General features: G+C 46.6%; 1 protein-coding gene across 8 annotated transcripts; it reads left to right on the top strand.

Annotated features, from left to right (window-relative positions):
- Positions 1–26,964: 26,964 nt before the first annotated feature.
- On the top strand, positions 26,965–63,783 carry LOC103629927 (Putative ARM repeat-containing protein containing family protein). 8 transcript variants are annotated; one of them, XM_020539455.2, is made up of 8 exons: positions 26,965–27,497; positions 27,983–28,122; positions 29,248–29,315; positions 30,604–33,652; positions 37,670–40,208; positions 62,439–62,893; positions 63,089–63,205; positions 63,306–63,783. In XM_020539455.2, exons 2-8 carry the CDS (start codon positions 28,057–28,059, stop codon positions 63,444–63,446), a joined length of 6,435 nt encoding a protein of 2,144 aa, XP_020395044.1. In that variant the 5' UTR covers positions 26,965–27,497; positions 27,983–28,056; the 3' UTR covers positions 63,447–63,783. The 8 variants fall into 8 exon arrangements, with proteins under 8 accessions (XP_020395044.1, XP_035816025.1, XP_023156138.1 ...); XM_035960132.1 differs by having other exon boundaries at positions 27,039–27,559; XM_035960130.1 differs by lacking the exon at positions 26,965–27,497 and adding an exon at positions 27,506–27,743.
- Positions 63,784–71,907: the final 8,124 nt, after the last annotated feature.

Raw genomic sequence — 71,907 nt, 5'->3', positions numbered from 1 at the left:
GCTTCTCTCCTGCCGGAGCAATATCCCACTCGACCGTCCAACCCGGTGGCAGGGTGGTAGGCCAAGTCACACCATCAACTACATCCTGCATGGTACCTGCAAAAATGGTGCCACAAGCAAGGCTGAGTATACTAATACTCAGCTAGACTTAACCGGTGTGAGGAGTCTACTCCTCTACCTCTAGACTATGCAGCTGTTTGGCTGAGGGGTTTGGTTTGCCAAAAGCACTGGCTGTTTCTAAAATCAACTTTTAGCTTTTCAATTTCTACCATCATTAACTTAGCTAGATTTGCTCCTTCTAAGCGTACATGGTAACAAGCAATTAGTTCAATCAACAAGTTATCTCATATAATCCACATTTCACTTCTTACTCGATGCAGTACAAGAAATCAAGCAGTCTCATTAGCTGCAAGAAGCAGACGATTCGAATCGAGTTTTAAACCTTGCAAGGTAAACCTAAACACACGGCATGTCAGGGTACTCCGACCCCACACATGACAACCGTCCCCATCGATTCCCCGTTCGCGTCCAGGCCTCACCGCCTTGGTATACAATGCTCCACTGACCCCGGCTGCCGCCGTGCAGTGACCGCACTTGTACCCACCATAGCTAGCATGGGAGACCCTGTCTCAGGTCGCATGAGGGATAAAGTCCGCGCCCGGCTTCACTCAGGTACTAGGTTTACCGGTTACCATTTTTCCCGGCATGTGCTTAGTACGTTCAAAAGCTTGACTCAGGTATCCACACATTAATCCTTAATTCATTTTTCTCGTCTCATGGACAAGGCATCCTCCCTGGATCCAAGTCCATAGACCAATATATATATATCCCATTATCAAGATGAATACAATCAATTCCTGACCTCGCGCGAGTGCTAGAAAAATCACTCGACTTCTACCGAGATCCTGATTAGCAAGCAGCTACTCGACCTAGCATACTAGTATTCATCTCAAAAAGGAGTCCTAAGTTCATGCAACTAGAGGTTTCAAGCAACTCCTACACTTAAGTGCACATTACAGTCCTACAAGCATTAAGTGTAGTAAAGTAGCATATAATAACATGGTTATGCATAAAACCGGGGCTTGCCTTCAACTGCTGGGACTGCGGGGAGATCCTCAATAGCAGCCTCTGAAGCCTGCTCCTGGTCCTCCTCTTGGACAGGTCCTTGCTCGGGGATGAGCACGTACTCTCCGTCGGCAAGATTACAATCTAATGAATGCAATGCGTAAGATATATGCATGATACAATAGGTGCTTTAGAATTTACAACTTTTAAAGATGTAGGGTCTTTTGAATTTAAACAAGTTAACCTTACTTATGTAAAACCCTTTTAGTGGTATACTTAGTAAATTGGGTTAGTTTTAATGGGATGAGGTTTATTCCTTCTTCTCTTTTCTTTTATTCTCCTTAATGTTTTGGAGTAGGTTTGAACTACAAGTTGCTTTTATAGAATTCAAAAAAAATTCTGCAAAAATTACAGTGGCTTGCTACTGGTGTATGATTCTCTGTCTCAAAATTTGGGGTTCAGAAAGTAAATGGTTTTCTCTGGACAAAATTACCAAATTTTAGGGCAGAAGGGGTACTTTGAACTACAACTATTATTTAACAGTGGGTAATTCTTTAAAACTTATTTTTGCTGGCTTTTAGGTGTCATAACATGACTTGATACCAATTTCTAGTCATTAATACCTTTTAATTCTTTTCCTATGGTTTTCTTAAGGTTTCTAGCCAAAGGGGTGCTTTCTACTACCACTATGTTTGAAAAACATCAAACAACAGAGTTCTTATTTTTCTTAGCTAGTATTTTGTGCAAGAGCAATCATTCTGGAGTTTGGTTTCTTTTTGCTTAAGGGAAGGGGTGGTTTGCATTATTTAAGTCAAATGGCCTTTCTCACAACTTATTAGCAAAAGGCATGGGTTCACTTCTTTTTCATGGGTTTATATTTTTCTCTGGTGGTTTATCTCATCATGGACTTAGCTAATTTTTGGTTGCCCATTATCTCATTATTTGAGGTTGTTTATGATTTATTGGGAAAATGCCTTATTACCACTTTGTATTTATTTTCCTTACTTAAAAAGTTAGGCTGGGGTGCTCTGTATTTTTGTAGTGGGGCTCTAGTGGTTATAAGTTCACTGGATTTTTGTTAACCACTTTGGTTATGGTTTTGAAATTTTAATAATTGATTTTCAGTCTACATAAGGCTGATTAAAGCATCGTAATTAGAAACTGGTCCTAATTAATGGTCTCTGCATTTTTCCTAGGTTCTTGGTTGCATAAGTGAACTAGGAAAAATATTACTAACCACTGTTCAACATTTTCTAATGCTTTTCTGATTTTCTCTAAGTTTTGGACAAGATAGCTTTAAATGGATAACTATATCATATTTTTCAATGCTGGGGTTCCTACTATTTTTAAACAGTGTCTAAATGAGGTATAAGCATCTATAAATTTTCTTAAGCTCAGCACAAAAGAAAAACTAATTTTCCTTAATTAAACAAGGTTTAGGGGGTTTCTGTTTTTAATTTTAAACTCTAAAATTTAGAACAGAAAGCATATGGTTTAATAATTTTAAATGATAGATCATAATATTCCAGAGCTAGCAAAATTGGTTTGACAGCTTTTCATTAAGATTTCATCGAGTTATGAATTTTCTAAGTTCTCTGGTTATTTTAAAAGAATAACAGAATTGATTAAAGGGAAAAACGCTTTGCACTGGGGTCCCTGGCGGTTTTTCTAAGTTTTCCTCGCAATTCAGTCCTTAGGTTACTATTCACATGAGTCGCTGACATTACAGAAAACCCCTCGGGTTCTACAAAACCTAACCCGAGGTCCTTCTTCTACCTCAAACAGTAGCCGCGGCGAAGAAAAGGGCGGAGGGGCTTACCGGCGGCGAGACTGTTCCGGTGAAGTGGTCGAGGGTGAAGGGGAGGTCGCGGGGATCACAACGGTGTGCGGAACGTCGACGGAGATGGCCGGAGTCGGTCGGTCCACGCGCGCAGGCGGGGATGCTCGTCGGCGGCGAGGAGACCGGCCTGATCACGGCGAGGTAGTTCAAACAAATAGGTCAGAGAGGTCCACGGGATGCCAGAGAAGACATGAGCGAAAGGAATTGGGTGGAGACTCACTGGATAGCTCGGTCCACGCGCGGCGGCGGAAGACCGAAGTCGGGTGAGGTTGATCTCGGGCCTCCGGTGAAGTCCGGTCGGGTCCGAGGGCTTGGCGAGCTTCACGGGCTACTGGCGGAGCTAGCCGAAGCACAGGTTGGGCTGGAGGGCGGCTGGAGTGGGCTGGCCACGGTGGCCGTAGCTCTGGCGGCAATGGCGGGCGGAAATACGCTCGCCGGAGCTAAGGAACGGTGGCTGGCCGGTGAGGGTGAGTGCGGGGCGAAGAGAGGTGCGCTCGGGGAGGCTTTATAGGCGCGGGCGGGCACGGCCGAGGGCGTGGGCGCGCGGCGGACTTGACCGGACGCCGGGGCGAGCGCGCGCGCTGGTTGGGCGAGCTCTGGCGTGCCGACCAGGGTCGAACACGTGTGCCCGTGCGTTCTGCCCAAGCTCTGGCGCGTGTGGTCGCTCATCCGAGCCTGCTCTCGCCTTGGTCAGTGCACGAAACCTCTTCTCCTCCCTACAAGCTACCATTCTTGTGTGGAGGTCATAGGATTTTGCCTACTGGTTGCAGAGATATGGAGCCAGGAAATCTGGTCTGTCTCCCTGCCCAAACCCGAGGCAAATCCCAAGTTTTGTCGTGTCTAGGGCTCGCGTCCCAATGCCATCTTCTGGCACACGACAGAGGGGTTAGTTAGACACAAATTTGTCAATGGGGCCATTAGGATTCGAGTTAGGGATCAAGGTGAACATCCCTGATCTTTGGCTCAAGGTCTGAATTTCAGAATTCTGAAATTCAGAATTCCCAATGAGTCCCAACAAAAGAAGCTGGATTTGGGGGTTTTCTTGAATTATTTTGGCTAAGCTTTCTCAATCTATCTTGTTGCTTATCAAATATACTTTAACTTATATAATTGGCTCAACTCAAAATTTTAAACTTTTCATTCCCTTTTGCTTATTTTCTTGAATTTTGTTCATGGGGTTCACTTAGAGTTCTTAATTAGGGTTGCACATTCTTATCTTTTCAAAGACTCAATTGTTTTGATCATGACACTTTTAACCATATACTTGGTGAATTCTTTATCACTTAAGTTATTTTGATGCTCATGCTTACTTTGGTTCACATAAAATAATGGTTCTTGGTGTGGCTTTTTAAGAGAAACCCTAGGTGACACTAGGGTGTCACAGCCTTCCCCCTTAAAGGAATCTCGTCCCGAGATTCGGGCCAGAGTCCTCCCGGGGTGAAGCGAAGGGTGAGACTGATAGGAAAAAGGGGTGATGATTGTTATTATTAGGGCAAAACTGCTCTTCGAATGTCATTCTCTTTGCAACTTCAGAAGGAAGTCCTTTTAAGTTTTACTTTATAGTTACTTCATTCTGAATTAAGATCATATTTTTGGAAATTAGATTCGAAAGGCAGGAGGAGGGGTTGGGGTGATTACATACCAGCTTCCTTAGGTAGGCAATCGGGGAAGTTGGATCTTAAGAATTCCTCGGTTTCCCAAGTAGCTTCCTCCTCTGAGTGATTACTCCACTGGACCTTAAACATCTTGATCGATTTAGCCCGAGTTGATCTTTCCTTGCAATCCAGAATCTTGGAGGGGTACTCTTGGTACGAGAGATCTGGCTCTATCTCCAATTCTGGCTCTGCTAGAATCTCAGTCGGCAATCGAACACACTTCTTTAGCTGAGATACATGGAATACGCTGTGAATGGCAGACATCTTTGAAGGTAACTTCAGCTTGTATGCCACGGGTCCACATGCTTCTATGATCTCATAAGGTCCAATGTAACGAGGGGCTAGCTTGCCTTTGATCCCAAACCTCTGCACTCCCTTGGTGGGTGATACCTTGAGGTATACAAAACTTCCCACCTCGAACTGGAGAGGTTTCCTTCTTCTATCATGATAGCTCTTCTGCCTGGCCTGAGCAGCTTCTAGATTCTTCCTGATTAACTTGACCTTCCTTTCGGCTTCAGTCACTAAGTCAGGTCCAAAAACTTCTCTTTCACCAGGCTGAGACCAATTGAGTGGTGTCCTGCACCTTCTCCCATAGAGAGCTTCAAAAGGTGCCATCTTTAGGCTGGACTGATAACTATTGTTATAAGCAAACTCTGCCAAGGAGAGGTGCTTATCCCAGTTCTTGCCACAATCGATCGCACAAGCTCTCAGCATATCTTCCAGAATCTGGTTTACCCTTTCCGTCTGACCATCAGTCTGTGGGTGGTAAGCTGAACTCCTGATTAGCTTGGTTCCCAAAGACTCTTGCAATTGTTCCCAAAATCTGGCAACAAATTGGGCTCCTCGGTCAGAAACAATGGTTCGAGGTAATCCATGCAAACACACGATCCGGTCGATATACAATTCTGCATACTTCTGAGCCTTATCAGTGGTGTGCACAGGAAGAAAATGTGCCACTTTCGTCAATCGGTCCACAATAACCCAAATTGAATCATGATGACGGGAGGTGTTGGGTAGACCCACAATGAAATCCATGCTGATATCGTCCCACTTCCACGAAGGTACGGACAGTGGTCGCAAAGCTCCAGCGGACTTCAAGTGGCTTGCCTTAACCCTCAGACAGGTGTCACACTCTGATACATACTGGGCTATCTCCCTCTTCATTCTGGTCCACCAGTACAAAGGCTTCAAATCATGGTACATCTTGGTGCTTCCCGGATGCATAGAGAATTTGGAGAGATGAGCCTCATCCAAAATTTTCCTCTTGAGATCCTGGTCCTTAGGAATTACCAATCTGCTTTTGAACCATAACACACCCTTCTCATCCTGGCGGAAACAATTATACTTTTCAACCTTCTGATGGAGATTCTTCTTGATAATCTGCACTCCCTTGTCACTGAGCTGGGCCATGATGATCTGGTCTTGCAAAGCTGGCTCAACAGAAATGTGAGACAAAGAACCAGAAGGAATCACTTCAATTTGCATCTTGCTCAACTCATCACACAAGGTGTTAACACGAGAATCCATCAGAATACAGTTGCATTGCAACTTCCGACTCAAGGCATCAGCTACCACATTAGCCTTCCCTGGGTGATAATGTACCTCCAGGTCATAATCCTTGATCAGCTCTAGCCATCTTCTCTGCCTCATGTTGAGATCAGCCTGAGTAAAAATGTACTTAAGGCTCTTATGATCAGTGAAGATGTTGCAGTGGGTTCCCATTAGATAGTGCCTCCACATCTTCAATGCATGAACCACTGCTGCTAACTCAAGGTCATGAGTGGGATAATTTTGCTCATGAGGCCTGAGTGCTCTTGAGGCATAAGCAATGACTCGTTTGTCTTGCATCAAGACACAACCTAGTCCGGTGCCAGAGGCATCGCAATACACATCAAAAGGCTTGCTGCTGTCGGGTTGCGCCAATACCGGTGCTGTGGTCAGATGCTGCCTCAACGCATGGAAGGCATCTTCGCACTTCTGACTCCACACAAACTTGACTTCTTTCTTCAGCAACTCAGTAATAGGCTTCGCAATTCGAGAGAAGTCCGGAATAAATCTTCGGTAATAACCGGCCAATCCCAGAAAACTCCGAATCTGGCGAACAGTCGTTGGTGGCTTCCAATTCATCACCTCTTGCACTTTATCAGGATTAACAGCTATTCCATCCTGAGAAATAGTGTGACCCAAGAATTTGATTTCCTTTAGCCAAAAATCACACTTGGATAACTTGGCATAAAGGTGGTGCTCTCGCAGACGTTGAAGCACTACATGCAAATGCCCAGCATGTTCTTCTTCGTTCCTTGAGTACACCAGAATATCATCGATGAAAACCACCACGAACTTGTCCAATTCCGGCATGAAAACAGAATTCATCAGATACATGAAATATGCTGGTGCATTTGTCAGCCCGAATGACATCACCAAGAATTCATACAGCCCATATCTGGTTGAGAATGCCGTCTTCGGAATATCACTTGCTCGTATTTTGATCTGATGGTAGCCAGAGCGAAGGTCTATTTTGGAAAACACCTTGGCCCCGACCAACTGGTCAAAGAGAACATCAATACGAGGCAAAGGATACTTGTTCTTGATAGTTACCGCATTAAGAGGGCGGTAATCTATGCACAGCCTCAAGCTTTCATCCTTCTTCTTCACAAACAGTGCTGGACAGCCCCAAGGCGAAGTGCTTGGGCGAATAAATCCCTTATCCAGCAACTCTTGCAACTGCTTCTTCAACTCTGCCAACTCAGCGGGTGGCATTCGGTAGGGCCTCTTGAAATTGGGGCCGTTCCCGGTTGCAACTCGATGGCAAATTCAATATCCCGGTCCGGTGGCATTCCTGGCAATTCATCAGGAAAGACATCTGCATACTCACAGACCACTGGGATCTTCTTCAGGGGTAACTCCGTCATAGAGAAAGCACATGACTGAGAAGAACCCTGACTAGGCAGAATCAGAGTGAAATTCCCGCAGAAAGGAGAATTAACTTCCACGGTACGACTGGCTACATCAAGCACAACTTGGTGCAAGGTCATCCAATTTGCTCCTAGAATAATGTCCACATTTTCCAATCCCAACACAAGAAGAGTGGTTTTGACAATGTGGCTTCCCAGTTGAATAGGCACACTTTGGTTTAATTGGTTAGTTGCAATTTTACCCCCAGGTGTGACTATCATAAATGACCCTTTTGAGTGAGAGAATGGCAGTTTGCAATTAGCACTGAACTTTTGGCTAATGAAACTATGAGATGCACCAGAATCAAACAGAATTAAAGCAGGTTGATTATAAACTGAAAAGGTACCGGTCATGATAGGAGCTCCTTCTGGCACTTCCTCTAGAGCAGTGAAGTTGAGCTTCCCTTGCCTGACTTGCACCTTCTGCTTTCTTCCCTTGTCTTGATTTGGTGCTGGCATCTGCCTCTGCTGGTTCCTGGGACAATTCTTGGCATAGTGGCCCACATTGCCACAAGTGAAACACTTGTTCCCATTGCCCTGGCGGAACTGCTGCTGCTGCGGAGGCTGATTGTTCCTTGGGGCGGGAGCTGGATAGCGGTTGGGTGCCGGCTGCTGCTGCTGCTGAGGTGGCCTGATCACCCATCTGCCTGCCTGCTGCTGAAAACCCCTGCTCTGATTGTGAGAAACAATCCGGAACCTCTGAGCCTGAGCGGATGGTGCTGCCATTGGTGCCTTCCTCTTCTTCTCTGCCCGGTGAGCAACAATGCAATCCTCCTGAGAGATGGCCATGTTGACCAACTCATTGAAGCTATTGGCCCGGACAGTGTTGAGTCGTTCCCGCAGCTTGGTATTGAGACCCCTGCGGAAGCGATCCCTCTTCTTTTCATCAGAATCAGCATGATACCCTGCATACTGGCATAAGTCGTTGAAGGCTTGCGCATACTGCAGTACCGTGCGGGTTCCTTGATTGAGGGCCAGGAATTCATTCAACTTCCTATCAAGAATGCCAGCTGGAATGTGGTGTCCTCTGAAGGCAGTCTTGAATTCCTCCCAAGATACTTCATGATCAGCGGGGAGCATAGCACGGAAGTGGTCCCACCAAGTCCGAGCTGGGCCGCGAAGCTGCTGTGCGGCGAAGCGAGCCTTGGCCTCATCAGGGCAGTCTCCTGTGAGGAGGGGAAACTTGGACTCGACGACGCGAAGCCACACGTCGGCGTCCAACGGATCCTCTGCCTTGGTGAACAAGGGCGGCTGCGTGCTCAGAAACTCCTGGTATGTTGCCATAGCCGAAGGTCGCTGATGCTGGCCTCCACCATGATGCTGAGGGTGGGGCTGGCGCTGTAAGAGCTGTCGCAGAATCTCATTCTGCTGGGCCATCAGCTCCTGCACTGTGGGAGCTGGAGGAGGTGGCGGGGGAGCTTGCTCATTTTGCCCGCGACGCTGCCTCGCTGCCATCTGAAAACAGAGATTGTCGCCAAGGTTATCCCAACTCATATTTCCGAACGACAAGATATCATCTCATATGGAAGGAAAAGGCCATAATCATAATATTAGGTTCGAAAATGAAGATAACATGGTGACAAGGATCCCACAGATATCAAAAGTTTACAGGGTTACATTAATCAGGGGAAAGTACCCATAAGCCTAGTCCAAAATGTGATACTACTAAGCTCGCATAGGTTTCTATCCGCCTAAAAATGTCAAAGCGACTGCTTAACCCTGAGCGGTGGAAGCGACACTGGATACGGGTGAAGGAGGTATCGCGGAGGTAGTCCCATTGGCACCAGGGGCTGGTCCTAGCTCCTCGGGAGCCTCTTCTCCCTCGCTTCCTGCTTCATTGGCCTCCATCTCCAGGTGGTGCATGTCCAAGTGGTCATTGGCTTCCTCAAGTTCCCTCTGCACGTCGTGAAGCTGGTTCTCCAAGACATCAATAGTGTTATCTCGGATCTCCACTTGCTGCTCCAGGGTGGTAATACGCTGGCTCAGCCTTTCCACCTGCAGATCCTTCTCCACCAACTCTGTGGATAGGTCGACCACAAAATCTTCCCGACTGTCGAGAGTGAGCTTGGCAGCCTGAGCGGTGTTAGCAAGAAGTGTCATAGCATCGCTCTGAAGGGCCTGAAGGCGGTACAGCGCACTCATGCACTGAACAGTGACCCTCCCAACCAAGTCAGGATACATTGCCCACACATCCTTCACATGGCTCACGCGGTTACACCACATGGGATCATCCTTCTTCTCAGCAGGGAAGAGTCCCAAGGGGTGCATCACCATCTCCAGGGGATGGTAGCCACAAAAAGTCGTCAGAGTCTTCATGGCTGCTGCCTCAACGGTGTCGTCCGTCCTGAGTCCAATCGTCTCAGAGTCAAGAGAACGCCAACCCGGCTGAAGGGGATGAGCCTCCAAAGTTAGCCAGACCCGACAACGAGGTACCCGATGCTCCTCATACAACTGCACCGTGTACAAAGGGGGCGTAGGGTAACCGGCGGAGTTAAGCACTTCCCATAAGATGGAGGGAAAGCCATCGCGAGAAAGGAAGTCAGAACTGAAACGAGAGTCTCCTCCACTGGCGGGGGTGGGTGAATTCATCTGCGGAAGGGAATCAAAGATAAAGATTATGGTGGAAGGAAAAAGAAAAAGAGAGCCCGGATGATTTCGAAGAAAAGGGGGTTAGCTCAATTTTAATTCCTCTTTGTGTTTTATAATGCATGCATGCGGAAAGAAACGTTGCCTCTCAAAAGGAAAATAGGGTGCCTTTTTAGGGCATCCTAAAATATAAGTATTGGCCCACAGGGCCTAATTAGTTAGCCACCTATTTCTCCCTCTATGCCTAAGGCCTTTCGTCCTAGGTCTAGCGGTCTAGTCCTGACGATCCGTAGTAGTTTCTAGGCAGGTTTTAGATTTTGAAAATTGGTATTCATGGTTTATTGCCCTTCTCTGTGGTGGAATTTGCTCCGATACCAGCTGTGGCAGAACCACCCGAATTATTCCAGCTTAAGTGCCTAAGTCACGCCTCAGGGGCCGTAACACACTTAAATCGGAATAACCCGTCAGTCCCTCAGATCTAGTCTGATAGAGCCACTTAACCAGGATCAAATTCCACAATCTCACTCGAAGGTGAGTCACAGAAGAAATACAATAAAACAGGAAACCTCAAATTAAGTACGGAGTTATTACATAAATCGGAGTTCTGGAGTAGCAAATAAAGTTCACAAATTAAAGTGCAGCGGATAATCGATGTCGTCGGTAACGAGGAAATGGGCAAGGCCTAGCCCACTACTCCTCATGCTCCTCTCCTGCCGGAGCAATATCCCACTCGACCGTCCAACCCGGTGGCAGGGTGGTAGGCCAAGTCACACCATCAACTACATCCTGCATGGTACCTGCAAAAATGGTGCCACAAGCAAGGCTGAGTATACTAATACTCAGCTAGACTTAACCGGTGTGAGGAGTCTACTCCTCTACCTCTAGACTATGCAGCTGTTTGGCTGAGGGGTTTGGTTTGCCAAAAGCACTGGCTGTTTCTAAAATCAACTTTTAGCTTTTCAATTTCTACCATCATTAACTTAGCTAGATTTGCTCCTTCTAAGCATACATGGTAACAAGCAATTAGTTCAATCAACAAGTTATCTCATATAATCCACATTTCACTTCTTACTCGATGCAGTACAAGAAATCAAGCAGTCTCATTAGCTGCGAGAAGCAGACGATTCGAATCGAGTTTTAAACCTTGCAAGGTAAACCTAAACACACGGCATGTCAGGGTACTCCGACCCCACACATGACAACCGTCCCCATCGATTCCCCGTTCGCGTCCAGGCCTCACCGCCTTGGTATACAATGCTCCACTGACCCCGGCTGCCGCCGTGCAGTGACCGCACTTGTACCCACCATAGCTAGCATGGGAGACCCTGTCTCAGGTCGCATGAGGGATAAAGTCCGCGCCCGGCTTCACTCAGGTACTAGGTTTACCGGTTACCATTTTTCCCGGCATGTGCTTAGTACGTTCAAAAGCTTGACTCAGGTATCCACACATTAATCCTTAATTCATTTTTCCCGTCTCATGGACAAGGCATCCTCCCTGGATCCAAGTCCATAGACCAATATATATATATATATATCCCATTATCAAGATGAATACAATCAATTCCTGACCTCGCGCGAGTGCTAGAAAAATCACTCGACTTCTACCGAGATCCTGATTAGCAAGCAGCTACTCGACCTAGCATACTAGTATTCATCTCAAAAAGGAGTCCTAAGTTCATGCAACTAGAGGTTTCAAGCAACTCCTACACTTAAGTGCACATTACAGTCCTACAAGCATTAAGTGTAGTAAAGTAGCATATAATAACATGGTTATGCATAAAACCGGGGCTTGCCTTCAACTGCTGGGACTGCGGGGAGATCCTCAATAGCAGCCTCTGAAGCCTGCTCCTGGTCCTCCTCTTGGACAGGTCCTTGCTCGGGGATGAGCACGTACTCTCCGTCGGCAAGATTACAATCTAATGAATGCAATGCGTAAGATATATGCATGATACAATAGGTGCTTTAGAATTTACAACTTTTAAAGATGTAGGGTCTTTTGAATTTAAACAAGTTAACCTTACTTATGTAAAACCCTTTTAGTGGTATACTTAGTAAATTGGGTTAGTTTTAATGGGATGAGGTTTATTCCTTCTTCTCTTTTCTTTTATTCTCCTTAATGTTTTGGAGTAGGTTTGAACTACAAGTTGCTTTTATAGAATTCAAAAAAAATTCTGCAAAAATTACAGTGGCTTGCTACTGGTGTATGATTCTCTGTCTCAAAATTTGGGGTTCAGAAAGTAAATGGTTTTCTCTGGACAAAATTACCAAATTTTAGGGCAGAAGGGGTACTTTGAACTACAACTATTATTTAACAGTGGGTAATTCTTTAAAACTTATTTTTGCTGGCTTTTAGGTGTCATAACATGACTTGATACCAATTTCTAGTCATTAATACCTTTTAATTCTTTTCCTATGGTTTTCTTAAGGTTTCTAGCCAAAGGGGTGCTTTCTACTACCACTATGTTTGAAAAACATCAAACAACAGAGTTCTTATTTTTCTTAGCTAGTATTTTGTGCAAGAGCAATCATTCTGGAGTTTGGTTTCTTTTTGCTTAAGGGAAGGGGTGGTTTGCATTATTTAAGTCAAATGGCCTTTCTCACAACTTATTAGCAAAAGACATGGGTTCACTTCTTTTTCATGGGTTTGTATTTTTCTCTGGTGGTTTATCTCATCATGGACTTAGCTAATTTTTGGTTGCCCATTATCTCATTATTTGAGGTTGTTTATGATTTATTGGGAAAATGCCTTATTACCACTTTGTATTTATTTTCCTTACTTAAAAAGTTAGGCTGGGGTGCTCTGTATTTTTGTAGTGGGGCTCTGGTGGTTATAAGTTCACTGGATTTTTGTTAACCACTTTGGTTATGGTTTTGAAATTTTAATAATTGATTTTCAGTCTACATAAGGCTGATTAAAGCATCTTAATTAGAAACTGGTCCTAATTAATGGTCTCTGCATTTTTCCTAGGTTCTTGGTTGCATAAGTGAACTAGGAAATATATTACTAACCACTGTTCAACATTTTCTAATGCTTTTCTGATTTTCTCTAAGTTTTGGACAAGATAGCTTTAAATAGATAACTACATCATATTTTTCAATGCTGGGGTTCCTACTATTTTTAAACAGTGTCTAAATGAGGTATAAGCATCTATAAATTTTCTTAAGCTCAGCACAAAAGAAAAACTAATTTTCCTTAATTAAACAAGGTTTAGGGGGTTTCTGTTTTTAATTTTAAACTCTAAAATTTAGAACAGAAAGCATATGGTTTAATAATTTTAAATGATAGATCATAATATTCCAGAGCTAGCAAAATTGGTTTGATAGCTTTTCATTAAGATTTCATCGAGTTATGAATTTTCTAAGTTCTCTGGTTATTTTAAAAGAATAACAGAATTGATTAAAGGGAAAAACGCTTTGCACTGGGGTCCCTGGCGGTTTTTCTAAGTTTTCCTCGCAATTCAGTCCTTAGGTTACTATTCACATGAGTCGCTGACATTACAGAAAACCCCTCGGGTTCTACAAAACCTAACCCGAGGTCCTTCTTCTACCTCAAACAGTAGCCGCGGCGAAGAAAAGGGCGGAGGGGCTTACCGGCGGCGAGACTGTTCCGGTGAAGTGGTCGAGGGTGAAGGGGAGGTCGCGGGGATCACAACGGTGTGCGGAACGTCGACGGAGATGGCCGGAGTCGGTCGGTCCACGCGCGCAGGCGGGGATGCTCGTCGGCGGCGAGGAGACCGGCCTGATCACGGCGAGGTAGTTCAAACAAATAGGTCAGAGAGGTCCACGGGATACCAGAGAAGACATGAGCGAAAGGAATTGGGCGGAGACTCACTGGATAGCTCGGTCCACGCGCGGCGGCGGAAGACCGAAGTCCGGTGAGGTTGATCTCGGGCCTCCGGTGAAGTCCGGTCGGGTCCGAGGGCTTGGCGAGCTTCACGGGCTACTGGCGGAGCTAGCCGAAGCACAGGTTGGGCTGGAGGGCGGCTGGAGTGGGCTGGCCACGGTGGCCGTAGCTCTGGCGGCAATGGCGGGCGGAAATACGCTCGCCGGAGCTAAGGAACGGTGGCTGGCCGGTGAGGGTGAGTGCGGGGCGAAGAGAGGTGCGCTCGGGGAGGCTTTATAGGCGCGGGCGGGCACGGCCGAGGGCGTGGGCGCGCGGCGGACTTGACCGGACGCCAGGGCGAGCGCGCGCGCGGGTTGGGCGAGCTCTGGCGTGCCGACCAGGGTCGAACACGTGTGCCCGTGCGTTCTGCCCAAGCTCTGGCGCGTGTGGTCGCTCATCCGAGCCTGCTCTCGCCTTGGTCAGTGCACGAAACCTCTTCTCCTCCCTACAAGCTACCATTCTTGTGTGGAGGTCATAGGATTTTGCCTACTGGTTGCAGAGATATGGAGCCAGGAAATCTGGTCTGTCTCCCTGCCCAAACCCGAGGCAAATCCCAAGTTTTGTCGTGTCTAGGGCTCGCGTCCCAATGCCATCTTCTGGCACACGACAGAGGGGTTAGTTAGACACAAATTTGTCAATGGGGCCATTAGGATTCGAGTTAGGGATCAAGGTGAACATCCCTGATCTTTGGCTCAAGGTCTGAATTTCAGAATTCTGAAATTCAGAATTCCCAATGAGTCCCAACAAAAGAAGCTGGATTTGGGGGTTTTCTTGAATTATTTTGGCTAAGCTTTCTCAATCTATCTTGTTGCTTATCAAATATACTTTAACTTATATAATTGGCTCAACTCAAAATTTTAAACTTTTCATTCCCTTTTGCTTATTTTCTTGAATTTTGTTCATGGGGTTCACTTAGAGTTCTTAATTAGGGTTGCACATTCTTATCTTTTCAAAGACTCAATTGTTTTGATCATGACACTTTTAACCATATACTTGGTGAATTCTTTATCACTTAAGTTATTTTGATGCTCATGCTTACTTTGGTTCACATAAAATAATGGTTCTTGGTGTGGCTTTTTAAGAGAAACCCTAGGTGACACTGGGGTGTCACAACGACGACATGGCGGCCCGACTTGGCCTAAGCCCGGACCCGAGGCTGGGCCAGGGGTCGCCGAGCCAGCCTCCAAGTGGGCTGGCACCATCAGTGCCTGGGGCCGGGACACCAAGGTCCCAATCTGAGGAGCAGAGGCAGGCCGAGGGGGTACTTGACCCCTTGGCCGAGGTAACTGTTGTGACTCCGGGGGGTCAGGCCGATCTGCCCGTCCCCCAAGAGCAGGTGCCCGCGCTGGCCGCACAGGAGGCTGGTCCCTCGGCCGTCGTGACAACGTCTGGGCAGGCCGCTCCCTCGGTGCCTCGGGCGTCCGAGGCAGAAACGGTGCCGAAGCCGGCGGTGGGGCAACCTTCGGCAGTGCTTGCGGGGGTAGGGGCCCGAGGGGCCTCCCCACAGGCACGATTTGCCGTGGTCCGGAGCGGGTAAGTATCTGAGGATACCCCTGTTTTGGTTTTTTCACTGTGTGTCTTGAACTTGCCGTCTCTCTCTTTCAGCAAGCGAAAGCAGGGCTTGGCTGGTCTGGCCCCAAGGAAGGCCCTTAAGACGAAGCCGGCTTCGGCGACCGGTGTCGCGGCACGCCATGCCGGTTGGTTGGCCTCCGCACAAGGCGCCCTCCAGCGGGGGGCCCAGGCGGCACGAGTTGCCATGGGGCAAGCCTCCCCGGCTGACCCCCCTGTTGGAGCGGCCATCATGCCGGGGGAGGTCGCTGACGCGGCCGTGGCCCCGAGCCCGCCTGACTTGTTGTCGGCGCCGGCATCGACCCCTACCGGGGCCGTCGCTGATTCGCCCGCGGAGCCGCCCGTCGCCGCCGATGTCAGGATGGTTGAGGCGCCGCCGCCCGTGGTCATCCCCGACCTTCCCGTTCTCGGCCATGAGGAGGGGGCGACCGTCGTTGCCGAGGTTGGTGATCGGAGGCTCGCCGCCTTAGCCGAGGAGAGGCCCAGCACGTCGACGGCGGTGGTACCTGAGGTATCGGCTACAGGGGGACCTGACGCCTCAGTGGAGGGGCGTGCAGTACCGTGGCCCGTCTTGGGGAGCAGCGGCCTTATCCCCGCGTAGCTCAACCCCAATGAGTGGGGTGGGCTGCCACTCCTGTTCTGGAGCCGCGCTACTTCGGACCCAGAACCCCTCTTCTCCCTCAACGATGAGCTGGAGGAGAGGTCTCGGGATAGTTTCCGTGAGTATACCGAGGCGGCGATGAGGTCGCTTCGGTCGACCATGGAGATCCTTTCCAGGGACGTTCCCAGGGTCTTCCAGGTAAGGATTTGGATGTACATCTTTCGTGACAGGGCATTCTTCGTAATATCCTGTTTTCCCTCCTTAGGAACTTGCAGACGTGAGCACCGCCAAGTCGCTGTTCCTCCGCCGCGAGAGCGACGTCTGGGATTTGTTGCGGTCCCAGCGAGCCGTGCTTACCGAGGCTAATGAGCGCCTCGCCCAACAGAGTGCCGAGGTGGCAGACCTTCAGGTGCTCTGCGATGAGCTGAAGTCGGAGGTGGCGTCGGCACGAGCGGAGGCTTTGTCGGCCCAGGAGCAGGTGGCTTCCTAGACTGAGGAGATGCAGCAGCGGCAGGTAGAGCTTGGCCAGGCTATCGGCGAGCGGGACCAATCTCGGAGCCAAGCTGTCGAGGCCGTGAGCCGGGCTGAGGCCCTTAGGGGTCAGCTGGCTGAGGCTACGGAGCGGCTAGCCGAGGCATCCGCTTGGGCCGAGACCCTTGCGGAGAACCTGGCCGAGGCCGTCGGGTCTGCCGAGTCTGCCCAAGCCGAGGCCTCGCAGCAGCGTGCCCGAGCCGAAGGTATGCTTTGCCCGCTTTGTGACTTTGTTTTTGTCTCCATTCTTCTCCTTGTGTCTGAAGAATGTTGTCCTGCTGTCTGCAGGGTCCGAGACGGCTCTTGGCGAGGCCGTCAAGAACTGCAAGGCGCTTGTCGAGGCGGCTGAGCAGGAGGAGCCGACCGAGTGGCCATGTCCGAGGCTATCTCGGCCTTTTGCCAGGCCTTCAGCCTCGACGGCGTCTCCTTGGGTAGCTCCCCCAGAGTCATCTACGGGCCTTGGGCGGCCATGTGCGCGACAGACTCCGCGGGGCGCTGCACCATGACGTTAGGCGGGCCTTCGCCGTGCTCGCTTCCCACTACGATGTGGATCTGGAGCGGGTTAGCGAGGGGTACTGCTTACCCGACGAAGAGGAGGCTGCCTTAGCCGAGGTCCAGAGGCTTGACGCGGCTGTCGAGGGCCCGAGTGCGGTGCTGGCTTCCTCCTTTGAGGTGGAGATCCTTCCGCTCGTGTCGTCGTCCGAGGCCGAGCCAATTTCTTCTGAGGGTGGAAATGACGCCGAGCGTGCTGCTCCTCCCCCTGCCGATGTCTGAGCCTGCAAGAACAGTTTGCTTTGAAGTATGCGTATGTTTTTTGCGGCCGCTAAGGCCAAAACATTGCAATTGTCGGATTATAAAGCTGCGTTTTCCTCTTGTTTCATGTATTAGGACTTGTTCGGTAGTAGAATCCCTTGTCCGAGCGTGAGTTACTTTTCGCGAAAGGTGATGAGTGAGGTATCCGTATCCCAGAGGCGTAGGAGTCCCTCGGCTCGGTCGACCTTGCCGCTTACGTGTCCTCCCGTCGTTTTTAGGATTCTGTTGTCGACGCAGTCGAAAAGGCACGAAAGTCGTTTTGGTAGAAAAGTTTCCGAGCATTAGGACTTGTTCGGTAGCAGAATCGCTTATCCAAGCGTGAGCTACTTTTCGCGGAAGGTGATGAGTGAGGTATCCATATCCCGGAGGTGTAGGAGTCCCTCGGCTCGGTCGGCCTTGCCATTCAAGGTCTCTCTCGCTCGTCGTTAGGATTCTGTTATCGACGCAGTCGAAAAGCATGAAAGATGTTCTAGTAAAAGTCTTTCCCGAGGAAAATTTTGACGCAGAGGGGGTTCCCCCCTTCTAGCCCCCGAGGGAGGGTCGGGCTTTGCCGAGGCAAGGCTGATCCTTCCTTGATGGTTAGACTTTATTTGTGCATGTAAAGAAAAGCGAGATACATGAATGACGTGAAACATTTTTAAGGGTAAAAGCGACATAGCTATTGGATGTTGCAAGCGTTGCTGTAGACCTCGCCTTGATCGTTGGCCAGCTTGTATGTCCCGGGCTTCAAAATCTTAGCAATGATGAAAGGCCCTTCCCAGGGAGGAGTAAGCTTGTGGCGCCCTCGGGCGTCTTGTCGCAGCCGAAGTACCAAGTCTCCCACTTGGAAACCTTAAGGCCGAACCCTTCCGGCGTGGTAGCATCGCAGAGACTGCTGATACCGTGCCGAGTGTAGTAAGGCCACGTCCCGAGCCTCTTCCAGCTGGTCCAACGAAACTTCTCGGCTGGTCTGGTTGCTTTGGTCGTCGTAAGCCTTTGTCCTCGGGGAACCATATTCCAAGTCCGTGGGTAAGATGGCCTCGGCCCCATAGACTAGGAAAAACGGCGAGAAACCCGTGGCTAGGCTCGGCGTCGTCCTCAGACTCCAAACCACCGAGGGTAGTTCTTTTATCCACCGCTTGCCGAACTTGTTGAGGTCGTTGTAGATCTTCGGCTTCAGTCCCTGCAAGATCATACCGTTGGCGCGCTCCACCTGCCCATTTGTCATTGGGTGAGCCATGGCGGCCCAGTCCATACGGATGTGGTGGCCTTCGCAGAAGTCCAGAAACTTCTTCCCAGTGAACTGCGTGCCATTGTCGGTGATGATGGAGTTTGGGACCCCAAAGCGATGGATGATATTTGTGAAGAATGCCACCGCCTGCTCGGACCCGATGCTGGTTAGGGGTCGGACCTCGATCCACTTGGAGAATTTGTCGATGGCGACCAGCAGGTGCTTGAAGCCCCCCGGGTGCCTTCTGCAAGGGACCAACGAGGTTCAGACCTCATACGACAAACGACCAAGTGATGGGTATTTTTTGCAGGGTCTGAGCGGGCAGGTGCGTATGTCTCGCGTAGAATTGACACCCTCGGCAAGAGCGTACAATCCTAGTGGCGTCGGCCACCGCGGTCGGCCAGTAGAAACCTTGTCGGAAAGCGTTTCTGACGAGGGTCCGAGGTGCTGCATGATGACTGCAAGCCCCCGAGTGTATTTCTTGTAACAGCTCTTGTCCTTGGGCGACGGATATGCATCGTTGGAGAATGCCTGAGGGGCTGCGGTGGTATAACTCTTTTTCATCACCCAGTAAAACGAACGACTTGGCGCGCCGAGCCAGTCGCCGAGCTTCGACCTTGTCGAGGGGCAGCTCTCCCTGGAGGAGATATTGCAGGTACGAGGTCTGCCAGTTTTGGTTTGGCGCAACCCCATTCCGCTCTCCCTCGATGCGCAAGGCCTCACCCTCGACGGCTGAGGGTACCTCGGGCTGGGCCGAGGTCTCGTCGGGTTCGGGCGCGTCATCGAGTTTGACGGATGGTTGATATATATATCCCTGGAGAAGACGTTTGGGGGAACCGCCGTCCTCCCCGAGGCTATTTTAGCCAGCTCATCCGTAGTCTCGTTGTACCGCCGAGCAACATGGTTGAGTTCCAGCCCGTGGAACTTATCCTCCAAGCGCCAAACTTCGTCGCAATAGGCCTCCATTTTTTTATCGCGGCAGTGGGAGTTCTTCATGACTTGGTCAATGACGAGCTGCGAGTCTCCCCGAGCGTCGAGGCACCGAACCCCTAGCTTGACGGCGATGCGCAACCCATTAACCAAAGCCTCGTACTCGGCCACGTTGTTTTACAACGGAAAATGGAGGCGCAACACGTAGCGCACATGTTTCCCGAGGGGTGAGATGAAGAGCAAGCCAACACCTGCTCCTGTTTTCATCAGCGACCCATCGAAATACATGGTCCAAAGCTCGGGCTGGATCGGAGATGTCGGCAATTGGGTGTCGACCCATTCAGCCAGGAAGTCTGCCAAGACTTGGGATTTTATGGCCTTCCGAGGGGCAAATGAAATTGTTTCGCCCATGAGTTCCACCGCCCATTTTGCTATCCTACCCAAGGCCTCTCGGTACTGGATGATCTCTCCTAGGGGGAAGGATGACACCACAGTCACCGGATGAGACTCGAAGTAGTGTCACAATTTTTGCCGTGTCAGAATTACTGCATACAGTAGCTTCTGGATTTGCGGGTAGCGGATCTTGGTCTCGGATAGTACCTCACTGCTGAAGTAGACTGGCCTTTGGACGGGTGGTGCATGCCCTTCGTCTCGTCTCTCGACTACGATCGCGGCGCTGACCACCTGAGTGGTTGCGGCTATGTAGATGAAGAGGACTTCTCCCACAGCGGGGGGCACCAAGATGGGCGCGTTAGTAAGGAGTGCCTTTAAGTTTCTGAGGGCTTCCTCGGCCTCGGGGGTCCAAGTGAAGCACTCGGCCTTTCTTAAGAGGCGGTACAAGGGTAATCCTCTCTCGCTGAGGTGCGAGATGAAGCGGCTCAGAGCCGCAAGGCATCCCATGACCCTTTGTACTCCTTTTAAATCCTTGATGGGTCCCATGTTGGTGATGGCCGCGATTTTCTCCGGGTTGCCTCGATGCCTCTTTCGGAGACGATGAACCCTAGGAGCATGCCTTGGGGGACTCCGAAGACACACTTCTCGAGATTGAGCTTCACGCCTTTTGCACACAGGCACCCGAAAGTTACTTCGAGGTTGGAGAGGAGATCAGAGGCTTTTCTTGTCTTGACAACGATGCCATCGACGTAAGCCTCGACCATTCTGTCGATGTGTTCTCCGAACACATGGTTCATGCACCTTTGGTAGGTTGCACCTGCATTCCTCAAGCCAAATGGCATAGTAGTATAACAATACATGCCAAAAGGTGTGATGAAAGAAGTCGCGAGCTGGTCGGACTCTTTCATCTTGATTTGGTGATAACCTGAATAGGCGTCGAGGAATGACAGGGTTTCGCACCCAGCAGTGGAGTCCACAATTTGATCGATGCGAGGCAGAGGGTAGGGAACCTTTGGACATGCTTTGTTTAGACCAGTGTAGTCTACGCACATCCTCCATTTCCCACCTTTTTTCTTTACAAGCACAGGGTTAGCTAGCCATTCTGGATGGAATACCTCTTTGATGAACCCTGCAGCCATCAGCTTGTGGACCTCCTCGCCTATGGCCCTGCGCTTCTCTTCATCAAAACGGCGTAGGTGCTGCTTCACGGGTCGGGCACCGGCCCGGATATCCAGCGAGTGCTCGGCGACATCCCTCGGTATGCCTGGCATGTCCGAGGGACTCCACGCAAAAATTTCGGCATTTGCACGGAGAAAGTCGACGAGCACTACTTCATATTTGGGGTCGAGCTCGGAGCCGACCCTGACGTGCTTGCAGGCGTCGTTGCTGGGGTCGAGGGCGACGGTCCTAACCGCCTTGGCCGGTTCGAAGTTGCCGGTGTGGCGCTTCGCGTCAGGCGCCTCCTTGGAGAGGCAATCCAGGTCGGCGATGAGGGCCTCAGATTCGGCTACGGCCTCAGCGTACTCCATGCATTCCACGTCGCACTCGTAAGCGTGGCGGTACGTGGACCCGACGGTGATGATTACCTTGGGGCCCGACATCTTGAGCTTGAGGTACATGTAGTTGGGGACGACCATGAACTTGGCGTAGCACGGTCTTCCCAGCACCGCATGATAGGTTCCTCGAAACCCGACCACCTTGAACGTGAGGGTTTCCCTGCGGAAGTTGGAGGGAGTTCTGAAGCAGACGGGCAAATCGAGTTGCCCAAGGGGTAGGACGCTCTTACCGGGGACGATCCCGTGAAAGGGTGCTGCACCGGCCTGGATCGTGGACAGATATATCCCCAAGAGCCCTAGGGTCTCGGCGTAGATGATGTTGAGGCTGCTGCCTCCGTCCATGAGGACCTTGGTGAGCCTGGCATTGCCGATGACGGGGTCGACGACGAGCGGGTACCTTCCCGGGCTCGGCACATAGTCGGGGTGGTCGCCTTGGTCGAAGGTGATGGGCTTGTCGGACCAGTCTAGGTAGACCGGCGCCGCTACCTTCACCGAGCAGACCTCCCGGTGCTCTTGCTTGCGGTGCCGAGCCGAGGCGTTCGCCACCTGTCCGCCGTAGATCATGAAGCAGTCGCGGACCTCCGGGAACTCCTCATCCTTATCGCCCCCCTTCTTGTTGTTGCCTTGGTCCTTGCCACCTTCTGCCGAGGGTCCCGCCTTGATGAAGTAGCGCCGGAGCATGTCGCACTCCTCAAGGGTGTGCTTGACGGGAACCCTGTGATAGGGGCACGACTCCTTGAGCATCTTGTCAAACGTGTTGACTCCTCCAGGAGGCTTCCGGGGGTTCCTGTGCTCGACGGCAGCGACAAGATCCACGTCAGCGGCGTCGCGCTTTGCTTGCACCTTCTTCTTGGCCTTCTTTTTCGTGCCGCGCTGGGCGGACGCCTCGGGGGCGTCTTCCTTCAGTCTTCCCTGAGGCTGCTTGTCCTTACGGAAGATGGCTTCGACCGCCTCCTGACCAAAGGCGAACTTGGTGGCGATGTCCATCAATTCGCTCGCCTTGGTGGGAGTCTTGCGCCCCAGTTTGCTCAACAGGTCCCGACACGTGGTGCCGGCGAGGAATGCCCCGATGACGTCCGAGTCGGTGATGTTGAGCAGCTCGGTGCGCTGCTTAGAAAACCACCGGATGTACTCTCGCAGGGATTCCCCTGGCTGCTGGCGACAACTTCGGAGATCCCATGAGTTCCCAGGGCGCACGTACGTACCTTGGAAGTTTCCCGCGAAGGCCTTGACCAGGTCGTCCCAGTCAGAGATCTGCGTAGGAGGCAGATGCTCCAGCCATGCCCGGGCAGCATTGGAGAGGAAGAGGGGGAGGTTGCGGATGATGAGGTTGTCGTCGTTCGTTCCTCCCAACTGGCATGCCAGTCGGTAATCCGCAAGCCACAGCTCCGACCTTGTCTCCCCTGAGTACTTGGTGATGGTAGTCGGGGGTCGGAACTGGGCCGGGAATGGTGCTCGTCGTATGGCCCGGCTGAAGACTCGTGGACTTGGCGGTTCGGGCGAGGGACTCCGATCCTCCTCGCAGTCGTAGCGTCCTCCGTGCCTGGGGTGGTAGCCTCGGCGCACCTTCTCCTTGAGGCGGGCTCGACGGTCGCGGCGGTGGTGCTCGTCGCCGAGGCGATCCGGGGCTGCAGGCATCCCGTCCTGCGTGCGCCCGGTGCAGACCGAGGCCTCCTGCATGAGTCGGGAGGACGTTGCGCGATGCTCCGAGGGGCACCCTTGCCTTTGGGAGGCAGAGCTCTCAGCTCGCCGGACTGCGGCATCTTCCAGGAGATCCTTGAGTTCGCCCTGGATACGCCGCCCCTCTGTAGTGGATGGCTCCGGCATCGTTCGAAGCAGCATCGCTGCTGCAGCTAGATTCTGGCTGACCCCGCTAGAGGCCGGGAGCAGCCCTGCCCTGGCACCGTCAATGATACATCGCTGGACGTCCCGGGCCCGACGACGTGCTCCTCCGGCGAGAGCTCGGCCTGCCCATTCCTGCTCGATGTTTTGTCGGAGCTGCACAAACCGCCCCGCTTCTTCGTCGAGCCTGGCCTGCATCTCACGGAATTGCTCGAGCTATGTGTCCTGACCCCCCGCAGGGACTGGGACCACAGCTAGCTCCCGCAGGATGTCAACGCGAGACGCAGGCACATGGGCGTTGTCATCTTGCGGCATGCCGAGGTGGTTGTCTCCGCCGTGATCCCCCTGATCGATGTGGAAACACTCGCTACTCGGGTCGCAACCCTCGTCGCCGAGGCTGTGGTCATCGTCAGAGCAGCCGGAAAGGCAGTAGTCACATGCGGACATGAAGTCTCGCATGGCACTAGGATCACTGAGTCCGAAGAAATCCCAACCGAAGTCGGAGTCGCCGTCTTCCTCGGAACCCGCGAGTCCGGAGGTTGAGACGGTCGTCAGTCCGTCCCAAGATGACCACATCTGGTACCCCGGAAGGTTAGGGTATGCCTTCACGAAAGCGCTTACCGAAGCGGGGTCGCTTGGTGGATCGAAGCTAAATCTAAAAGGGACAGGGTGGAAAACGAACGGTACCTCTTGGTCGATGGACGGTGGGAAGTCGCGTCGGGGACGGACTGCACCGTTATCTCAGGTACGAGGCTAACACTCAGCAAGTCCTTCGCGAGGGTGCTGGCGTCATCAGTCCGCTTAGGGTTGGCGCGTTGCAAGGAAGCGACACCCGTCGTTGTCTCAGGTGTGAGGACAACACCCGACATGGCCCCCGCAGGGGTGCCGGTGTCGTCGACTCGCTCTGGCTCGACAGTCGACGAGGTGCCGCCTCCTGCATGGCCACGGTTGCCTCGTCTCCTCCTCCTCCGGCGAGGAGGGTGGCGGGGCAAACCCGAGTGTTCCTCTTCTGCCACGGTGGGAAACCGTCGTCGAGCTCGCCGCTGCTGGGAGGGCGATCCGGCTGAGGTCATTGTACGACAGAGTCTGCCCAAGCTGGGCTTCAGGCGAGCCGAGGGTGCGCTCACTGCTTGAGGAGGCCCTCGGGCGAGGCGTGAATCCGCCCGGGACTACTGTTCCCGCCCGAGGCCGAGGCTGGGCTCGGATGAGGTCGCGTCCCTTGGTAGACGAGGCCCTGACTTGAACCACACTTTATCAGCTGTTTATGGTTTGCTCTGAAGATGTTTTCTAGTCGCGTTTAGGAGTGTTAGGGGTACCCCTAATTACGGTACCCGACAATTTTCAACACCTAGAGTTCAGCCGGAGGAAGTGACTACAACTACAACCAAACAGGTGACAGGTATGTGTTTGATTTGGAACTATGTCAATGTTGATGTCAAAGACTATGTAAATGTCGAACTATGACGATATTATGTGAACGATGTTGAACTATATGTGACGGATGTTGGAACTATATGTTAATATTAAAGATTTGTTGCAATATGTTTGTGCATGTGAGTTGATGTTTGAGAATGTGAATTGATGTTTGTGAATGTAATTGTGAATGCAAATGTGTGGTTGTATATGAAATTTGTGTATTTTTTGTAAATGTCAGAAATGAACAAAAAATATTTGTTTTTTTGTCCTTCTGGAAAGTCTTATGTCTGACAGCTTTAATAAAACCGTCAGATATAAGAATGAATTAAGTCCGAGGGCCAATGGTGACAGTCGGACATAAGTCAATCTTATATCTGACGATTTTATTAAAACCGTCGGACGTCGGACATAACGACGGGGGCTATCCGTTATGGCTGTTAAATGTCATAAATGTCGACGGTCATAGACATAGCTTATTTCTAACGGCCGCTATTTTCGATCCGTTACAGCTGAGGGACGACTGCTGTTGGAAATAAGTCGGCAGCCGTCGGAAATAAAATATGTCAGACAATTTAATGTTTATTTTCGACGGATTTGGCCGTTGGAAATTTTATGCCATGCGTGGAGGCCTGGAGGGGGCTGTCTGGCCTGCGAGCGACGGCACGAACCAAATGAGTCCGGAGACGATGCCACCACCCCTTTGAGGCTCGAGGTCGGTTCGGTGCGACATCCTTGTCGTTCCAACCGGCGGGCCACGGGCCGGTAGGGTCGTCGTTGAGCTGCTGAGACGTCGAGTGGAATTTGCGACAGGACATGATTTGTTCTCGCGGCACCCTGTTTGTTGTTGTCGCCGTTGGGTCTTGCGGCGGCAGTTCAGTCTCTGGGCCCGCCGGCTCCATGGTAGGGGTGGACATACATACATACGGTGACCGTCGTCGGTGCCACGTGCATCTTTCCGTGCGTGGCGAAAGATGGAAGACTACGACCACTCATGCATCTCTGGGTCTTCACGCAAATCAATTTAAGTGCACGCTAACATACGCACTAATAAAATTAATACGGGCCAGTTAGTAATTAGTTCCTCCAACTCCAAGAATGGGTTAGTTAGCGCCATGTCCGTCCTGGCCGTGGCCCGTTATGCGTAATGCGGTTGCGCCGTCGCACTCACCCAAAGAGAGCGCCGTCGTCGCCACCGGCCGCTGCGCCGTCCACATCACCATCCGGAGAAAACCGAACCCCGCGCGCAAACAACTATCAATAAAATTAAAGCTGCGCCGTGAACTGCAGGTTTTCCGACCCCAAATCACGCGTTCCGCCCGTGGTAGGAGAAGGAGAGAGAGAGAGACAAAAGGAAAGCTAAGTAGCCAGGACAAGGTTATCTAATAACTGCATGCATGCATGCCTCTGGGAGGGTTACTGTTCCTTCTCTTGGAGCTAAGCCTCTGGGAGGGTTATTAATGATGGCCTGACAAAGCTTAATCAACTTGGGGGCCTGCATGCCTAATAATAACAACAATAATTGAGTGATCCTCGTGCACATGGCCACGCCGAGCTGAGACTGGAGTGCAGTGCCCAGCTCCAGCACCAGCAGGGGCTGTGCTGTCTTTTCGCTGGGAGGCATGGTCGACGGTCCAGCGCCCTAAACCTACTGATTAGGCAATTCCCTGGCATAAAAGAAGGGAGACGGGAGAGGAATCCCGAGCAGAGCAGACGAAGGATCTTCTGCGCTTTTCAGCTTCGGACTGTCAGAGTGATTGATGCTCCACGAATCATGAACAAAAAAGAGTGTGCCCAACTCAACTTGCTGGTGCTGCTGGATCCTCCCATGGGTCACTGATTTTACAGCTATTTGGGCGTTGGCAGATACCTCTCCCATGTGTTGAATTTTTTTATTGTTGTTGTCTTGTAAGAAGACGCTCACAACAACAAAAAAAAAACCTCCGGCCCGCGGCGGCCAGCCCATGCAGACTGGCACACATCAACCACCGTCCTCCTCCTCATCATCCACCGTATCGTGCTTTCTAATTAACAAATCCAATTCCCCCCTGCTTAATCCAATCGCGAAAGCTCAACGACACAACAAAAAAGCGCGACAGCCTTGCAGAAAACACCCTCATCTTCCACGATATCCAGTATCGCCTTCTCTACGGACGAAGCTTTGTTAGGCAATACAAAATAAGTAGTATCTGAAGAACTCCATTGTGAAAGTGCCGATCCATGGCTGGGCTGGCTCGGCTCACTGCCACTGTCGGCGGCAGTTGGTGGGAAGAGGAGAGAGCTGTACATATATAAACGCCGATCCTTTTTAGGGCTTGTTCGTTTTGCTCTCAATCCATGTGGATTAGGTGGGATTGGATGGGTTTCAATCCCAAACAAGTCAAAATCTTTTACAATTTTTTCCAATCCCATCCAATCCACATGGGATAGGAATAACCGAACAAGCCCTTAGGGGCGCGCGGAAATTACCGGAGTTACTAAGGCCTTGGGAGTTCGGTCCCGGGAGCTCCTCCCCATCGAAAATAAGCGGAAGCGCGTCCCGCAGCTTCTCCGTGCTAGCTGTAACGGACGCGCGCTGCCTGTCTGTGCATGGGCGCCGCCCTCCCCGCTGGATCTGCAGCCACCCCCACTCCCCGTCGCGCCGATTCCATGAGAGGTCTCTCCCTCCATCTCTTTCTCACTGCTTTGAGTTGCCCGGATTTATCTCGTGTTTTCTGGGTAATTTTTCTTTGTGTGTGTGTGTCGGTGGAGGGGTTTGGGTCGCGCGTAGCGACGTGGCGGCAGTAGTGACTCCGTCCGCCACCGCAGCGCAGTGCGGCTGGTTTGGGTGCTGGATTTGGTGGGTGGACGGGAATGAGTGGGTGGTAGCGCCGGCTCGTGATCTGGCTTGCCCGGTAGGCAGGTAGCTGGGTAATCGCCGCTTAGTGCAGCTATTCGTGGAAACTGATTCGATGGTTTTGCAATTCGGGAGTGTCCGATTCACTTGATCGTAGCGGTGGCTGTAGCATATGTGTTTGTCTAGATCTGGGGTTAATTGCTCATGCCCGAAACGAATTTGTGCTTGTTCGATGCATCGCTGTTGATTGAATCGTGTGTCGTCGTGGATCTGACGCCCGTTGTTTGCTCTCGAGTGGGTTTCAGGTTGACAACTGGGCACTGACGAAGTGGATACTCTGCTCTGCTCTGCTCTGCTCGACGAGTTTTAACATCTGAGTATGGCTGCGGCGTTGGCGTGGCGGTTCAATGGCACCAATGGTGGCGCCCATGGCAGCGCAGATCTGGTTCGTCTCATCTTGGCCTACGTGGCTCTAAGCTTCTCGTTTGGCATCCTGCCGCTTTCCTATGTTCCTCGGCTGCAATTCTGTTTTCCTGCAGTTGAAAGACATTGTTTCATTTGCAGCGTTTCGTTCATTTTGGATGTAACTGTGAATAGTGTTGCAGTTGGATTTTCTTTGAAAGCGAGATCAGTATTCGCTATTCAGTCCACTGGACAAAAGTCCTCCCCGTGTGTGAAATTATAAGAAGTGGAGTTTCAATGAAGCTGTGTGTTTTTTTAAAGCCCATTTAGCTAAGGTTCCAATATCTTTCTTGACAAACTAGGAAACTGTTATGTCGTTTGTGCCATCCTTGTTTTCGATGACAAAACTGGAACATGATTCTTTGTATATACATATGTTAAATGATAGTCTGTGTGTTTGGGTGAAAATGTAACATTTTTCTCTCCTTGTAATCTTGATCTGTTGAATACGAGATTTGATATTTATTTTGGTTTGCGTGTTTGGTTGAAAATACAACATTTTTCTCACCCTGTCCTGTCATGTGCCGTCATTGCTGCCTTGATTCCTCCTTTTGCATATAAAAAAACATGTGTCTTTTCAGCAGCTTGACATTATGATCCTGGAGCATTCCTGGGGGAAAAGCAAGTGATAACATAAACCAGAAACAGACATCCAAGTGACCAGGGAAAAAAAAAAATCTGGAGACCATAAAAGAAGTTCCAACTTTTAGTTTTTCGGTAGTGTGGCAAGGTTTTTTTTTGTTATAAGACATGAATAGCAGTTTAACATGCACCTAGGTCACATGTTTTTGAGGAGGCAGACTTTTGAGCTGCTCTTCATCACACTTAGAAGATGCTCATTGCCTCATTCTTTTGTATCTTGTTTACCATTCAAAAATTGTGTGGGATTAATCTAACAACACATCCTTTAAGCTCAGTCCACCTATTTCATAAAGCATTGGTTCTATTATTTGAAACCTTTAAGATTGCACTCTCATTTGACCATTGAAGTGTTATCATTTCCTTGGAACTTGAATTTATTGTCCAACGCTTTGTGCGATGAATATGAACTCATTAAAGAAGTTATATGATTCACATCTTTAACAAATGCTGCTTGCAACGTCAACAGGAAAGACACACGGACAAAGTTCAAGACTCAGAGCCACAAACTCCTATGTCAATCGTGAAAATGGGCAAGTAAGTTCTGCTATGCTTCTTCGTAGTTAAGAGAGACATGAGACTCTAACATGTCAGTTTCACTTGTCATGAGCATCTATAACTTTCTCTTCAATCGTATCATATACAGCCACAATTAACCTTCAAGAGTGATCCAGAAAATTTCTGTTTATTGTTGACCAACAAATGAAAACGAAGTAAGAAACCCTAAATGCTTATGTTTCCCTTCTTCCCACTTAGGGCTTGTTCGGTTCTACCCCAATCCATATGGATTGAGGGGGATTGAGGGGTTTCAATCCCTAGCAAGTTAAAATCCCTCCTAATCCGTATCAATCCCCTCCAATTCATATGGATTGAAAATAACCGAACAAGCCCTTAAGGGATACATAACTGGTTTTGAAAACATTTTGTTTTGAAAATAACTGTCTCCTGCTTACAACACTTGCTCCAATTCATCATCAAAATGTGCTACTTGGAGTAGAAACTTAACTTCTATAGCCTTATTTTTTCTTCTATCGTTTAGCAAAAGATATACTCCCTCCTCCCAAATTATATGTGGTTTTGGCTTTTCTAGGTATTTAGCTTTTGCTATGCACCTACATATACGTTGTGTCTAGATAAGTAAAAACACTGACATCAGAATATTCTTTAGTGGAAATCCTGCTAGTACAATTTTCACGTCACATTTTATTTTAATAATTTTATGCATGTTTATTTTTTGGACCAAGGCTTATAAAGATTAGTTGCCAAATTCTAGAATGAAAAGAGAATGGTGGGATTATACGCATATAAGGTCTAGCAATAGATGTCATAGGATACTAATATCCAACTAAGAACACTATCAGGAAACGTTAGAGGCTATTCTGTTTCTAGTTGGAAAGAATTGATGGATTTTTTTTTAAAAAAAGTGAGAAATAAAATTCATGGTACAGTTGCTCTAGTTTCAATACAAGTTTACCTCTGCTAACCAGTAACCATAACTAAATTATTAATGTTCACATAAAGTAAATATGTTATATGCACAATTACCTACGTGGGAATTGCTATAAGCATAATTATCATTTTGGAATGGGGATCGGGTTGTTTTGTATGAATATTTATATCATTCAACCCTTTATGAGTTTGTTTCCAAAATACGTTTCAAGTAATAGATAGACCTCAATCGTGTATCTTTTAGTGTCACTTTTTTCCCTTTTGAAAGTTCTCTAGAGCTAAAATTACGCTTATGCAAATATGCACCACATTGGAGCTGTTGGTAACCGTAGAATACTAAGAATTTTGAATCTTATAATTGAGTACGTATTTGCAGGAACCGAGTTAATGTGGAGGACGAGGAGACACTTTCAAGCGTTGCTCAATGTATTGAGCAACTACGACAGAGTTCTTCATCCTCACAGGAGAAAGAGAGCTCTTTGAAGCAGTTATTAGATCTTGTTCAAACTCGTGATACTGCATTCGGAGCTGTTGGGTCACATTCACAGGCTGTTCCGATACTTGTATCTCTCCTTAGGTCTGGACCATCTGGAGTTAAGATGCTGGCTGCCACTGTTCTTGGGTCTCTTTGCAAGGAAGAGGAGTTAAGGGTGAAAGTCTTACTTGGTGGTTGCATACCTCCATTGCTTGCTCTTCTCAGATCGAAGTCAGCTGAAAGCCAAACTGCAGCTGCCAAAACCATATATGCAGTTTCACAGGGTGGGATAAGGGATCATGTTGGATCAAAGATTTTCTCTACGGAAAATGTTGTTCCTGTACTGTGGGAGCAACTTAAAATTAGTCTCAAGAATGAGAGTTTGGTGGATGGCCTTCTAACTGGAGCACTGAAGAATTTATCAAAGAATACAGAGGGGTTTTGGTCAGCAACTGTGCAATGTGGTGGAGTTGATATACTTATAAAGCTGGTTAGTTCTGGACAAACAAATACTCTTGCAAACACTTGCTATCTTCTTGGGTCTTTGATGATGGAAGACTCTTCTGTTTGTTCTAAAGTTTTATCTGGAGAAACAACAAAGCAGCTCTTAAAGTTACTTGGTCCTGGCAATGAGACTTCTATTAGAGCTGAGGCTGCTGGGGCTCTCAAGTTCCTTTCTGCACAGAGTAAAGAGGCCAGACGTCAGATAGCTAATTCTAACGGTATTCCTTCTCTTATAAATGCTACTATTGCTCCATCAAAAGAGTTCATGCAAGGTGAATCTGCTCAAGCATTGCAAGAGAATGCAATGTGTGCATTAGCAAATATATCTGGTGGTCTTTCCTACGTAATCTCAAGCCTTGGTGAGAGTCTCGAGTCATGTTCTTCACCTGCACAGATTGCAGATACTCTTGGTGCATTGGCCTCAGCCTTGATGATATATGACACAAATGCGGAATCTATCAGTGCTTCTAATCCTGTTGACATTGAGAAGACACTTTTGAAGCAGTTTAAGCCTAAGGTTCCTTTTCTTGTGCAGGAGCGCATAATTGAAGCTTTGGCTAGCTTGTATGGTAACCCGGTTCTCTGCAAGACACTAGCAGATTCTGATGCAAAACGCTTACTTGTTGGTTTAATAACCATGGCAGCTACTGAGGTACAAGATGACCTCACGAAATCACTTTTTGCTCTCTGCAAGAAGGATTGTGATCTATGGCAAGCTCTGCAAGGCCGTGAAGGTGTCCAGCTATTGATTTCTTTACTTGGTCTTTCATCAGAACAGCAGCAGGAGTGTGCTGTTGCTCTACTTGCGCTTCTTTCAAAGGAGAATGATGAGAGCAAATGGGCTATCACTGCTGCTGGTGGCATACCTCCACTTGTGCAAATTTTGGAAACTGGATCTTCCAAAGCTAAAGAAGATTCAGCAACCATCCTTGGCAATTTATGCAATCACAGTGAAGACATAAGAGCATGTGTTCAAAGTGCTGATGCTGTTCCTGCTTTACTATGGCTTCTGAAAAATGGAAGTGATAATGGCAAGGAGATAGCTTCTAAAACACTGAATCATCTCATCCACAAATCAGATACTGGAACTATCAGTCAGTTATCTGCTCTTTTAACTAGTGATCAGCCTGAGTCAAAAGTTTATGTTCTGGATGCTTTGAAAAGCTTGCTTTCTGTTGCACCACTTAATGATATTCTACATGAGGGAAGTGCAGCGAATGATGCGGTTGAGACAATGATTAAAATTCTAAGCTCACCCAAGGAAGAGACTCAGGCTACATCAGCAACTGCTCTTGCTGGTCTATTTCATTGCCGCAAGGACCTGCGAGAAACTCATATTGCAGTGAAGACACTTTGGTCAGTCATGAAGCTGCTTGATATGCAGTCTAACAAAATACTAACGGGGGCCTCATGTTGCCTTGCTGCCGTTTTTCTTTCGATCAAGGAAAATAAAGAGGTTGCTGCAATTGGCCGGGATGCCTTAAACCCACTTGTCTCACTTGCAAATTCTTCAGTTATAGAAGTGGCAGAACAAGCGACTAGAGCTTTGGCAAATCTTTTCCTTGATCAGGAATTGTCCCTCCAGGTGCCTTTTGAAGAAATTCTCTTCCGTGTAACACGTGTACTAAGAGAGGGAACTATTGATGGAAGAACTCATGCAGCCGCAGCAATAGCTCGTCTTTTACAGTGCCGAACTATTAATCAGCCACTTTCAGATACTGTTAACCGCTCTGGGTCTGTCCTTGCTCTAGCTGGGCTCTTGGAAGCTGCAAATGGTGAAGCTGCTGCAACATCAGAAGTTCTTGATGCACTGGTGCTGTTGTCGCGATCAAAGGCGTCAAGTGGGCACACCAAGGCTCCCTGGGCAATTCTTGCAGAAAACCCCCACACAATACTTCCCCTTGTTTCATGTATTGCTGATGCTGCTGCCTCCTTACAAGATAAAGCTATAGAAGTTGTGTCAAGGCTCTGTTCCGACCTACATGATGTTGTCGGTGGTCTGGTTTCTGAAACTCCAGGTTGCATGTCATCCATCACACGGCGCATCATTGGCTCCAACATTCTTAAAGTTAAAGTTGGTGGTTGTGCTCTTCTCGTCTGTGCTGCAAAAGAGTATTGTCAGAAGCAAATAGAGGTTCTGAATGATGCAAGTCTGTATATTCAACTAATTCATTCTTTAATTGGTATGATCCATATGGCAAACACGCAAGCTGAAAATGTCAGCAGTGAAAGCATATCAGATATTAGAATTTCCAGACACTCCAAAGAAAACAACAGTGATGGTGAAACTCTGTGCTGTACTGCTGTCATCTCAGGCAACATGATTCCACTATGGCTACTTGCTATCTTTTCTCGTCATGACAGCAAAACAAGAGCAGAACTCCTGGAAATGGGAGCAGTTGAAATGCTCATCGAGAAGATTTCACAAAATGCATTCCAATATGTGGTATGTGAAAGCTCTACTTATTTCCATTGCCTTTTGCTTTTGTCATCATTTGATGAATGTTAGTAGGTAGGTGAATGCTAGTGTCTCCTATGCTTTAATAATTTTACAGTATGAAAACAAACTACATATAGATAATAGAGTTTACATAGCACTGTAGAACAGTCTTTCTGCTTTACATTGCAGGTTAATTTGGTCACACTAGTATAATGCTTTGATTCCCCAGTTTTCGAAGTGATATTGTGGAAGAAACTTTTGTTTCAGAGATTCATTGATGCTTATCTAGAATAATCAAGTTACCATAACCTAGATAAGGGGTAAAGTTAAAGTACTTATTGATAAATTGGAGTACTGCATTTGACCAAATTGGTTGTAAGTATTTCATCTATTGTATATAGAAAAATAATCTAGTTAATCCTTGCCATTCTTGAGCCCTGTATTAAATTTGGATACTTAACCATGAAATATGGGACTGAACTAACTAATCTCTACAGAATTTGAGGGGGTTATTGTTGGTTGAGGTTATAAAGATTGGTATTGTTTGAGCATAATCATTGCTAAAGAGCTACTCTCTCTGATTCGAAGTCTATGTTGTTTATAACATCCAGTCTTCAAAATGACACTTTGATTTGCAATTTTGATAAAATTATACTCCCAGTTCCCAGAAATAGATGACGTTCTGACATGCAACTTTTGCCTGCAGCTAGTACATGTCTCTGAATGGAAATGAATTTTATTTCTGACCAAAGGGAGTGCTATTTTAATTAAAGAAAGTTGTATATATAATATTATGTTATGAAATTATTTTCTATGGTTAATCGAGTAACATCAGCCATGTTTTTGTCAATCTTTGTATTTTTCTTATATTGATGGCTCAAGTTAAAGAAGTTTGATTGACTAGAATCCTAAAAACAACCTAACATTTGGAATTGAAGGTTTATGTAAGTTGGTTCGATCATTAAGCTTCTATTTATGTTCCTTGTTGCATTGATAGATACCGTGCTTGTTAATCTTATTTACCCGAGCATTGTTTTGAGACTCATGACATATAAATATATTTAGTATCACAATAACATCCATATATTTAGACATTTGTACTATGACATACCGTGCTTGGTGGTGGAACAAGGAAGTTCAAAGGGTTATTAAGGAGAAGAAATAATGCTATAGACGTTTGTACACTATCATAGGAGTGTGGACAATATATAGAAGTACAAGTAGCAAAGAAGACCACATAACGAGCTGTAAGTGTGACAATGGGTAGGGTGTACGAGTATCTTTATCGATGTTCGAGTATGAAGGAAGGAAGGATATATATATAGGATGGCTAGGGCCCGTGAGAGGAAGACAAGGGATTTCAACCAAGTTAAGTGCATTAATGATGAAATAGAGCACCTCTTGGTGAAGGAGGACTAGATCAAATATCGATGGTGATGGTATTTTGACAAATTGTTCAATGGAGAGAATGAGGACATCACCTTTCGGTAGGATGACTCTTTTGGTAGGGCCATGATGGGAGTTTCCGGGGCCCTATACCAAACTCAACGAGACTTATCTCACTATAAAAAACTATAATAGTATAAAGTTCCAATGTATTGCATAGCAATGAAATTTACAACCGAAGCAAAAGATTGTATCGAGTTCCCAGAATAGACAAGCCAATCTCTATCACAATGTTCCCCATTTGGTCGAATTCTATTATAGAACAATCCAGAAAACCTTCTATAATATTTGTCGCTAGGATCTTTCTGAATTGGTAAGTCTCTTTTAGGACCCTTTTGTGCCAAAATAGCAATCTGTTTAGGATCAAGGAAACCCCAATATCTAGGGTCAAATATATCGGGCTAAAAAGAATCACTAGCATGGCCAACAAGAGAATTTTTTGAGTTAACATCAATAGTAGTGGCATTCATATTAACAAAGGATAATAGTGAGTCAAAGCAAAAAAAATCACCTTGATCTCTAATCCTTGCTGGCTAGATTGGTCTCGTGCAGACCCGTGCCTAAAGTTTGTGTACGTGTTGCTGCTGTCCTAGTCTACCTAGCTATCATCAACATCAAGCGCCGACCCTCCTAATTCCCACAGTTGAGCGGCGATGGCGTTGTGGGGATGAGAAATTACAGCAGGATCGGCAAGCCAACAAAAAATCATGAGCGACTCGTGATTAGATCAAGGACTCGTGGAATTAGGAAGGATACACGTGAGACGCACGGATCCCCTCAAGAGATCAATTGTTTATTGTAGCGAGCCTTAAATAATATAATTATATGTGTAGACAATATAATTATATGCGTTACAATATCAATATTTAGGGGCCCCTAGAATTTGGGGGCCTTGTACCATCGAACACTTTGCACATGCTCTTGCACGGGCCTGTCTTTTGGTGACACCAAAAGGCACTTTGTGCGTAGGATCGAAGAATCTAAGGTTAGATGCACTAAAAAGGATGAAAGAGGGTAAGACGATGGGCCCTGATGGTATCCCAGTTGAGGCATGAAGATGCCTTGAGGACATAATTATAGTATGGCTAACCAAGTTGTTCCACTATATCTTTCGTTGAACAAGATGTCTGACGAGTGGAGAAGTCTATTGGTACCAATCTAAAAGAATAAGGGAGATATTCAAAATTGTATTAACTACCAGGGAATTAAGTTGATGAGACGTACTATGAAGCTACGGGAGAGAGTTATTGAACATCGTATGAATCAATTTGGTTTCATGCCCAGAAGGACAACCATGGAAGCCATTTTTAATAAGATAAGTGATGGAGCAGTATAGAGAGCAGAAGAAGGACCTTCACATGGTTTTCATTGACTTGGAGAGGGTTTATGATAAAATACTAAGGAATGTTACATTCTGGGCTTTGGACAAACATAAAGTTTCAACGACGTACATTGGGATCGTTAAGGATATGTACAACAATGTTGTGACTAGTGTTCGAACAAATGATACTATGATAGAGAGACAGATGACTTCCCTATTAGAATATGACTGCATCAAGGTTTAGCTTTGAACCCTTACCTTTTTGTCTTGGTGATGGATGAGGTCACAACCGAAAGGGCCTCTAGCCTAGTGGTTAAGGCTTTCGATGGAGAAAAGTTTGTTCAATACTGGTTGAGATGATTTGGACATGTCCTATGGAGACCTCTAGAGGCACTAGTGGGTATTAGGATCCTAAGTTGACATGAGAAGAGACAGTAAAAGAAGACTTGAAAAGATAGAAAATTGGAATATGCCCAAAGATTTAGCCTTGAATGGAAGTGCATGAAAAACAACTATCCATGTATCTGAACCTTGACTTTTGGGTTATCTTGGGTTTCAACTATAGCCTACTCCAACATATTTGCGACTAAAAGGCTTTGTCGTTGTTGTAGTTATAACATCCATATATCCTATTGAGTTCTGTTTGGGAGTTTATTATTCATACTGTAAGGCAGTACGTCATCTTTGTACAAACACTTCAAAATCAGACATGACCATAAGTAAATTTGGATTTCTTTTTACATTCCTTTTATCTAAATGGTTGGATACGATGTCCTAGTGTGGCACCATTTTTTAAGAAGTGCTTGTCACTTATTTGGCATTTGTACTTAGGGCAGTAGGCATCTGTTTTTTAGTTACAGGTTTACATTGGAATTGCCTAAAATCTTTATATTCCATCTAGAGGTCTTTAATAGGTGATAAGATGATGGTGTTTGTTGGGTTGGGTCATGGTTTGATGTAAGAGGCATATTTGTTTCCAGTACAAGTTTGTGTGACCGTGGTGAGTGTGCTGAATTAATTTGTTATCTCCTTAATGCAATGATACCAGCTCTCTCGAGTATTTTACAAATAAAATCTTTATTAGACATATGGAATATAAAGCCTGAAAGTACCTGTCGGAACTCATTCTTGCTTGTGTCAACTTTTTTGGGGCTTACCTGCTATTTATCCTCTTGATGCATGTATCTTGTTAAGTTTTCCCAAATTGCTACAGGCCTGTTGCTGATGACCTTAACGTATGTTTATGCTCTTGTCAGGGTGAAGAAGATAACACCTCATGGGTCTGTTCCTTGCTTCTCACTTTGCTATTCCAAGAAAGAGAGACAATTCGATCAAACTCAGCATTGCATTCCATTCCTGTGCTCTCAAACTTGTTAAGGTCAGATGAGCCAGCATACAGGTACTTTGCGGCACAAGCTTTGTCAAGTCTGGTCTGCAATGGTAGCAGAGGAACTCTTCTGGCTGTTGCGAATTCTGGGGCAGCCATTGGACTTATATCTTTGCTTGGATGTGCTGATGTTGATATAGCTGATCTTTTGGAATTATCAGAGGAATTCATGTTGGTGCCTAACCCTGATCAAATTGCATTAGAGAGGCTATTCAGAGTTGATGATATCAGGGTTGGTGCAACTTCTAGAAAATCTATTCCTCTTCTTGTTGATCTACTTAAACCCATTCCTGAAAGACCTGGTGCTCCTTTCTTGGCCTTGGGTCTTCTGACCCAGTTAGCCGTTGATTGCCCCCCAAACATGCTGCTAATGGCTGAAGCTGGAATCCTAGAAGCACTTACCAAATACTTATCTCTTAGTCCACAAGATGCAACAGAAGAAGCTACAACTGAATTGCTGGGCATTCTTTTCAGTAGTCCAGAAATAAGGCACCATGAATCAGCACTTGGTGTTGTTAACCAACTTGTGGCAGTCCTTCGTCTAGGAGGAAGGAATTCACGTTATAGTGCCGCGAAGGCATTAGAGAGTTTATTTTGTGCTGACCATGTGAGGAACAGTGAGTCAACTAGGCAGGCTATCCAACCGCTTGTGGAGATTCTGAGTACTGGCATGGAGAGGGAGCAGCATGCAGCTATATCAGCCCTTGTTAGGCTTCTTTCTGACAATCCTTCAAGAGCACTTGCGGTTGCGGATGTTGAGATGAATGCTGTGGATGTTATGTGCCGGATTCTTTCTTCTGATTGTTCAGTGGAGTTGAAAGGAAATGCTGCGGAACTATGCTGTGTTCTATTTACCAACACAAGGATCCGTTCCACAATGGCAGCAGCTCGTTGTGTGGAACCCCTGGTTGGTTTACTGGTTAGTGAAGCTAACCCTGCCCAGCTTTCTGTGGTTCGTGCATTGGATAGGCTTCTAGATGATGAGCAACTAGCAGAATTAGTGGCAGCAAATGGAGCTGTCATTCCTCTTGTGGGGCTTTTGTATGGCAAAAACTACATGCTTCATGAGGCAGTTGCTAGAGCTTTGGTGAAACTTGGAAAGGACAGACCAGCTTGCAAATTGGAAATGGTCAAGGCTGGTGTAATTGAGAGCATTCTTGATATTCTCCATGACGCTCCAGATTTTCTTTGCATTGCATTGGCAGAAATGCTTCGGATTTTGACAAACAATGCTACCATAGCAAAAGGTCCATCCTCAGCCAAAGTAGTACAACCTCTTTTCTCTTTGCTTTCCAAGGCGGACATGGGTCCTGAAGGGCAGTATAGCACATTGCAGGTTCTTGTGAATATTTTGGAGCATCCTGAATGCCGTGCTGATTATAACTTGACACCTCGCCAAACTATTGAGCCAGTGATAACCTTACTGAATTCATCTCCACCAGCTGTACAGCAATTAGCTGCAGAACTCCTATCACATCTTCTTCTAGAAGACCACCTCCAAAAGGACACAGTAACAGAGCAGGCGATTACTCCTCTTATTCAAGTTCTTTCTTCAGGTTTGCCAAATTTACAGCAGAGAGCTATAAAAGCTCTAGCTAACCTTGCAATAGCTTGGCCAAATACGATTGCCAAGGAGGGTGGTGTTTTTGAGTTGTCTAAAGTGTTGTTGCAATCTGACCCGCCTTTGCCGCATGTTGTGTGGGAATCTGCAGCATCTGTATTGTCTAGCATTCTACAGTACAGTACTGAGTTTTTCCTTGAGGTACCTGTTGCAGTACTAGTGCAATTGCTCAGGTCAGGAACTGAAAGCACTGTTGTCGGTGCTTTGAATGCCCTTCTTGTATTGGAGAGTGATGACTCAACAAGTGCAGAAGCAATGGCTGAAAGTGGTGCTGTGGAAGCATTGCTTGATCTCCTGAGGAGTCATCAGTGTGAGGAAACTGCTGCCAGACTAATTGAGGCATTGCTGAACAATGTAAGAATAAGGGAGGCAAAGGCTGCTAAAAATGCTATTGCACCATTGTCCATGTACCTTCTGGATCCACAGACACAATCTCAACAGGGAAGATTGCTTGCTGCTCTTGCTCTTGGTGATCTTTTCCAAAACGAAGGTCTTGCTCGTTCTACTGATGCTGTTGCAGCATGCCGCGCTCTAGTCAATCTTCTTGAAGATCAACCAACTGAAGAGATGAAAGTGGTAGCAATATGTGCCTTGCAGAATCTAGTCATGTACAGCCGAGCAAATAAGAGAGCAGTTGCAGAATCCGGTGGTGTCCAGGTCCTGCTGGATCTTATCAGTTCAAGCAATCCTGACACTTCTGTTCAGGCAGCAATGTTTGTCAAACTTCTATTCAATAATCACACTATCCAGGAATATGCGACCAGTGAAACAGTCAGAGTTATAACTGGTAAACAATATCCCTTTCTTGTTCTGTCATATTCATTTGCATAGCAAATTCATATTTGTCAATGCCTGTCATAGTTCTTAAGGCGGTAAGGCGAGGCACGGCGAGTGACCCCTGCCTGGACGCCTAGGCGGACACCTAGGCGAGCAAGGCGACGACTTATGGATGTGTGCAGCAGTGAGGAAATCAAAAGAAATAAGAAATAAAAGGAGAAAAAAGCAAAGAAGAGGGAAAGAGAGGCTCCTGGCCCAGCCCAATACATGCCCTCCCGAACCCTCTCCCCCATCCTAGTCTCTCATCAGCTCCGCCGTTTGCCCACTCTCCCCTCGCGCCGACGACCCGCCCTCGCTCCTTCGCCCGACGCTGCCTCTGGACCCTCGCGCCGTCGCCAGTCCCTCGCTCCTCCGCCCGACGCCGCCGTAGGCCACGCGGGACACCACTGTCGGACCCGCGCGCCGTCTCCAGCCCCTCGCGCTGCCGAAGTTCTTCGCTCCCCTTTGCCCCGCGCTCGCGTGCTCGTGCCGCCGACGCTCCACCGGCGCCGGATCTGCCTTACCCTCTTTCTTCTTCCCTTCCCTCTCCCATTTTGCTGTGGTTTTGGCAAGGCGACAACCGACACCATAGATTTTTTGGCGCCTGGACGCCTAGGCGACGCCTTAAGAACCATGATGCCTGTCATGCTAAAGATGTCAATGTCCACCTCTAGTATGAGATTTAAGGAATTTCTAAGTGGTAATGCCTTCTCTAACAAGGTATCACGAGTGTAATCTCACTTTTGCTCCTTCCCTGGTTGCCGCCAATCTAGGGCCACCACCTCCCTTGTGCTGCGTTGCCGCAACAACGCACACATCTCCTTTACCATGGCAGGTACCTCATCGACTGCCGTGGAGCGTGGCCACATCGAGGAGGTTGTGGCCTTTCGCAAGAAGATTGACGACATGCTCACCATGGCTCAAGCTACGAACAAGGAGGCTACCAACACACATCCTCATCTCCAGACAGCCACCCTTCTCGAACAGGAGAAGGCCGTCGCTGCCTGGTAGGGTTTGGGCTATAGCACTCCACAGCCGTCGGCCCCCACCCTAGGGCATTCCCCACAGGACGACCCTACTGCATCTTATGAGGTTGCCATCGTCGCCAACCATGTCTAGGCAGCTGTTGGTCCCGACTTCGTATCGTTGGTGATGGTCGTTCTCGCGTCCTCTGACAATTACTCCTGTTGGTGTGATCAAGTGTTGCTTGTGCTCAAGCTGTACGCCTTGTCGACCACATCTTATTTGTCCCTCAGACAACGGTTCATTCTGGGATCGAATGGACAACATCGTCATCTGCTGGATCTTCGGCACCATCTCCGCTGAATTGCTAGGGAGCTGCAATGGCATGACACGCCACCTCTGACTCGTTTTTGAGAATCAGTCGAGAATCATGAGACTCGCACCCTCTAGTTCGACGCTACCTTCTGCACCTCGTCCAGGGTGACCTACCCGTCGATGACTACTGTTGCAAGTTGAAGGGGACGACTGACTCCTTGGTTGACCTGGGCACTCTGTCAACGACTAGATCCTTGTCCTCAAGGCCTAAATAAGAAGTTTGAGCACATCAGGGCTATCATCCGACGCTACTCTCCCTTCCCGTCCTTCCTCAAGGTCGACCCAGATGATCTTGTTCTAGAGGAGCTCAACATGATTGCCACTGCCCTGTTGTTGCTCCGACGACCTTCATCGCCACTCCTTCACCGATCACCCTCATGCCATTTGCCCCAACTTCTTCCTCTACTTTGGCACGCTCCTCCGAAAATTAAAGGCAACCCACTCTCACCTCAGCATCTGGCAAGAAGAAAGGGCATGGTCGGGCAATGCAATCTTCTACAACCCATGGATGGGCAACATCACCATGTGGCCTAGCCCTGCTCCTCATGGACAGCAGCAACAATAGCGCTAGGCTAGGCCATGATGGTGATGTCTGGATTGTTTGAGCAACATAGCATCCTCAGCTTCGAACCCTTGTAGGCTCTAGCATTCCTATCCTAGCATAGGCCCCCAGTCTACTAAGCTGGATTCCATGGCCCGGCAGCTGGGATCAGTAGACTCTTGCTAGCTCGTTTAGCACTATGGCTCTGAATTCACATGCTGCGGTTATCAGCTGGGTTTGGACCTTAGTACTGCAAAGGTTGAATAATATTGTGAGGCCGCCGGATCCTAACAATCGCCTAAATTCTTGGTGGTGTAGAGTTGTTAGCTCCCTACCTAAGGTGATGCAGAAATAATTTAACTCCCTAGTGATTCTAGTTACTTGGGAGCTATGGAAGCATCAAAATGCTTGCATTTTTTAGAATGTGATGCACAGATGGTGGTTTGGACTGTAATTGATGAAGGGCTTTTTAGAATGTGATGCACGGATGACCCTAGGAGGTCATGGCCGTGTATTGTATTTTGTGAGAGTGGGTGTTGTATTTTTTTGGCCTTGGGGGACTCTTTTCTCCCATGGCCTCCCTATTTGCTTTTTAATGAAATGATGTGCACCTCTCCTGCGTGGTTCGAGAAAAAAACTAGGTGGCCAACTTCGGTGCCTCCAACCACACCACCATCAACACTGATAACATCCCCCTCTACACACTGCCTCCTAGGGTCTCCTGCCTCCTGTGCCATGTCTATTGTTGTTGTGTCTACCTAGCATCAGTGTCTTGGCCACCTTGGCTCTGATGTGCTGTCTAGTTTGTCTATTGCTTCAACTATCTCGTGTAATAAAAGCGGGCATGATCTTTGTCATGCCTGTCAGCTAGGAAAACATACCCATTTACCTTTCTCTAGTTCCTCCAGTTGAGCTTCCAAGTTGTTTGAGTTGGTTCATTATGATTTGTGGACGTATCATGTTGTTAGCGTGTCTAGTTACAAATACTACTTAGTCATTCTTGATGATTTTTCTCATTACTTATGGACCTTTCCTCTGCATTTAAAATTTGACACATTCACTACTTTGTCCCACTTTTTCTCATATGTTTCTAGTGTGACAATGGGCATTAGTTTGATAATGCTTCCATTCGGTCCTTTCTCCTTTGTCCTTTCCCATGGCACTTCGCTTCGAATGTTGTGCCTCTACAACTCTTAGTAGAATGGTAAAGTCGGCCATATTTTTATTTGTTCTAGTCATTTTCACTCTGCGTTTTCAAGCTTCTGCTCCAGCACGATACTGGGTTGAAGGCATTGACATTGTGACATACTTGTTGAATTGTCTCCCCCACAAAGACCATCAACGCCTTTTGCTCCCACGGTGCCTTGTTCGGCACTCCCCCTTCCTACAAACACCTTCACATTTTTGGTTGTGCCTGCTATCCCAACCTTTCCGCTGTTGTTCCCCACAAACTTGCACGTCGTTCCACTAATTGTCTTCCTTGGATACTCTTCTGACCATAAGGGGGATGTTGGTGCCTTGATCTCTCTTTCCATTGCATCATTGTCTCCTGTCATGTGTTTGACAAGGCAACTAACCTTGTTTTTTTATTTAAGTCAGGTTCTTTGGCACCATTGGGACCCCACCCTTTGCAGGTTCATCTCTGTCGGCACCCTTGATGCCTATGCCCCTGGTCCTGCCTGACTTCTAGCTTTGTGCGGCCATGATGCCATGCTCTCCTGCGCCACACATAGCCATGGCACCACCCTCTCTCGTGCCATACGCGGCCTCAGAGACCATCATCTACACGTGTCGCCCATGCTGGCTCGGACAACTACCTCCCTCGTCGGTGTTGAGCTCGTCACCCCGCCTGTCAATCACCACCCTATGGCCACACCGGCCATCACGACTTTCGAGAGCTCATGAACCGGTTGATTCCCATTGCGACGTCCTCATCGCCCTTGTCTCCTGTCCTGATGTCCATCCACAATGCCCTTGTCGATCCTCATTTGCGTTGGTATGACGAACGACATCTTAGACTTAGTGCCTTTTCCACCTAGTTCCAATGTTATCACCGGAAAGTGGATCTTCAAGCACAAGTTTCATGCCGATGGGTTCCTGGAGTGCTACAAGGCTTGTTGTATTCTTTGTCGCTTCACCTAGCGGCCTGGAATGGCCTACGATGGCACTTTCACTCCAGTGGTCATACCGGTGATTGCCCACATGGTCCTCTCGCTAGTTCTCTCTTGAGGCTGGCTGGTACATCAACTCGACGTCAAGAATGACTTCTGAGAGCACCTAGAGGGGGGGGGGTGAATAGGTGATCCTGTATACTTCAAAACTTAAGCCACAAAACTTTAATTAAGTGTTAGCACAGTTAATGCCAAGTGGCTAGAGAGAAGATCTTGCACAATATGATAATCACAAGGAGTTCAACACAGAGTAGACACAGTGATTTATCCCGTGGTTCGGCCAAGTACAAAACTTGCCTACTCCACGTTGTGGCGTCCCAACGGACGAGAGTTGCACTCAACTCCTCTCAAGTGATCCAATGATCAACTTGAATACCACAGTGTTATGCTTTTCCTTTCAATTTCCCGTTTGCAGGAATCTCCACAACTTGGAGTCTCTCGCCCTTACACTTGAGATTCACAAAGAAATACGGAGTAAGGGAGGGAAGCAACACACACAAATCCACAGCAAAATGCGCACACACACGGCCAAGAATCGAGCTCAAAAGACTATCTCAAAGTTCTCACTAGAACGGAGCTCGAATCACTTAGAATAACAAACGGATGCGCAAAGACTGAGTGTGGATGATCAAGAATGCTCAAAGGTTGCTTAGTCTCCTCCTCCATGCGCCTAGGGGTCCCTTTTATAGCCCCAAGGCAGCTAGGAGCCGTTGAGAACAAATCTGGAAGGCCATCTTTGCCTTCTGTCGTCGGGCGCACCGGACAGTCCGGTGCACACCGGACACTGTCCGGTGCCCGATTTCTTTCCTTAAACAGTGCAGTCGACCGTTGCTGATCTGGGAGTCGTTGGCGCACCGGACATGTCCGGTGCACACCGGACAGTCCGGTGCCCCCTTCCGACCGTTGGCTTGGCCACGTGTCGCGCGCAGAATCCGCGGCCGACCGTTGGCCCTAGCCGACCGTTGGCTCACCGGACAGTCCGGTGCACACCGGACAGTCCGGTGAATTTTAGCCGTACGCCGTCGGCAAAATTCCCGAGAGCGGCGTCTTCGGGTCGAGGCAGCCTGGCGCACCGGACACTGTCCGGTGCACCACCGGACACTGTCCGGTGCACCACCGGACAGTCCGGTGCCCCAGACCGAAACAGCCTGTTGGCTGTATACAGCCAACATTCTCCTTTTCTTCTTCTCTCTGTTTCTAACACTTAGACAAATATATTAGTACACAAAACCAATGTACTAAGGCTTAGAAACATACCTTTACTTGTGATTTGCACTTTGTTCATCCATGGGCATATATTCATATTTAAGCACATGTGTTGACACTTAATCACCAAAATACTTAGAAATGGCCCAAAGGCACATTTCCCTTTCAATCTCCCCCTTTTTGGTGATTTATGCCAACACAACATAAAGCAACTAGAACAAGTGCAAAATCACTTGAAATAGAACTCAAATCTATTTTGATTCATTTTTGGCATATATGGATCATCCTTTGCCACCACTTGGTTTGTTTTTGAAAATCAAACTCAAATCTCTATCTCTAAGTCAAACACACATGTTGAAGTATAAAGAGAGTCGTTCCAAAAGAGATTGATCAAAGATTTCAAAAACTCCCCTTTTTCCCATAATTGCTACTTCTCCCCACAAGAAGCCAACTTTTGACAAGAGAGACAATAAAAGAGTTTTGACAAACCAAAAGCTCTACTCTACTATTTTCAAATCTCTCAAGTGGTAGCTGATCCATTTATTGCTTTGGCCTTTATTTTCTCCCCCTTTGGCATCAAGCACCAAAACGGGATCAATCTTGGCCCCTTAACCCCATTGCCTCACCAAAATCTTCAATTAAGAGTACAAAGGCAATAAAATCATAGAGATGAACTTGGAATAAGTTACCCTCTCATCGGAGTGCAGTGGAAGTCTTGCATGGTCCAAGTTCACCTTTCCCTTTCAATCCACCTTCGAGACTAAATCAAGCAAACTCAAGCAAATGGTTAGTCTCAAAGGGTCAAGTTGTAACACATCTCCCCCTAAACATGTGCATCACTTTGCAACGGACTTGTGAGGTCCAGGGAGTGTTTGTACAACTTGAGCACCACAATAAGCAACAAAATGCAGAAAGGAACATGATCAAAAGCATAACTACATGTATGCTACAATTCAATCCAGGTTCCGCGAATCTAAGACATTTAGCTCACTACGCAACCTGCAAAAGGTCTTCTCATCTAGAGGCTTAGTGAAGATATCGGCTAGCTGGTTCTCGGTGCTAACATGAAACACTTCGATATCTCCCTTTTGCTGGTGGTCTCTCAAAAAGTGATGCCGGATGTCTATGTGCTTTGTGCGGCTGTGCTCAACAGGATTCTCCGCCATGCGGATAGCACTCTCATTATCACATAGGAGTGGGACTTTGCTCAGATTGTAGCCAAAGTCCCGGAGGGTTTGCCTCATCCAAAGTAGTTGCGCGCAACACTGTCCTGCGGCAACATACTCGGCCTCAGCGGTGGATAGGGCAACGGAAGTTTGTTTCTTAGAATTCCATGACACCAGGGACCTTCCTAAGAATTGGCACGTCCCCGATGTACTCTTCCTATCGACCTTACATCCAGCATAGTCGGAGTCTGAGTATCCAACCAAGTCAAAGGTAGACCCCTTTGGATACCAGAGCCCGAAGCAAGGCGTAGCAACTAAATATCTAAGAATTCGCTTCACCGCCACTAAGTGACACTCCTTAGGATCGGATTGAAATCTAGCACACATGCATACGCTAAGCATAATATCCGGTCTACTAGCACATAAATAAAGCAAAGAACCTATCATTGACCGGTATGCTTTTTGATCAACGGACTTACCTCCTTTGTTGAGGTCTGTGTGTCCGTCGGTTCCCATCGGCGTCTTTGCGGGCTTGGCGTCCTTCATCCCAAACCTCTTTAGCAAGTCTTGCGTGTACTTCGTTTGGGAGATGAAAGTGCCGTCCTAGAGTTGCTTCACTTGGAACCCAAGGAAGTAGTTCAACTCGCCCATCATCGACATCTCGAATTTCTGCGTCATCACCCTGCTAAACTCTTCACAAGACTTTTGGTTAGTAGAACCAAATATTATGTCATCGACATAAATTTGGCACACAAACAAATCACCATTACAAGTCTTAGTAAAAAGAGTTGGATCGGCTTTCCCAACCTTGAAAGCATTAGCAATTAAGAAATCTCTAAGGCATTCATACCATGCTCTTGGGGCTTGCTTAAGTCCATAGAGCGCCTTAGAGAGCTTACACACGTGGTCGGGGTACCGTTCATCCTCGAAGCCAGGGGGTTGCTCCACGTACACCTCCTCCTTGATTGGCCCGTTGAGGAAAGCGCTCTTCACATCCATTTGGAACAACCTGAAAGAATGGTGAGCGGCATATGCTAGCAAGATACGAATGGACTCTAGCCTAGCCACAGGAGCAAAAGTCTCCTCGAAATCCAAACCTGCGACTTGGGCATAACCTTTTGCCACAAGTCGAGCCTTGTTTCTCGTCACCACCCCGTGCTCGTCCTGTTTGTTGCGGAACACCCACTTGGTTCCCACAACATTTTGCTTCGGACGAGGCACCAGCGTCCAGACTTCATTTCTCTTGAAGTTGTTGAGCTCTTCCTGCATGGCCAACACCCAGTCCGGATCTAGCAAGGCCTCCTCTACCCTGAAAGGCTCAATAGAAGAGACAAAGGAGTAATGCTCACAAAAATTAACTAATCGAGAACGAGTAGTTACTCCCTTGCTAATGTCACTCAGAATTTGGTCGACGGGATGATCCCTTTGAATCATCGCTCGAACTTGGGTTGGAGGTGCCGGTTGCGCATCTTCCTCCATCACATGATCATCTTGTGCTCCCCCTTGATCACACGCCTCCTGTTGATGAACCTGTTCATCATCTTGAGTTGGGGGTAGCACCATAGTTGAAGAAGATGGTTGATCTCGTTCATCTTGTTCTTGTGGCCGTACTTCTCCAATCGCCATGGTTCGTATAGCGGCCGTCGGAACATCTTCTTCATCTACATCATCACAATCAACAACTTGCTCTCTTGGAGAGCCATTAGTCTCATCAAATACAACGTCGCTAGAGACTTTAACCAAACCCGATGATTTGTTGAAGACTCTATACGCCTTTGTATTTGAGTCATAACCTAACAAAAACCCTTCTACAGCTTTGGGAGCAAATTTTGAATTTCTACCCTTCTTCACTAGAATGTAGCACTTGCTCCCAAATACACGAAAGTACGATACATTGGGTTTGTTACCGGTTAGAAGCTCATATGACGTCTTCTTGAGGAGGCGGTGAAGGTAGACCCTGTTGATGGCGTGGCAAGCCGTGTTCACGGCTTCCGACCAAAAACGCTCGGGGGTCTTGAACTCTCCAAGCATAGTCCTCGCCATGTCGATTAGCGTCCTGTTCTTCCTCTCTACCACACCATTTTGCTGTGGTGTGTAGGGAGCGGAGAGCTCGTGCTTGATCCCTTCCTCCTCAAGGAACTTCTCCACTTGAAGGTTTTTGAACTCGGACCCGTTGTCGCTCCTTATCTTCTTCACCTTGAGCTCAAACTCATTTTGAGCTCTCCTGAGGAAGCGCTTGAGGGTCCCTTGGGTTTCAGACTTATCCTGCAAAAAGAACACCCAAGTGAAGCGGGAAAAGTCATCAACAATAACTAGACCATACTTACTCCCTCCTATGCTCAGATAGGCGACGGGTCCGAAGAGGTCCATATGCAGCAGCTCCAGAGGTCTTGAAGTGGTCATCACATTCTTGCTGTGATGTGCTCCTCCCACTTGTTTACCTGCTTGACAAGCTGCACAAGGTCTATCTTTTTCGAATTGCACGTTAGTCAAACCTATCACGTGTTCTCCCTTTAGAAGCTTGTGAAGGTTCTTCATTCCCACATGTGCTAAGCGGCGATGCCACAGCCAGCCCATGCTAGTCTTAGCTATTAAGCATGCATCTAGACCGGCCTCTTCTTTTGCAAAATCAACTAAGTAAAGTTTGCCGTCTAATACACCCTTAAAAGCTAGTGAACCATCACTTCTTCTAAAGACAGACACATCTATATTTGTAAATAGACAGTTGTACCCCATGTTGCATAACTGACTAACAGATAGCAAATTATAACCTAGAGACTCTACTAAAAACACATTAGAGATAGAGTGCTCATTAGAAATTGCAATTTTACCTAACCCTTTTACCTTGCCTTGATTCCCATCACCGAATATGATTGAATCTTGGGAATCCTTATTCTTGACGTAGGAGGTGAACATCTTCTTCTCCCCCGTCATATGGTTTGTGCATCCGCTATCAATAATCCAGCTTGAACCCCCGGATGCATAAACCTGCAAGGCAAATTTAGGCTTGGGACTTAGGTACCCAACTCATGTTGGGTCCTACAAGGTTAGCACAAATATTCTTAGGGACCCAAATGCAAGTTTTATCTCCCTTGCATCTTGCCCCTAACTTTCTAGCAACAATTTTCTTATCCTTTCTACAAATAGCAAAGGAAGCGTTTAGAGCACAATAAATTTCGGAAGGTTCATTCACTACTTTCCTAGGAGCATTATGAACTACATTTCTCCTAGGCATTTGGTGAACAACATTTCTTCTAAACACATTTCTACCATGCATAACATGAGAACTAGAAGCAGTCATAGCATAAGAGTCATAAGCATGTGAATCAAAAACATCATTACTTCTAAAAGCATTTCTAGAGTCTCTCCTATCATAGTACATGAAAGCATGATTCTTCTTAACACTATTAGCCATAGGAGCCTTCCCTTTCTCCTTGGTGGAGATAGGAGTCTTATGGCTTGTTAAGTTCTTGGCTTCCCTCTTGAAGCCAAGCCCATCCTTAATTGAGGGGTGTCTACCAATAGTGTAGGCATCCCTTGCAAATTTTAGTTTTTCAAATTCACTCTTGCTAGTCTTAAGTTGGGCATTAAGACTAGCTAATTCATCATTCAATTTTGAAATGGAAACTAAGTGTTCACTACAAGCATTAATATCAACATCCTTACACTTAGTGCAAATTTCAACATGTTCAACACAAGAGTTGGATTTTTGTGCTTCTACTAGTTTAGCATTTAAGTCATCATTAATGCTCTTTAATTTAGAAATTGAATCATGGCATGTAGACAATTCACAAGCAAGCATTTCATTTCTCTTAATTTCTAATGCAAGGGATTTTTGAGCCTCTACAAACTTATCATGTTCTTCGTACAAGAGATCCTCTTGCTTTTCTAGTAGCCTATTCTTATCATTTAAAGCATCAATCAATTCATTAATTTTGTCAATCTTAGATCTATCTAATCCTTTAAATAAGCATGAATAGTCTATTTCATCATCACTAGACTCATCCTCACTAGAAGAAGCATAAGTAGAGTTTCGAGTACTTACTTTCTTCTCCTTAGCCATGAGGCACGTGTGATACTCGTTGGGGAAGAGGGATGACTTGTTGAAGGCGGTGGCGGCGAGTCCTTCATTGTCGGAGTCGGAGGAGCAATCCGAATCCCACTCCTTTCCAATGTGTGCCTCGCCCTTGGCCTTCTTGTAATTCTTCTTCTTTTCCCTCTTGTTCCCCTGTTCCTGGTCACTATCGTTATCGGGGCAGTTAGCGATAAAATGACCAATCTTACCGCACTTGAAGCATGAGCGCTTCCCCTTTGTCTTGGTCTTGCTTGGCTGCCCCTTGTGACCTCTTAGTACCGTCTTGAAGCGTTTGATGATGAGAGCCATCTCTTCATCATTAAGTCCGGCCGCCTCAATTTGTGCCACCTTGCTAGGTAGCGCCTCCTTGCTTCTTGTTGCTTTGAGAGCAAGAGGTTGCGGCTCGTTGATCGGTCCATTCAAGGCGTCGTCCACGTACCTTGCTTCCTTAATCATCATTCGCCCGCTGACGAATTTTCCTAGGACTTCTTCGGGCGACATTTTGGTGTACCTGGGATTCTCACGAATATTATTCACCAAATGAGGATCAAGAATGGTAAAGGACCTTAGTAATAGTCGGACGACGTCATGGTCCGTCCATCGCGTGCTTCCATAACTCCTTATTTTGTTGATAAGGGTCTTGAGACGGTTGTATGTTTGGGTTGGCTCCTCGCCCCTTATCATTGCAAACCTTCCAAGCTCGCCCTCCACCAACTCCATTTTAGTGAGCATGGTGATGTCGTTCCCCTCGTGAGAAATCTTGAGGGTGTCCCATATCTGCTTGGCATTGTCCAAGCCGCTCACCTTATTGTACTCGTCCCTGCACAAAGAGGCTAGCAATACAGTAGTAGCTTGTGCATTTTTATGAATTTGTTCGTTAATAAACATAGGGCTATCCGAGCTATCAAATTTCATTCCATTCTCTACAATCTCCCATATGCTTGGATGGAGAGAGAATAAATGACTACGCATTTTGTGACTCCAAAATCCGTAGTCCTCCCCATCAAAGTGTGGAGGTTTGCCGAGAGGAATGGAAAGCAAATGCGAATTCGAACTATGTGGAATACGAGAATAATCAAATGAAAAGTTCGAATTGACCGTCTTCCTGTAGTCGTTGTCATCGTCCTTTTGGGAAGAAGAGGATTCGTCGCTGTCGTAGTAGACGATCTCCTTAATGCGCCTTGTCTTCTTCTTCTTCCCATCTTTACGTCTGTGGCCCGAGCCAGAGTCGTTGGATTTATCATCTTTTGGCTCGTTGACGAAGGACTCCTTTTCCTTGTCGTTGATCACGATTCCCTTCCCCTTAGGATCCATCTCTTCGGGCGGTTAGTCCCTTTCTTGAAGAGAACGGCTCCGATACCAATTGAGAGCACCTAGAGGGGGGGGGGTGAATAGGTGATCCTGTATACTTCAAAACTTAAGCCACAAAACTTTAATTAAGTGTTAGCACAGTTAATGCCAAGTGGCTAGAGAGAAGATCTTGCACAATATGATAATCACAAGGAGTTCAACACAGAGTAGACACAGTGATTTATCCCGTGGTTCGGCCAAGTACAAAACTTGCCTACTCCACGTTGTGGCGTCCCAACGGACGAGAGTTGCACTCAACTCCTCTCAAGTGATCCAATGATCAACTTGAATACCACAGTGTTATGCTTTTCCTTTCAATTTCCCGTTTGCAGGAATCTCCACAACTTGGAGTCTCTCGCCCTTACACTTGAGATTCACAAAGAAATACGGAGTAAGGGAGGGAAGCAACACACACAAATCCACAGCAAAATGCGCACACACACGGCCAAGAATCGAGCTCAAAAGACTATCTCAAAGTTCTCACTAGAACGGAGCTCGAATCACTTAGAATAACAAACGGATGCGCAAAGACTGAGTGTGGATGATCAAGAATGCTCAAAGGTTGCTTAGTCTCCTCCTCCATGCGCCTAGGGGTCCCTTTTATAGCCCCAAGGCAGCTAGGAGCCGTTGAGAACAAATCTGGAAGGCCATCTTTGCCTTCTGTCGTCGGGCGCACCGGACAGTCCGGTGCACACCGGACACTGTCCGGTGCCCGATTTCTTTCCTTAAACAGTGCAGTCGACCGTTGCTGATCTGGGAGTCGTTGGCGCACCGGACATGTCCGGTGCACACCGGACAGTCCGGTGCCCCCTTCCGACCGTTGGCTTGGCCACGTGTCGCGCGCAGAATCCGCGGCCGACCGTTGGCCCTAGCCGACCGTTGGCTCACCGGACAGTCCGGTGCACACCGGACAGTCCGGTGAATTTTAGCCGTACGCCGTCGGCAAAATTTCCGAGAGCGGCGTCTTCGGGTCGAGGCAGCCTGGCGCACCGGACACTGTCCGGTGCACCACCGGACAGTCCGGTGCCCCAGACCGAAACAGCCTGTTGGCTGTATACAGCCAACATTCTCCTTTTCTTCTTCTCTCTGTTTCTAACACTTAGACAAATATATTAGTACACAAAACCAATGTACTAAGGCTTAGAAACATACCTTTACTTGTGATTTGCACTTTGTTCATCCATGGGCATATATTCATATTTAAGCACATGTGTTGACACTTAATCACCAAAATACTTAGAAATGGCCCAAAGGCACATTTCCCTTTCAATCTCTCCCTTTTTGGTGATTTATGCCAACACAACATAAAGCAACTAGAACAAGTGCAAAATCACTTGAAATAGAACTCAAATCTATTTTGATTCATTTTTGGCATATATGGATCATCCTTTGCCACCACTTGGTTTGTTTTTGAAAATCAAACTCAAATCTCTATCTCTAAGTCAAACACACATGTTGAAGTATAAAGAGAGTCGTTCCAAAAGAGATTGATCAAAGATTTCAAAAACTCCCCTTTTTCCCATAATTGCTACTTCTCCCCACAAGAAGCCAACTTTTGACAAGAGAGACAATAAAAGAGTTTTGACAAACCAAAAGCTCTACTCTACTATTTTCAAATCTCTCAAGTGGTAGCTGATCCATTTATTGCTTTGGCCTTTATTTTCTCCCCCTTTGGCATCAAGCACCAAAACGGGATCAATCTTGGCCCCTTAACCCCATTGCCTCACCAAAATCTTCAATTAAGAGTACAAAGGCAATAAAATCATAGAGATGAACTTGGAATAAGTTACCCTCTCATCGGAGTGCAGTGGAAGTCTTGCATGGTCCAAGTTCACCTTTCCCTTTCAATCCACCTTCGAGACTAAATCAAGCAAACTCAAGCAAATGGTTAGTCTCAAAGGGTCAAGTTGTAACACATCTCCCCCTAAACATGTGCATCACTTTGCAACGGACTTGTGAGGTCCAGGGAGTGTTTGTACAACTTGAGCACCACAATAAGCAACAAAATGCAGAAAGGAACATGATCAAAAGCATAACTACATGTATGCTACAATTCAATCCAGGTTCCGCGAATCTAAGACATTTAGCTCACTACGCAACCTGCAAAAGGTCTTCTCATCTAGAGGCTTAGTGAAGATATCGGCTAGCTGGTTCTCGGTGCTAACATGAAACACTTCGATATCTCCCTTTTGCTGGTGGTCTCTCAAAAAGTGATGCCGGATGTCTATGTGCTTTGTGCGGCTGTGCTCAACAGGATTCTCCGCCATGCGGATAGCACTCTCATTATCACATAGGAGTGGGACTTTGCTCAGATTGTAGCCAAAGTCCCGGAGGGTTTGCCTCATCCAAAGTAGTTGCGCGCAACACTGTCCTGCGGCAACATACTCGGCCTCAGCGGTGGATAGGGCAACGGAAGTTTGTTTCTTAGAATTCCATGACACCAGGGACCTTCCTAAGAATTGGCACGTCCCCGATGTACTCTTCCTATCGACCTTACATCCAGCATAGTCGGAGTCTGAGTATCCAACCAAGTCAAAGGTAGACCCCTTTGGATACCAGAGCCCGAAGCAAGGCGTAGCAACTAAATATCTAAGAATTCGCTTCACCGCCACTAAGTGACACTCCTTAGGATCGGATTGAAATCTAGCACACATGCATACGCTAAGCATAATATCCGGTCTACTAGCACATAAATAAAGCAAAGAACCTATCATTGACCGGTATGCTTTTTGATCAACGGACTTACCTCCTTTGTTGAGGTCTGTGTGTCCGTCGGTTCCCATCGGCGTCTTTGCGGGCTTGGCGTCCTTCATCCCAAACCTCTTTAGCAAGTCTTGCGTGTACTTCGTTTGGGAGATGAAAGTGCCGTCCTAGAGTTGCTTCACTTGGAACCCAAGGAAGTAGTTCAACTCGCCCATCATCGACATCTCGAATTTCTGCGTCATCACCCTGCTAAACTCTTCACAAGACTTTTGGTTAGTAGAACCAAATATTATGTCATCGACATAAATTTGGCACACAAACAAATCACCATTACAAGTCTTAGTAAAAAGAGTTGGATCGGCTTTCCCAACCTTGAAAGCATTAGCAATTAAGAAATCTCTAAGGCATTCATACCATGCTCTTGGGGCTTGCTTAAGTCCATAGAGCGCCTTAGAGAGCTTACACACGTGGTCGGGGTACCGTTCATCCTCGAAGCCAGGGGGTTGCTCCACGTACACCTCCTCCTTGATTGGCCCGTTGAGGAAAGCGCTCTTCACATCCATTTGGAACAACCTGAAAGAATGGTGAGCGGCATATGCTAGCAAGATACGAATGGACTCTAGCCTAGCCACAGGAGCAAAAGTCTCCTCGAAATCCAAACCTGCGACTTGGGCATAACCTTTTGCCACAAGTCGAGCCTTGTTTCTCGTCACCACCCCGTGCTCGTCCTGTTTGTTGCGGAACACCCACTTGGTTCCCACAACATTTTGCTTCGGACGAGGCACCAGCGTCCAGACTTCATTTCTCTTGAAGTTGTTGAGCTCTTCCTGCATGGCCAACACCCAGTCCGGATCTAGCAAGGCCTCCTCTACCCTGAAAGGCTCAATAGAAGAGACAAAGGAGTAATGCTCACAAAAATTAACTAATCGAGAACGAGTAGTTACTCCCTTGCTAATGTCACCCAGAATTTGGTCGACGGGATGATCCCTTTGAATCATCGCTCGAACTTGGGTTGGAGGTGCCGGTTGCGCATCTTCCTCCATCACATGATCATCTTGTGCTCCCCCTTGATCACACGCCTCCTGTTGATGAACCTGTTCATCATCTTGAGTTGGGGGTAGCACCATAGTTGAAGAAGATGGTTGATCTCGTTCATCTTGTTCTTGTGGCCGTACTTCTCCAATCGCCATGGTTCGTATAGCGGCCGTCGGAACATCTTCTTCATCTACATCATCACAATCAACAACTTGCTCTCTTGGAGAGCCATTAGTCTCATCAAATACAACGTCGCTAGAGACTTTAACCAAACCCGATGATTTGTTGAAGACTCTATACGCCTTTGTATTTGAGTCATAACCTAACAAAAACCCTTCTACAGCTTTGGGAGCAAATTTTGAATTTCTACCCTTCTTCACTAGAATGTAGCACTTGCTCCCAAATACACGAAAGTACGATACATTGGGTTTGTTACCGGTTAGAAGCTCATATGACGTCTTCTTGAGGAGGCGGTGAAGGTAGACCCTGTTGATGGCGTGGCAAGCCGTGTTCACGGCTTCCGACCAAAAACGCTCGGGGGTCTTGAACTCTCCAAGCATAGTCCTCGCCATGTCGATTAGCGTCCTGTTCTTCCTCTCTACCACACCATTTTGCTGTGGTGTGTAGGGAGCGGAGAGCTCGTGCTTGATCCCTTCCTCCTCAAGGAACTTCTCCACTTGAAGGTTTTTGAACTCGGACCCGTTGTCGCTCCTTATCTTCTTCACCTTGAGCTCAAACTCATTTTGAGCTCTCCTGAGGAAGCGCTTGAGGGTCCCTTGGGTTTCAGACTTATCCTGCAAAAAGAACACCCAAGTGAAGCGGGAAAAGTCATCAACAATAACTAGACCATACTTACTCCCTCCTATGCTCAGATAGGCGACGGGTCCGAAGAGGTCCATATGCAGCAGCTCCAGAGGTCTTGAAGTGGTCATCACATTCTTGCTGTGATGTGCTCCTCCCACTTGTTTACCTGCTTGACAAGCTGCACAAGGTCTATCTTTTTCGAATTGCACGTTAGTCAAACCTATCACGTGTTCTCCCTTTAGAAGCTTGTGAAGGTTCTTCATTCCCACATGTGCTAAGCGGCGATGCCACAGCCAGCCCATGCTAGTCTTAGCTATTAAGCATGCATCTAGACCGGCCTCTTCTTTTGCAAAATCAACTAAGTAAAGTTTGCCGTCTAATACACCCTTAAAAGCTAGTGAACCATCACTTCTTCTAAAGACAGACACATCTATATTTGTAAATAGACAGTTGTACCCCATGTTGCATAACTGACTAACAGATAGCAAATTATAACCTAGAGACTCTACTAAAAACACATTAGAGATAGAGTGCTCATTAGAAATTGCAATTTTACCTAACCCTTTTACCTTGCCTTGATTCCCATCACCGAATATGATTGAATCTTGGGAATCCTTATTCTTGACGTAGGAGGTGAACATCTTCTTCTCCCCCGTCATATGGTTTGTGCATCCGCTATCAATAATCCAGCTTGAACCCCCGGATGCATAAACCTGCAAGGCAAATTTAGGCTTGGGACTTAGGTACCCAACTCATGTTGGGTCCTACAAGGTTAGCACAAATATTCTTAGGGACCCAAATGCAAGTTTTATCTCCCTTGCATCTTGCCCCTAACTTTCTAGCAACAATTTTCTTATCCTTTCTACAAATAGCAAAGGAAGCGTTTAGAGCACAATAAATTTCGGAAGGTTCATTCACTACTTTCCTAGGAGCATTATGAACTACATTTCTCCTAGGCATTTGGTGAACAACATTTCTTCTAAACACATTTCTACCATGCATAACATGAGAACTAGAAGCAGTCATAGCATAAGAGTCATAAGCATGTGAATCAAAAACATCATTACTTCTAAAAGCATTTCTAGAGTCTCTCCTATCATAGTACATGAAAGCATGATTCTTCTTAACACTATTAGCCATAGGAGCCTTCCCTTTCTCCTTGGTGGAGATAGGAGTCTTATGGCTTGTTAAGTTCTTGGCTTCCCTCTTGAAGCCAAGCCCATCCTTAATTGAGGGGTGTCTACCAATAGTGTAGGCATCCCTTGCAAATTTTAGTTTTTCAAATTCACTCTTGCTAGTCTTAAGTTGGGCATTAAGACTAGCTAATTCATCATTCAATTTTGAAATGGAAACTAAGTGTTCACTACAAGCATTAATATCAACATCCTTACACTTAGTGCAAATTTCAACATGTTCAACACAAGAGTTGGATTTTTGTGCTTCTACTAGTTTAGCATTTAAGTCATCATTAATGCTCTTTAATTTAGAAATTGAATCATGGCATGTAGACAATTCACAAGCAAGCATTTCATTTCTCTTAATTTCTAATGCAAGGGATTTTTGAGCCTCTACAAACTTATCATGTTCTTCGTACAAGAGATCCTCTTGCTTTTCTAGTAGCCTATTCTTATCATTTAAAGCATCAATCAATTCATTAATTTTGTCAATCTTAGATCTATCTAATCCTTTAAATAAGCATGAATAGTCTATTTCATCATCACTAGACTCATCCTCACTAGAAGAAGCATAAGTAGAGTTTCGAGTACTTACTTTCTTCTCCTTAGCCATGAGGCACGTGTGATACTCGTTGGGGAAGAGGGATGACTTGTTGAAGGCGGTGGCGGCGAGTCCTTCATTGTCGGAGTCGGAGGAGCAATCCGAATCCCACTCCTTTCCAATGTGTGCCTCGCCCTTGGCCTTCTTGTAATTCTTCTTCTTTTCCCTCTTGTTCCCCTGTTCCTGGTCACTATCGTTATCGGGGCAGTTAGCGATAAAATGACCAATCTTACCGCACTTGAAGCATGAGCGCTTCCCCTTTGTCTTGGTCTTGCTTGGCTGCCCCTTGTGACCTCTTAGTACCGTCTTGAAGCGTTTGATGATGAGAGCCATCTCTTCATCATTAAGTCCGGCCGCCTCAATTTGTGCCACCTTGCTAGGTAGCGCCTCCTTGCTTCTTGTTGCTTTGAGAGCAAGAGGTTGCGGCTCGTTGATCGGTCCATTCAAGGCGTCGTCCACGTACCTTGCTTCCTTAATCATCATTCGCCCGCTGACGAATTTTCCTAGGACTTCTTCGGGCGACATTTTGGTGTACCTGGGATTCTCACGAATATTATTCACCAAATGAGGATCAAGAATGGTAAAGGACCTTAGTAATAGTCGGACGACGTCATGGTCCGTCCATCGCGTGCTTCCATAACTCCTTATTTTGTTGATAAGGGTCTTGAGCCGGTTGTATGTTTGGGTTGGCTCCTCGCCCCTTATCATTGCAAACCTTCCAAGCTCGCCCTCCACCAACTCCATTTTAGTGAGCATGGTGATGTCGTTCCCCTCGTGAGAAATCTTGAGGGTGTCCCATATCTGCTTGGCATTGTCCAAGCCGCTCACCTTATTGTACTCGTCCCTGCATAAAGAGGCTAGCAATACAGTAGTAGCTTGTGCATTTTTATGAATTTGTTCGTTAATAAACATAGGGCTATCCGAGCTATCAAATTTCATTCCATTCTCTACAATCTCCCATATGCTTGGATGGAGAGAGAATAAATGACTACGCATTTTGTGACTCCAAAATCCGTAGTCCTCCCCATCAAAGTGTGGAGGTTTGCCGAGAGGAATGGAAAGCAAATGCGAATTCGAACTATGTGGAATACGAGAATAATCAAATGAAAAGTTCGAATTGACCGTCTTCCTGTAGTCGTTGTCATCGTCCTTTTGGGAAGAAGAGGATTCGTCGCTGTCGTAGTAGACGATCTCCTTGATGCGCCTTGTCTTCTTCTTCTTCCCATCTTTACGTCTGTGGCCCGAGCCAGAGTCGTTGGATTTATCATCTTTTGGCTCGTTGACGAAGGACTCCTTTTCCTTGTCGTTGATCACGATTCCCTTCCCCTTAGGATCCATCTCTTCGGGCGGTTAGTCCCTTTCTTGAAGAGAACGGCTCCGATACCAATTGAGAGCACCTAGAGGGGGGGGGGGGTGAATAGGTGATCCTGTATACTTCAAAACTTAAGCCACAAAACTTTAATTAAGTGTTAGCACAGTTAATGCCAAGTGGCTAGAGAGAAGATCTTGCACAATATGATAATCACAAGGAGTTCAACACAGAGTAGACACAGTGATTTATCCCGTGGTTCGGCCAAGTACAAAACTTGCCTACTCCACGTTGTGGCGTCCCAACGGACGAGAGTTGCACCCAACTCCTCTCAAGTGATCCAATGATCAACTTGAATACCACAGTGTTATGCTTTTCCTTTCAATTTCCCGTTTGCGAGGAATCTCCACAACTTGGAGTCTCTCGCCCTTACACTTGAGATTCACAAAGAAATACGGAGTAAGGGAGGGAAGCAACACACACAAATCCACAGCAAAATGCGCACACACACGGCCAAGAATCGAGCTCAAAAGACTATCTCAAAGTTCTCACTAGAACGGAGCTCGAATCACTTAGAATAACAAACGGATGCGCAAAGACTGAGTGTGGATGATCAAGAATGCTCAAAGGTTGCTTAGTCTCCTCCTCCATGCGCCTAGGGGTCCCTTTTATAGCCCCAAGGAAGCTAGGAGCCGTTGAGAACAAATCTGGAAGGCCATCTTTGCCTTCTGTCGTCGGGCGCACCGGACAGTCCGGTGCACACCAGACACTGTCCGGTGCCCGATTTCTTTCCTTAAACAGTGCAGTCGACCGTTGCTGATCTGGGAGTCGTTGGCGCACCGGACATGTCCGGTGCACACCGGACAGTCCGGTGCCCCCTTCCGACCGTTGGCTTGGCCACGTGTCGCGCGCAGAATCCGCGGCCGACCGTTGGCCCTAGCCGACCGTTGGCTCACCGGACAGTCCGGTGCACACCGGACAGTCCGGTGAATTTTAGCCGTACGCCGTCGGCAAAATTCCCGAGAGCGGCGTCTTCGGGTCGAGGCAGCCTGGCGCACCGGACACTGTCCGGTGCACCACCGGACAGTCCGGTGCCCCAGACCGAAACAGCCTGTTGGCTGTATACAGCCAACATTCTCCTTTTCTTCTTCTCTCTGTTTCTAACACTTAGACAAATATATTAGTACACAAAACCAATGTACTAAGGCTTAGAAACATACCTTTACTTGTGATTTGCACTTTGTTCATCCATGGGCATATATTCATATTTAAGCACATGTGTTGACACTTAATCACCAAAATACTTAGAAATGGCCCAAAGGCACATTTCCCTTTCAACTTCCTGTATGGCATGCTAAGCGAGACAATCTACTGCAACCAGACTACATGGTTTGTCTAACCTGGTGTGCCGCCTGAACAAATCTCTTTACAGACTTAAGAAGGCATCTCGGGCCTGATACAATTAGTTCGCCTCATATTCGCTCTCCCTAGGATTTACTTAGGTCAAGTCCGATGCATTGTTGTTCATCTTTTGCTAGGGCACCAAGATGGTATACTTGTTATATGTTGATAATATTGTCCTCACAACTTCTAGCACCGAGCTTTTGCAAAATACCATTTCGGCTCCTCAGTGGGAATTTGCCATGAAGGACCTGAGATTTCTCCACCACTTCCTCAGCATCTCAATGGAATGACAATTTAGTTAGTTCTTCCTACATCAGTGCTCTATATGTTGGATATTCTTTTAGCGCTCTAGGATACAGACTACAAACCCTGCATCACGCATGTGGATCTTTAGGTAAAGCTTGCTGTCAAACTCCGGTCCTCCTGTGGCATTTGGAGTTTTGCCGGCACCCTTCAGTATCTAACGTTCATCAAGTCCGACATTGCTTAGATGTTGTTCAACAGGTCTATCTCCACATGCATGATCCTCGGAGCCTCACCTGACGGCGATAAAACATGTTCTACGCTATCTTTTGGGCACTCCAAATCATGTGCTTCTTCGCCTCTCCACCTCCGGGATCGTCTTCTACACTGATGCTGACTGGGTGAGTTATCCGGATACAAGCCAATCCAGCTTGGGCTATGCTATGTTTCTCAGTGGCAACCTTGTCTCCTGGTCCTCCAAGCGTCAAAATGTTGTCTCATGCTTGAGCACTAGGCGGATTACCGCGCCGTCAATAATGGCATTGTTGAAGCTTCCTGGTTGCGTCAGCTTCTCCAGAAACTGCACTGTGCGTTGTCCTGATGCACCTTTGTCTACCGCGACAACATCAACACCATCTACCTCTCCACCAAACCTATTCAACATCAACGCACGAAGCACGTAGAGATCAACCTCCATTTCGTCCGTGAAAAGGTCGGCGTCGGTGAAGTCTGTATCCTTCATGTCCCAACAATGACATAGTCTGTTAACATTTTCACGAAGGGCCTCCTCTCCATGGTGTTTTGGGAGTTTTGATTTAGTCTCAACATCTCTTGTGGCTATAGACGTTCAAACTGCGAGGGGTGTTAGAATTAGCAGTACAACCCTAGATGGGCTCCACTCACCCAGTACTCTATATATGTAGCTATGAATTGTACAGTATTGTCTACGTTACGTATTGTCTACTAATGTAGGGTTTTAGTCGTTTGCATTGTATATAATCAGCCCATAGGGCTTAATGCAATGCAATCTAATTATGTGGCAATACCTCATCTAACACTAATGCTTAATTTTTTGTGCAGCTTCTATTGAAAAGGATATATGGTCTTCTGGAAGTGCTAACGAAGAATATCTCAAAGCACTTAATGCTTTGCTTAGTAACTTCCCTCGTTTGAGGGTCACTGAACCTGCCACATTGTGCATTCCTCATCTTGTAACATCCCTTAAAACTGGTTCTGAGGCAACTCAAGAAGCAGCGCTAGATTCACTATATCTTCTCAGGCAAGCTTGGTCAGCTTGCCCAGCTGAAGTATTTAAAGCACAATCAGTGGCTGCATCAGAGGCTATTCCTCTACTTCAATACTTGATACAGTCTGGCCCACCGCGGTTTCAAGAAAAGGCAGAATTGCTTCTTCAGTGCTTGCCTGGGACTCTTACTGTTACAATAAAACGTGGCAACAATCTAAGGCAATCAGTTGGAAATCCTAGTGCCTTCTGCAAGCTTACTCTTGGAAATAATCCACCACGGCTGACAAAGGTACACCAAAATTGATGTGCTTCTGATTCTCTAGGGATATTGGTCCTTCTCTATTCATTATCCTCTCTCTAACACTAACTTGCTACAGGTTGCATTAACTTTTATTGGCATGCTTATTTGACTATTGGTTTTGAGCATTCTTAATTTTGTTGCATGGATCATTGTTGACCTAAACTTATATTGCTTTATTCATAGATTGTCTCGACTGGCGCGACACCTGAATGGGATGAAGCCTTTGCATGGGCATTTGACAGTCCTCCCAAGGGCCAGAAGCTTCATATCTCCTGCAAAAACAACAGCAAATTTGGAAAGGTGCGATAATAGGATAGATGTAGCACAACAATCACTTTACATTCCTTTATACTTCGCATCACTGTTGTTGAGTCCCATTATCTCAAAATTGTGGTTGCAGAAAGCATTCGGTAAAGTGACAATCCAGATCGACAGGGTTGTCATGTTGGGGTCAGTCGCAGGTGAGTACACCCTGCTACCCGAGAGCAAAAGCGGCCCCAATAGAAACCTGGAAATTGAGTTCCAGTGGTCAAACAAATAACTGCATACCTACATAATTTAGGCGCCCTCTGTAAGTTGAAGATCGATGAGTTTGAGTGTTTTCTTGTTTTGTACTCTGCTAAAGGTTACCCTGTTTGTGCATCATTGTAAATAGCGGGCAGAGAAAGATGTCGTTTGCTGTACCTTCTGTGAGATATAAACAGATGAGTTCTCAGACGTTTTGTACTGGTTGTGTCAGGCTTCATTCGTTTATTTTTTTACCCTGGGATTTTGTCTTTGTAAAGGGGTGTAAACAGAAGTATATGATATGGTTAGGTTCTCATACGGAATGGACGTTTGCGACTTTGCAGTCTCTTACCAGTATACATGTTTATTTGCCATGTTTGTTTTGTTCTCATTTTTGAGGTTTGTGAGGGTGCTGATTAAAAATTACTGAATATTTGATTCATAGTATGCTTTGTGGTTGATTCGGTTTGTGTATGTTATTGGCATTGGGTGTTTGTTCTTTTAAGTGGCAAAATTTAAGTACACAACACTGACTTAGACAAAATCTTCTGGCTCAATATTTAGACATGCTTGGATGTTCAATTTCAAGGTTAGGGCTGAGATGGTCGGTGAATCTCCCTCAGCTGAACAGAGTTGTACTGAATCCAACTCCCTTTTGGCCAGTAGTCTAGATCATAGGAGTTCGAAAAATACTATATACTACCCCCTCTTAAATTATAGATTGCTTTGACATAGTTCTTGCTATGCATTGGATATATGCCATGTCTATATTAAAAAACAAAAACGATTTATAACATGCCCTCGAAAACTTGTGTGAATGTTTCCCAGAACAACATGGCCTAACTATAATTGTGAGCGTAGGAAGTACGTACTTATATAAATTCAGCATTTATCTATAGATAGATTGCAGTAATCATAAAGATGACTAATTGGCATAAGCAGGGCCGTACCGGGGGGGGGGGGGGGGGGGGTGCGGAGGGTGCGGCCGTACCGGGCCCAAAAAACAGAGGGCCCCTTAGTCACTGTACGTTAGCACATTTTCCTGTTAAACATAACTATTATAAACACAAATACGCAAAGAGCAATACACTATCGACCAATTTTGTTTAGTTTGTTAAAATAATGTCTCAATTACTTATTGAATACTCCATCCGTTTCAAAATAGTATTTGTTTTAGCTCTTGATTTTTATGTTTATATTCAACTATATAATGATGAATCCACTAAAGAAGCAAAACCAATTCTTTTTTTTATATAGAGAGTATTATTTATTATACACATGATGGTTGCATCGACATAGAGAAGCTTTTTAAAATTGAAATATTTTTGTGAACTATTTATGGTCAACAATAACTCAATAGAAGGTTAAATGGCTTGCCGATTCTATATATGAAAAAAAGTTGTTGGGTGAGATTGATCTCAATAATATAAGCGATGACTTTGTATCATAAAATGTTAGAAGACATTTTTAATGATATCAGATAACAAGTGTTTTCAGCTATATTTTACATTTGTTATCTTATAAACTGGAAATAGTGTATAATAACTTTTATACGTCAGATATTTGATAATATATGTATAATTATATATATTTTTTGTGTGGATGGGGTCTCCATGTCAGATTTCGCACTGAGCCCCTGGAAAGTCAGGAACGGCCCTGGGCATAAGCACTCGGAAACAGGTGAGACAAATAATGCACGACAAAACGAGAAGGAGGATACCATGGTTTGGACATGCTATTTATGAGGTAACTGAGGGTTTCGGTTACCTACCACATTCCTCAAATATACTGTACAATTAGTTAACTACAAAACAATGACTCCATGAGCCTAGATACACCAAATATTGTACCCACGCAGGAGGCTAGCAGGCATGCCCGCGTGGCTCACCTCGTAGCGGGGCCGGCTCACCGTAAGGGCCTGTTCGGTTTACCGGAATGAGCCAGGATTCATTCCAGCTCATCAAAATCTATATAAATTAGAGAAGTAATCCGGCTAGGAATTAATCCGGGGCTCCAATCCGGAACAACCGAACAGGCCCTAAGTCTTGTGTGCCTTCGTCTAGGTGGTCTTTGCTGCTGACCCTCGCGAGGTCCTCGACGACAAAGTGCTGAGCCACACCTTGACTTTGCCACAAGGGAGTGTCGTTAGCCTTTGCGCTTACTTGGGACCATTAGAGCGGATATCCTTCACCTCAGTGGTGAGGCCTTTGTGCCGATGCAGCCCCATTTGCCTCTGGTGACTGCGTCGTCTTTGGGGCGAGGGCATCCTTCGATTCCTGCACTTGTGATGAAGTCTGGTTTGTGATTAGTTGTCGGTTGTTGAGAGTGATCGAAGTCTAGTTCGATCCTTGTCTTCTTGTGTCGAGCCGTGGCTCGAGTCGTCCTCGAGAAGGTTGAGGACGCAGGTTGGCTGGTGGCTGATGACGGCCACGAACGTTGAGGGTGATGCTCCCTTCACCTTCTGCTTGATGATGGCAAAGACAAGAGCGCAATAACAAAGCGATAGAGTTACAACTCAGAAACAACACTCAAATCTCTTTCAAATCACTAGAGTGCATGGTCACAGAGTCTTGAAGTTGTAGTGCGCACTTGAGATGCTTGGGTGTCTGATCCAAGACGCATAGGGGGTCCCTTTTATAGCTCCAATAGGCCTAGGAGTCGTTGGCTTCTCCAAATGGAAGCCACAAACTTGTCCTGTCTGCGGGCACATCGGACAGTACGGTGCACCACTGGATAGTCCGACAGCAACGGCCGGCTGACGATCTGATTGGCTGGTTTTCTTTTCTGGGCATGGCACCGGACTGTCCGGTGCACCCCGTACAACCGCCATGTCATCTATCCATTGGCATGCAGGGAGGGAGCTGTTGGAGCCGATGTCCGGTGCACTGGACAGTGCACTGTTCACTATCTAGTGAATTTTATAATTAAAATTCTAGAGACTAGTGAGTTCATTCGTATGCATCACTGGATAGTCCGGTGGGTCCCAGTCTGGCCCAAGTTTGGCTCTTTTAAGCCAAACTTCCCCAACTTCTTTTGGCTAGTCTTGAGCGGTTCCCTAGCACTTAGACAAACATAGTTAGCAACTAAAATAATCGACTAAGTGGTAGAATCATACCTTTTTCACATCTTTTCACAAGGATTTGCAATATGCATGTAACTAAGTCCAAAAAGCACTTTCTTTGCAAAACCGAGTTAATAGCTAAAAACAAAGTGCTAGAAACATAGAGTAGGGTATATGCAACTTATCCACACACTTAAACCTTGTGTTTTTATTGTTTGCTCAAATTTGCACTTTTACTCCTCCAATTTAGCTCATATGGACTTGGTACCTTTAATTTGCCTGTGATCATGCTCATATTAAGAGAGTTAGTTCAAAGTGGTGTGTTGGGCATTTAATCACCAAAACAACTATAAATGGCCCAAGGGCACATTTCACTTTCAATCTCACCTTTTTTGGTGATTTATGCCAACACACCTAAAGCAACTCAAAACTTACTAACTTAACCAGATATGAGCCAAAAATTGCAAATTGAAGTCTAAACTAAAACCAATTGAATACACATAGGATTTGGCATATTTGGATCGTTTAGCCACCATTCATTTTGAATTTTGCAATCAAACTCATTTTTCTAACTTCTAAGTCAAAACACTTGGATTTTGCAAATCAAACCATTTTTCAAACACTTGTTTTGATCAAACTTCCAAAAACTCCTCCTTTCTTCCATAAGAAACCATCCCACACAAGAGTAGATTTTGCAATAAGAGAGCTCCTCTTTGCAATCAAGGAGGTTTTGATCAAAGGTCAAGTTGAAAGCTCAAAACCTTTTAAAATCCTAAGTGATGGTTGACCCAGTTGCTTTGGCCTTAATTTCTCTCCCTTTGGCATTAAGCACCAAAATGGAGAAACTAGTGGCCTAACCTCATTTCCTCACCAAAAATAGCAAATGAAGAACAAAAGGCAATGAAAACTAAGGTAATTTGGAACAAAGTACATTGATACCGTCATGCAGTGGAAGCCTTCTTTGTCCAAATTCACCTTTCCCTTTCAATCCACCTTTGAGACTGCATCAAAATCACTTAAGCAGACACATTAGTCTCAAAGTGTCAAGTTGTAGCATATCCTCCCCCTTAACATATGCATCAATGCACAAGGACTTGTGATGTCTGGGGATGACATTGTACAACTTGAGCACCAAAATAAGCAATAAAGTACAATAATGCTTAAGAACACGATCAAAGTCATATAAATACATGTATGCTATAAATCAATCCAAGTTCGCGAATCTAAGACATTAAGATCACTACAGAACTCATAAAACCTTCTTTCATCTAAAGGCTTGGTAAAGATATCGGCTAGCTAGTGATCGGTGCTAACATGGCAAATATCAATAACTCTCCTTTACTGGTGGTCTCTCAGAAAGTGATGCCAGATGTCTATGTGCTTTGTGTGGCTGTGTTCAACAGGATTATCCGTCAAGCGGATTGCACTCTCATTGTCACATAGGAGTGAGACTTTGCTTAGATTGTAGCCAAAGTCCTAGAGGGTTTGCCTCATCCAAAGTAGTTGCACGCAACACTAGCCCACGACAACATACTCGGCCTCGTCGGTGGATAGGGCAATTAAGTTTTGTTTCTTTGAGCTCTAGGACACCAGGGAGCTCCCTAAAAACTGACATGTTCTTGATGTACTATTCCTATCTACCTTGCACCCAGCGTAATCGGAGTCTGAGTATCCAATTAGATCAAAGGTAGACCTCTTAGGATACCAGAGCCCGAAGTGAGGCACATGAACTAAATATCGAAGAATTCACTTCACGATCACAAGGTGACACTCCTTAGGGTCGGATTGAAATCTAGCACACATGCAAACAGAAAGCATAATGTCTGGTCTACTTGCACATAAATAAAGCAAGGATCCTATGATAGACCAGTATACCTTTTGATCTATAGACTTATCACCTGCATTGAGGTCCAAGTGCCTGTTTGCTCCCATCGGTGTCTTGATGGGCTTTACTTCCTTCATCCGAAACTGCTTGAGAAGATTTTGCATGTACTTCGTTTGGGAGATGAATATTCCTTGAGTTATTTTACTTGGAATGCTAGAAAGTATGTTAGCTCGCCCATCATTGACATTTTGAACTTTTGCATCATCACCCGGCTAAACTCCTCACAAGACTTTTGATTAGTAGAACCAAATATTATGTCATCGACATATATTTGGCATATAAACAAATCACTATCATATGTCTTAGTGAAAAGAGTGGGAAGCTTTTCTGACCTTGAAAGCATTAGAAATAAGAAAATCTCTAAGGCATTCATACCATGCTCATGGAGCTTGCTTAAGCCCATAGAGCGCCTTAGAGATCTTATATACATGGTCAGGATACCTGTCATCCTCGAAGCTAGGGGCTGCTCCACGTACACCTCCTCTTTGATTGGCCCATTGAGGAATGCGCTTTTCACTTCCATTTGATAAAACTTAAAGGAATGGTGAGCAACATAAGCTATAAAATTCGAATAGAATCTAGCCTAACTACTGGAGCAAAAGTCTCCTTAAAATCCAAACCTATAACTTGGACATAACCTTTTGCCATAAGTCTAGCCTTGTTTCTTGTCACCACCCCGTACTCGTCTTGCTTGTTGCGGAACACCCACTTGGTTCCCACAACATTTTGCTTTGGACGTGGCACCAAGCTCCAGACTTCATTTCTCTTGAAGTTGTAGATCTCTTCCTAAATGGCCATCACCCAATCTGGATCCTGCAAGGCTTCTTCTATGCTGAAAGGCGTAAAGAAGAAACAAAGGAGTAGTGCTCACAAAAATTAGCAATACGTGAACGAGTAGTTACTCCCTTGCTGATGTCACCTAGGATTTGGTCCACTAGATGATCTCTTTGAATAATGGTGCGGACTTGGGCCAGAGGTGACTGTGGTACTTCTTCTTCCTCCTTATCTTCTTGTTCTTGCGCCCCCCTTATTCCATGCCATCGTCTTGAGGTACCTATTCCTCACCTTGAGATGGGGGTTGTGTCATTGTTGGGGAAGAAGGTTGATCTTGTTCTTATTGTTCCTAAGGTCACACATCACCTGTTGCCATAGTTCTCATTGAGGCCATCAGAACCTCGTTCTCATCTATATCACCAAGATCAACTTGCTCTCTTGGAGAGCCAATAGTTTCATCAAATATAACATCACAAGTGACTTTAACAAGTCCAAAGGATTTGTTGAAGACCCTATATGATTTTTTTATTTGAATCATAACCAAGCAAAAACATTGCAACAACTTTAGGAGCAAACTTTGAATGCATACCTCTCTTAACCAAAATGTAGCATTTGCTCCCAAATACACAAAAATAAGAAACATTGGGTTTGTTATCGGTTAGGAGCTCATATGCTGAGGCAGTTTATGGCATGGCAAGCCGTATTCACGGCTTTTGACCAAAACCGCTCTGACGTCTTGTATTCTACCAACATTGTCCTCACCATGTCGATGATTGTCATGTTCTTGCTCTCCACTATGACATTTTGATGTGGAGTGTAGGGGGCAGAGAACTTATGCTTGATGACTTCCTCCTCAAGGTACTCTTCCACTTGTAGGTTCTTGAATTTAGAACCGTTGTCGCTCCTTATCTTCTTCACTTCTAGCTTAAACTCATTTGAGCCCGCCTTAGTGAAAGGGAAATGTGCCCTTGGGCCATTTCCAGTTGTTTTGGTGATTAAATAATCAACACATTACTAAGAACTAACACTCCTCTTATGAGCATGAGCACAGGTGTTTAGAAAGAAAATTGAAGCAAAGGTATGTTTCTAGCACTTATTCATTTGTTTTATGTGCTAACAATGTTCATCTAAGTGCTAGATAACTTCTCGAGTCGAGCCAAAATGTAGTGAAGAAGTTTGGCTAAGTATGACCAAACTTGGGCCAGTCTCGGCCTCACTGGACAGTCACCCGAGACATGCTTGGGTGAGTCAGAACTGCTCTCTGATGAGTCGGAGATGCACTCAGGCAAATCAGGTCTGGCTCGTGTGACTGCCTCAGGCGGGTTCTGAATACCTCGGATGAGCTATGGCCTCGGGCGTGCTGCTGCCTCGAACGCGTTGTGGCCTCAAGCGAGTCGTGTCCGGTGTGCCATGCGACCGAAGGCGCACAATGGTTGGCTCGACCAATGAAGGAAACATATCGATGATTGTTTCAATATGGTGCAAGAAGACAGGGAAGGCTGATTGCTTCCCAAATAAAGATCCTACGGCTCCCATGCCCCTTGGGGCTATAAAAGGACCCCCTTGGCACAGTAGAGCGGTAACCCATACAACACACCGAGACAAACACAAGATCATACAACATACTCTGAGACTCCGATCACGCCTTGGTTCGTTCGAGAGAGATCTGAGCACGTTTTGAGTTGAGACTCTATTGGTTTTCATTTGTGCGCTCATTTCTTCAGTATTGTGCATGGTCTTGCTGCATTTGTGCTCTTGTGTGTGTATTTGGATAATAATTGATCAAAGGTTGGGTCGGCCTTGACTAGCCGACCTGATGCTTTAGATGTATTTGTCTTCCATGTATCTATTTCTAGTCGTCGTGGCTTGAAGCTACATGGTCGTCGCTGCTCTTGGGTATTGCCGGACTAAAAGTCGCCTAGAGGGGGGTGAATAGGTGAAATCTGAAAATTATAACTCTAAACACAAACTAGATCCCTTGATTAGTGATTGGAACAAGATGCTCAATTATTGGAGTGTAAAACTAAGTCCCTTGCTTGTAAAGAGTGTTTCTTTCAAAGAATGCGGAATTAGCAAATCAATGCAACTAATAAGTTTATGGAGTATAGAGCAAGAGGGCTTAGATAAAAAGAGGAATAACACAAGTTCTTTCTTGCAAGGCGTTGCTTCTCTAAATGAGAATTTAACTTGAAGCAACACAAAATAATATTAGCAAAGAATAGTGCAAAAGAACTTGAAAGTTGCCTAGAGGGGGGGGGTGAATAGGGCGAAACTGAAATTCACAAAATTAATCACAACTACAAGCCGGGTTAGCGTTAGAAATAGAAACGAGTCCGAGAGAGAGGGCGTAAAACAAATCGCAAGCAGATAAAGAGTGTGGCATGCGGATTTGTTTTACCGAGGTTCGGTTCTTGCAAACCTACTCCCCGTTGAGGTGGTCACAAAGACCGGGTCTCTTTCAACCCTTTCCCTCTCTCAAACGGTCCCTCGGACCGAGTGAGCTTTTCTTCTCAATCACTTGGAACACAAAGTTCCTACAAGGATCACCACACGATTGGTGTCTCTTGCCTTAATTACAAGTGAGTTTGATCTCAAGAAAGAATGAGAAAGAAAGCAATCCAAGCGCAAGAGCTCAAAAGAACACAACAAATCTCTCTCACTTAGCACTAAAGCTTTTGTGGAATTGGGAGAGGATTTGATCACTTGGGTGTGTCTTGTATTGAATGCCTAGCTCTTGTAAGTGGTTGGAAGTTGAAAAACTTGGATGATTTGAAT

Source organism: Zea mays, chromosome 6 (assembly GCF_902167145.1).
Source record: "Zea mays cultivar B73 chromosome 6, Zm-B73-REFERENCE-NAM-5.0, whole genome shotgun sequence".
NCBI lineage: Eukaryota > Viridiplantae > Streptophyta > Magnoliopsida > Poales > Poaceae > Zea > Zea mays.
Note: the sequence above shows the minus strand (reverse complement) of the source record. Positions and strands in the feature narration are given on the sequence as shown.

What these genes read in the sequence shown, in the direction of transcription:
- LOC103629927 (XM_020539455.2), top strand. Translation starts at nt 28,057, where the DNA reads ATGGCTGCGGCGTTGGCGTGGCGGTTCAATGGCACCAATGGTGGCGCC. An exon ending in TCAATCGTGAAAATGGGCAA is followed by an intron (nt 29,316 to 30,603) that starts GTAAGTTCTGCT and finishes ACGTATTTGCAG; the next exon opens with GAACCGAGTTAATGTGGAGG. An exon ending in AAAATGCATTCCAATATGTG is followed by an intron (nt 33,653 to 37,669) that starts GTATGTGAAAGC and finishes TGCTCTTGTCAG; the next exon opens with GGTGAAGAAGATAACACCTC.